General features: G+C 39.7%; 2 protein-coding genes and 1 non-coding gene across 8 annotated transcripts; 1 reads left to right on the forward strand and 2 right to left on the reverse strand.

Moving 5' to 3' along the window:
• The first annotated feature begins 6913 nt into the window (after window positions 1-6913).
• LOC135638037 (uncharacterized protein At1g76070-like) lies at window positions 6914-8000 on the forward strand. Its single transcript, XM_065150968.1, has one exon. The coding sequence runs from the start codon at window positions 6955-6957 to the stop codon at window positions 7867-7869; it is 915 nt and encodes a 304-aa protein (XP_065007040.1). The 5' UTR covers window positions 6914-6954; the 3' UTR covers window positions 7870-8000.
• Window positions 8001-9612: 1612 nt separating this feature from the next.
• On the reverse strand, window positions 9613-18430 carry LOC135638081 (small ribosomal subunit protein uS11y-like). Of its 6 annotated transcripts, none has more exons than XR_010496496.1 (6): window positions 18276-18430; window positions 17916-18038; window positions 17781-17826; window positions 16481-16551; window positions 10182-10379; window positions 9613-10089 (listed from the first exon to the last, which is right to left on the reverse strand). XR_010496496.1 is itself a non-coding variant. In XM_065151031.1 (5 exons), exons 1-5 carry the CDS (start codon window positions 18276-18278, stop codon window positions 9844-9846), a joined length of 489 nt encoding a protein of 162 aa, XP_065007103.1. In that variant the 5' UTR covers window positions 18279-18430; the 3' UTR covers window positions 9613-9843. The 6 variants fall into 6 exon arrangements, 1 of the variants encoding a protein (XP_065007103.1); XR_010496495.1 differs by having other exon boundaries at window positions 16481-16588; XR_010496494.1 differs by lacking the exon at window positions 16481-16551.
• Window positions 18431-39302: 20872 nt separating this feature from the next.
• Window positions 39303-39382, reverse strand: TRNAL-UAG (transfer RNA leucine (anticodon UAG)). The gene has a single exon. It is a non-coding gene; the product is annotated as a tRNA-Leu (tRNA).
• Window positions 39383-72089: the final 32707 nt, after the last annotated feature.

Here is a 72089-nt window from a genome sequence, read left to right on the forward strand (position 1 = left end):
AGTCTGATATCGATGATAGCAAGTCGAATTCAGGGTATGTGTACACCTTGAATGGAGGAGCAGTGTGCTGGAAGAGTTCCAAGCAAGATACCACTGCTGACTCGACCACAGAGGCGGAGTACATTGCTGCATTAGATGTAGCAAAGGAGGGAGTCTGGGTGAAGAAGTTCATCACAGATTTGGGAGTCGTGCCGAGTAGTGAGGAGCCGATCTCCTTATATTGCGACAACTATAGGGCGATTACTCGAATAAGGGAACCCGGGTCTCATCAGAAATGTTCTAAGGAGGTTCCAACTTATCAGAGAGATCGTAACCCGAGGATATGTAGCAGTGGAAAGAGTTCCATTCGAAGATAACATTGTAGATCCACTGATAAAGCCGTTGTCTCATTTTGTCTTTGAGCGTCACAAGGGTCTGATGGGGATCAGACACATAGGTGATTGGCTTTAGGTCAAGTGGGAGATTGCTAGTCATAGGTGCCCAGCAAGCCAATCACGTGAGTGATGGCACGTGTGACTTGATACAGAATCTTTTTGCTTATTATATTTTGGCGTATATCACTTTATAACTATTGCATAAATGCATACATATATTGTGATGTCCTTGGATTTGTGCAATGGGAATCGGATCGTGATGAGATCACGATAATGAGATCGATTCACCTTTAAACACATATCCTAAATAATCCCGGTCATAGGTTACTCGAGAGGGACATCGTGATAACCGGATAGACCGGTGTGCTGTATACCAGTCCATATGATGGATGCAGCTGGTCTCATAGCTGCTCGTGTAGGGACACTACGGATACAGTACAGGTGCTCATTGGAGAATGAGTTCACTAATTGATCTGCTTACGGAATGCTAGATGGTTGATGATGCCTTATTGTCAGACAACGATTCCGTAGTCCTAGTGGTGTATCTGGTCCTTAGACTTGAGACACCAAGGATGTCTTATATGAGTGCTCCACTCTTTGATACCAGACTTATAGGTTTGGCTGTCCCAGATCTAGTACAGCTGGTCATTGGGAGTGGTAGTCGACCTTACGAGGGTTATTGAGTGTCGATAGAGGATCATCCACTCTCGGCGTCATGAGAGGAATATCCCATGTGTTCTTGCTTAGACAAATCCCTAGCTAGGGTCATTCGGGTTGAGAGAGAAAGAGTTCTCCGGGAGAATCCGATTAGAGCGAGACTCGAGTAGAAACCGTATGGGTCTGACAAAATCATGCTCGATATACGGTCTCTGGGATATTAGATGGATGAGGGATTATAGGTACACGGTAACTGAGGACAGACAGGTCCAATGGATTGGATTCCCTTGTATCGTTTGGGGACTACGGCGTAGTGGCCTAGTACTTCCGTAGTCGATGAGTCAAGTGAATTATTACAGAGATAATAATTCATTGAGTTAGAAGGAGTTCTGACGGGTATGACTCACGGCCAGCTCGATATTGGGCCTAGAGGGTCACACACATATGGTAGGTATTGCGATGAGTAGAGGTTCGGATATGAGATATCCGACGGAGCCCTTGTCTTATTGGATGCAGATCCAATACCCACTAGGGGAGGACCCATTAGGGTTTGACAAGGGACCTCTATAAATAGGAGGGATTCAGAGCCTCATAGGCTAGAGCCTTTGCTTGCCTTTCCTATTCTCCTCTTCCTCTCCACCTCAGATCAGGCCTGGAGTTTTGAGGAGCGTCGTCGCAACCCTGCTGTGTGGATCACCGCTAGAGAGGAGGACGTTTGACCTCCTTCACCCTCTCCTAAGGATCTACAAGGAAACAAGGATACACGATCTCCCTAGGTAACACAATCTATACGCAGTTTCATGTTTCGCGGATTTTTACGTATCAATCTTCGCACGACGACGAACATCTCTTTGGGAATCGGGGATTTTGTTTTCTTGTTCTTTCGCTGCGCATGTGATGTCGCCCCCATGATTTCCCAACACTGGCTTGGGCAGTTGCACCTCCCACAGCAATCAGGGTCCGAATGGGTAGATACATTCGACCCAATTTGAGTTTTTCAGGGGCCCAATTGTCCCAAGATTAAGCTAATGGGATCACCTCCCATTACCAACTTAATCATTGTGCTAACTACGATAAATCCTTAGACAATTTCTGCAGCTTGCACCGGTGCATCAATCGCTTCTTCCGGCGAACATCCGTTGATCATCCGATGAACCCTCGGTGATTCTCCTACGGACTTCCGGCAAACTCCTGGACTTGCGACGATACACTTGGCGATTTCCGACGAGCTTCTTTGGCAAGCTTATGGACTTCTCGGATTTGTTCCCACAGAACCTCCGACGATTGTCCGAACTTCCGTCGAGCTCTCGAACTCCCAACGTGATCATTGTCATGACTCCGGCGCAACTCCTGCTGCATGTCTTTCTTCCATCGTAGTTAATCCTGCACACTCAAAACAAAAACTTCGATCGAGACAATTAATCCTAAGCAATTAACCAAGTTGTCCGGCATGTCATTGGTCCCTCGACGCTTCGTTTGATTCTTCGGCGCATCGTCCTTTCCTGCAGCCTATTGCCCAATCGGCTAGTTGACTCCGCAACTCCGATATCCTTGGCACAATACCCGCTCTTCTTGGCCCGATGCCCGAGTCCACGGCCCGAAGCCTTATGTCGATACGTCGACCGATCCACCGGCCCGACGTCCAATCTTCTGACATGTTCCTCCGGCATAACATGATTTTCCTGCTTTAATTATCTCATCCTGATCGAAGCATCCTGCGTTACTCAAAACGCAGATTAAATCATAAACATATATCAAATGGTTTCATCATCAAAATACGAGATTCAACACAAATTTCTTTGTGTCAACGTCTTCTTTCTTATGGAGAGACTCCCACAATTCTTTATTAGACTATATACTTTGTGTAACCTATTGTCTAAGCCATTAAGGATATAATTTTGACACTGAAAATTGATACTAAAATTTTCTCGTCAGCCTCATCATCATTAATTTATAGAAGGATCCTCGATCAAGAATCTCTCATCGGACATAATATCATTAGATAGAATAATATCTTTTGCAGCCATTGCTCCAAGTCCACCTACTGAACTTCTCTAGCTTTTCCCCATGAGTAGTAACAGATGATATGACAGTCGGGGTAGAGATCAAATTACTTGTCACTGAGACTCAACAAATGAGTTGCGAAAGGAGAAAATTAAAATAGATCACCACATGCATAGAAATCTGAAAAGAAACTATACGTGAAACGTTTCATCATTAAAGAATATAGTCTACCTAATTCATATGATTAACTCATCATTATCGGCCTAACCAATAACACAACCAATCTAATTTTTTTATTTTATTATAGTCATAGTTTTGGAAGAGAAAAATAAACACAAAAACAAGAAAGATAGATCGGTAATATTACAATAGGTTGAGGTGTTATTCATAACAAGAAGAAGGTCGACGAAGTAGGGCCCCAGTCGGAGTAACAATAAAGTAGATAAAAGCCGAAAAGAAAAAAAGAATATCAAGTACAATGGTAAGATGAAAGATTACCGGTAGGGCCCCAGAAGATTAGTACCTCAAGTGAAGGCGAAGTATTCAACGGTAAAGCAACAACAATTTCAATACGAGAAAAAAGAACTTGTTGATGCTTAGTAGATTGATCTTCGAGAGAGAATGTAGTATCAACATGTCTTAAAACACTTTATTTCTCTTGATAATGATCATAACTTAAAAGATTATCAGTCTTGGTACCATCAGGATGTATTATTAACATATTAAAGGCCCGAAGAAAAAACTACTCTCAGTAAAAACAGTTGGATGAGATTGACTATAGTACCCATATTGAGAATGATATTATGAAGATTATTAGGGAAGCGCTCATCGTTACGAAGCAGAGAAAATATTAACTAATCTACATGCTCTTGGGAGAGACACCATAGGAGGCCATTGCATCGAGAGAAGAGTCTACTATGTTGTAATATCAAAGACTGGGAGATACGTTAGAATGAGATTTGAAGATTCTCTCTGAAAGTCCTGGGACTCAAATCGGTAACTCCATCTTTTTGTGAGTATTATGTCACAAGTAAGCAGCATAGATTAAAATTTAGTGAATCTATTATGAGAAGTATATGCATACTTGTTTGGGAGATACTAGTTATAATATTAGGATGAGCAAATTATTTTGTCTTCATTCATTGGGCAGAATGAGTATGAACCAGTCCTTTTTAATTATGATCGAGTTGAAGACGTCTATGGAAATGTTGATTGGCAAGCCAACTGATTATTCTTCTTTACATATATTTGATTATTCTACACACGTCACATATTATGTCCAGGAAAGAATGAAGTTTGATTGGAAGTATATTCTTAGGTTATGTTACGTTGATGAAGTTAAAAGAGATATCGGTTGTGGGACCATAAAGGTAATCATCTATCAACATAGATGTTATCTTTATAGAAGGATGTAAGTGATAGCACAATAATTGTTTTAAATAATTATTTTTTTTTTTATCTTCAAGTTTATTGTTTCAAGATACTAATTATTATTATTATTATTATTTCAAAATATTAGTTGTTTGTATCTAATTTTGATTTTGATCTTTTTCTCTAACACCCGGTGTCGATCGGATAGGGTGCACTCTCTAAAAAGTGGGTATAATAATAGGTCGAGAAGACTCCAAAAGGTTTAGAGTACGTAGCTCGTCTCTCGGCCTAATCTCCAACGCAAGCAACGACCCAACTCACTGGGATTGATGAGATCAGACGTTCATTTGTTTTGTTGTTGGCTCCCGGACACAATAACATGAAGGCCATACCCACTATCTGCGTGTAGAACTAAAGTTTGTGGGCAAATAAATCTAGTTGGATCCATCCAATCTCTTTCGTTGCTTCGATGAATGACAAAATCTAACTCACAAGACTCCGTTCCTTATAAGAATTAATACGAAGAATTGATACTGGGGTGTCTAATTTATTATAATTTGCTCATATAGACCTTGCTGATGATATAATATTTTTTTCAGTCAATAATATTATCTTATAATCTTCAACTCAACCCACTCAAATAAGATAGCTCATTAGCATATTCCCAACACAAAGGTAAAGGTGTTTCAACGTACTTTTTGTCATGGTTAAAAAATGCATTAAAGGAATTGATTAGTAGTTATAAAAAAATTAATTTCGAAATTTCCTATACATAAAGGGTTGTTTCATGCACTAGTATTTATTTTGGTGTTTAAGGTTTAGAAATGATTTTAGAAACGGATGATATTTTACAAAAGCTCTCTTGAAGTTCTTGCTTAAACTCTATATGTCTTTGATGCTTTCTTGAGTGGTGAATATTTTATTTTTAATTATATATTTTTATTTAATTTCTTTAGGGGGGTGAACTTTCTTATCCCTTTGTGATTTTGAATTTGGCGGTGAGTCGTTTTTCGATTTTATTAAGTTCATATATTTTCTATTCAAAAAACTATACTATCGATTTTCCTTTCGAACTCTATTCTACTTTACTTTCATTATCTAAATTTATTTGATCATTCAAAAAACTATTCATCCGATGAATAATAATAATAATAATAATATTAATAATAATAATAATAATAATAAAAGTTTGATGGAAAGTTCAAAATGGGTGGCTGCTATTTGTCGGCAGGTGTTGACCAGATTGACTCTTGTAAGAACCGTGTCACTCTTCCTACTTTAATTACTTTTTCTTTTTCCTGTCTTTTTATTTTGTGTGAAGTTGGACGTTGAAATTTCTAGGGCAAATTTTCAATAAAAATCTCTTCTTTTTTTTTATTTGGTGGGGACTATTTGTATCCTTTATTTTAATATTTTTTCTTATATCTTGACTATTCTGTTTCTTTTTTCCTTCTTTTTCGATACAGAATAATAAGATGAATGAGTCCAATTATAATATTCTTAATAATATCATAAAAATATATAATATTAATATAAAAATATTATAATTTTTAGTAGTATTGAAAATATTGTGTAAAAACATTGTAAGCATAGTATTTTTACAAAAGTTACACCAAATATTATATTTTATTTTTTTAAAAAAAAATATTACTAAAAATATTATAATATGATATATAAATATTATAACTGGATCGATTCACACTATGGATCGATCCATGGAAAAAAAAAAAAAAAAAAATAGATGTATGGTTGATTGTCAAATTCGGAATTTTTTAATCTCTTCCTTCCTACAGTAGATGAGATTATGTTCTCATATTTGAGTATTGTCAAAATCAGGAGTTTTCTTCCTTTTTTTTCCCAATTAAAAACATCATATTTGAGTATTCCTCTTTTTCCTTTTGTTTATTTTTCTTGTATATCTTCTTGGAAATAAAATTTAAAAGAAAAAAAATTTGGAGTGTTCTTTATCCAATAAGAATATCTAATGATGCATCACGAGATCCTTAAAAACAAAAAAGGGTTTTCATAATAAAGAAAAGTCCACATATAATAAACCATCGTAATAATATCACCGAAAAGTTCTTTTCTTCCCTCGGAACTCTAGTCATTGATACTTGCCATCTCAGCATTAATGTGCATATATTTATTTCTTATTTTTGTTTTTATCATGCTTTTATTCTTATTTTTCTCCAATGAAATGAAATATACATATGGTAGTGGGAAGATGGCGTGTCTAATTATTTGTATATAAAATAGCAAATGCAATAAGTTGAATTCATATATTGGAAATTTGAATTAATAAGAAGATGACATCGATGGACGGTGGTAGATCAATTCGTCTTGCATCGGACGGCAAGTCAAGGCCACCATTTTATGGGTTTTTTTTAGAATAATTGCAATTTCTTACATTTTTATGGAATAAAATTTATTATAAATTTGTTCCTAAATTTCCTAAAACACCCTTCACCTCTTTAAAGCTCCCACTCCCACCCTCTCCTTCCGTGTTACCAACTTCTCTCTCTTCCTCGTTTTTTCTTGTGCCGCGTTGATGCCACAACAAGTTGACGTTGAAGCCATTGTCCGTGGCGGAGGCGACGCGAGGGACGCCTGCGAGACCCAGTTCGCGGTGGCGCAGCCCCCGGCGCCCGACGATCCCGACTTCCCACCGGAGTCTGTGGTGGTGCCGGTCGGCGATGATGGCCTCGACTGGGCCGACGTGGGCGCCGCCGCCTATGACCGCGACGACTCCACCAAGGGCAGCACGAACCCCAAGGCGCAGGCGCAGCAGTGGCAGCATGCCAAGCCCCGGTCCAGGTCGCACCGCTTCTCCGGCGGCATCCAGGCCAAGCACCCCATCATCGGCCTCCCCGGGAAGGTTCAGCAGCACTCCAGCTACCTCGGCCGCAGCGGCCACCGACCCGCCAGAGTACCGATCTTCCCCAAGAAGCCTCCCGTCCCAGGCGCCGCCCGCGGGCGGAAGTCCACGGTGCCCGAGCAAGAGCCTGGGTCGCCCACGGTGTCGTGTATCGGGAAGGTACTGTCCGAGACTGAGCGGAACCGGTACCCGAAGCGGCGCCGCCAATCACCGGAGAAGGAGAAGATGGAGAGGGTGGAGCCCACTGGGTTCTGGGCGAGTGTAACAGCAACCTTCTGCTGCGGCGGCGAGGAGAGCACGGCGACGGAGACGATGCCGGGGGATACGCCAGGGGAGGCGGCGGGGGAGAGGAGGATAGCTGCGAAGCCGGCGACGGAGCCGCCGGCTCTGGGAGCGATGAGGCGGTTCGCGTCGGGGCGGCGGCCGCTGCCGTTGGACAGGGATGCGCCGGCGCGGGATTGGCGGTGGTCGGTAGGGTCCGTGGAGGACGCGTGGCGTGAGCGGGATCGGGATCGAGATTGGGATGCCTCCGCCTCGTTTGACGGTGCGGACGGAAACATGTTAAAGAGTCGAAATGGAATGTGGTAGTATTTATTATGTTTTTGTTTCCGGTTTGATGTCCTGGTCCGGTGTTTAGGCAGAATTAGTGTTTGGGGATTGTATAAATGAGGGATTTAGTATAATGGTATATATGAGAAGTGGATTAGAGTGTTCCCTAATTCTCTTGATTGCTTCTCGTACGAGCCACTTGTCTATGCATCAAAAGATCTTATCGAAAATTATGCATAAATTGACAAGCTAGCAAAGTAGTAGTTACTTATCTATATGCCTAACGTCTTAAATAGAACATTTAGTACCATTAGTAATTTATGCTAGAAGAAGGATGCTAATCGTAAATGGGCTATACCTAATAGCGTCGTTACCTACAATAAGAATGACGGCATCCGCCCGTGGAATATCACATTTGCATTGTATAAGTATGAACTTGAGGGAGGTTTTATTAAAAATAATTAGAATGGTATGGGGAGGGACAACACATAAGGATGGAGCCACAGTAGGGAAAGAAGATTTTTTTTTGTTTTTTTTTAAGGGAAAAATCTACAGGATATAACCACAGAATAGGACAGACACTTTTTGAAGTGGTGGGAGAACTCATCCAATTTGTCCCATTGTAGATAAACTGGCTAGATTAAACATTCAGGTGTTCTCTTAGCAATAAAGCATGAGTGATATGAACAAGTCTTTCTTGCCAAACCGCATAAGATACAGGACAGAAGATTAATTAGGCATCTCAATGTTAATAGTACCCAACTTTCAGCATAAATCAAGTCACCACGAGTAAATGAGAGCAACCACCAAGTTATTCAATCAAAACAAAACTGGAGTTAAGGTCTAAAAAATATCATGATATAAGCCGTATTAAATAAGAAACACGACAGATCCAACAGTTCATTGTTGACAACCTACAAAAATTAAGTTCGTCAAGCACTAAGAAAATAAACAGATGAAGGGAATTAAATGAACTACAGTCTCCTCCCTCTTCTTCCAGCATAAACATTCATTTATTATACAAATTAAACTGTAGTAACAGCAAAAGCAACCCAAACAAGTTAAAGAAACACAATCCTTGCATTTTTGTGCTTCGGTGGCTTGACTAAATGAGGTCCCTTGCGAAGCAATCAAATAACCACATATGCATATACAGTGCCTATATGCACAAACTAAATCTTGGCACACCAATAAGTAGTCATTCTATTTTTTCCCATAACAGCTCTAAAGATTTAAATGATTAAATTTTAACTATGAGAATTCCCAGATCCCACTACATAAAGTACACAACTCAAAATAGATTGTGGAAGCACAAGTGCTCCTAAAATTGATTGCAGATGAATGAATGATTCCATATTAACCTGCAGGAAGCTAATTGTTAAAAGCTTATCAGATCTCCACGAGCCAATGATAGGACTAGAATCAGTCATTTCAAATGATACATGTTCTCAACACTGATGAGGATCCCCATTACTCACAAGTTTCTAGAGGACCCCAAGAGTCATATACTGTAGTAGAACAAATTGCTGAGGCTAGATTGAAAATCAAAACTCGCCAGCTTCGTCTCAGAGCAGACATGAATCAACTATTACTCAATAAGACTATGTTCATGACCATGCATATCAGACAGAAACAACACAACTCACCATCACAGGTAGCTACAACACAAAACAACAAACTCAGAAAGAAAAATAGGAATTATATGAAGAATATATTGTGGTTGCAAAACTTGGCAATGCAAAACAAAAGCATGATACTTACTGGTGCCTGAACAATGTACGCTTTAATTAAATGGATTTATTTCCTGACAGGTGAAGAGAAAGAAAATGCATAACAAGACATGATGACTATTAAGCACCAAAACCATCTTATGCCTGCTCAGTCACACAGTTGTACATAATTATGCTGTACAATTTGCAAAAGTCGCATGAACTTTATATAACAAATTGCCAAATTCAAATTAGCATAACCCACGTTTATGTAATGAATGTGGTTTGTGAGACAACAGATGTGTTACGTAGCCAAGAAGTTTACTAACCCAGATAGCATGCCAATTGTGTCACACAACAGAGAAAGAAGAAACTTTGAGACAAAGAGAAAATTCCAATTCTGATTATATTTAAACTTACCAATACGGCCAATTTTCATGCCAGAGCGGGCAAGTGCCCTGAGAGCAGACTGAGCACCAGGACCGGGTGTTTTTGTCTTATTTCCACCAGTAGCACGCAACTTAATGTGCAAAGCAGCAATCCCAAGTTCCTACAAATATAAAGGAGACAAAATAAAGACATCATCACAACTAACTAAAATAAAAAACAATATAAATAATGAAACACCGCAAAGTAAGAGACCTTGCATCTCTGTGCAACATCTTGTGCTGCAAGCATTGCTGCATACTGTCACGGCCTTAGCTGGAATTGCCTACGGCGTGAGGTACCCTTGCGGCCAAGACGCGAACTTAGCTTGCGTTGCCTAAGTCGCGCTTCGCCCTTGCAATATTGCTCCGCAAAGATCAGCCCACTTGTAACCTCTCGCAGATCCCGAAGGACCTGTAAAAGAGAAAGTTGATTAGTTCGAAAGAACGAGCGGCGGACAAGTCCCAACGTCTCGCGAAAAGAGGGGAAGCTTTACAAGCAATTCAGCGAGCACCTTACGTACACAAGAGAAAAGAGGGAGAGGGGGAAAACAAGGGCTTTAGAAGGTTGAACGAACAGCTGCAAGCCCACAAACAGCTGCTCACCGAGTCCCGGGCACGACAACAAGTTCCCGTCAAGGCAACGTACGAACTTGCGAATGAGTGTTCAACGCCCAGTACTATACCGAAGCCCCATCCAGCTTTGTGCCACCCGGGGGGTTCAAAGGGGCTGAGATGGCTGACGTTTTGGTGAGCGAAGGCAGATTCCAGAAATCAGCCCACGGCATACGAAAACGGAGCTGTTTTGGGGCTGTTTTGCTCGGTTCGGTGAGCGGTCGCTTTGTAACGCTGCAGCTTGTTTGAACTTACATTTTTACAAGCAAAATGACTCAAAACCAAGGCAAAACAGGCTGCCAAGTAACTGTACATGTAGATGAGAGCGACGAACGGTTCGTTGAACGGAGTTGTTGCGGGTGCACGACGACCGTTCGTGACATTCTCCCCCACTTAAACTGTCGACGCCCTTGTCGACGCTTGTTGGTAGTTGTTGATGATCTCTTCTTCATGTCGTAGGGCGTCTTCAGGCTCCCAACTGACTTCAGTTCGGGGAACCTTTCGCCACTTCACCAAGTACTTTGTCTGCTCAACTCCGTTGGGTAGCTTTATCTTGCGGTCCGTCAGAATGGTTTCAACTCGCTTCTCGTAGGAGGCTGTGATGGGAGGTAGCCGAGTTGGAACACTTCGGGAAGCATCTTGCGGATCCGAGTGGTAGGCTTTTAGGTTGCTGGCGTGAAGAACGTTGTAAATTTTGAACCACGCCGGCAACTACAACTTGTAAGAGACGTTGCCTACCCTGCTAATAATTGGGAAGGGCCCTTCGTACTTGCGCACCAATCCTTTGTGGACTTTGTTCCTAAAAAATTGGAGTGATGCTGGTTGGAGCTTTACCAACACCAAATCGCCAACTTTGAACTCTTGCGGTCGCCTTCCCAAGTCTGCCCACTTCTTCATCCTTTTTGCCGCCTTCTCCAAGTAAGCCCGCACAATATCTGCATTTCGATGCCACTCCTTTGCGAAATGGTAGGCTGACGGACTACTCCCAGTATACCCAATGACCATGGTGTGCGGAGTCGACGGTTGTTGTCTGGTAATGATCTCGAAGGGGCTCTTGTTGGATGCAGAGCTCCGCTGCAAGTTGTAGGAGAATTGGGCAATGTCCAACGGCTTCACCCAATCTCGTTGGTTGGCACTCACGTAGTGCCGAAGATATTGCTCCAGGAGCGAGTTTATCCTTTTAGTCTGGCCATCCGTCTAGGGGTGGAGGCTTGTAGAGAAGTATAACTTTGACCCCAACAATTTGAATAGCTCGATCCAGAATCGTCCCAGGAACCGAGCGTCTCGATCACTAATGATATTGTGCGGGACTCCCTAATACTTCACCACATCCTTCATCATCAGCTTGGCTGCCTCCTCTACTGAACAGTGTAGGGGAGTAGCAATGAAAGTTGCAAAATTTGAAAACCGATCGACCACCACGAGTATCGATCCGAGTCTCCCTACAAGTGGCAAGCTTGATATGAAGTCCAAGGAAATGCTCTCCCACGGCCTTTCTAGTACGGGCAATGACTCCAAAAGTCCCACCGGCTTCCGCTGCTCCACCTTGTCTTGTTGGCAAGTAAGGCATATTCGAACATATTCCTCCACATCAGTCTCCATCTTCGGCCAGTAGAAAGCCCTCTCCACGAGAGCCAACGTTCTGTGAATGCTTGGGTGTCCCAGCCCAAAGGGAATCGTGACACTCTTTTAAGAGTTCACGCCTCAAATTGTCTACTCGGGGAACATAAACTCTATTCCCTTTTGTGTAAACGAGTCCCTCCTGAACCCAAAATCGTCGTGCCTTGCCTTCTTTGATGAGCTGCATCAGGATAACTGCCTGGGGGTCACTATACAGTCCATCCTTGATCCTGGAAAGGAAGTTGGAGTGCAACTGACTTGCTTGGCCTCCGCCCTCCAATTGTGTGACATTCACACGCTCCACTTTCCGACTCAATGCATCGGCCACGACATTTGCCTTCCCAGGCTTGTACTCCATTGCCATATCAAAATCAGCCAGGAAGTTCTGCCAACGCGCCTGCTTTGGGGAGAGCTTCTTCTGAGTTTGGAAATAGCTCGGAGCAATGTTATCCGTCCTCACCACAAATCGCGATCCGAGGAGATAGTGTCGCCAAACTCATAGACAGTGGATCACCGCTGTCATCTCCTTCTCATGCACTGGATACCGCCGCTCGGTCTCGTTGAGTTTGCGGCTCTCATAGGCCACCGGATGACCCTCCTGCATGAGTACTCCCCCAATAGCGAAGTCCGAAGCATCTGTATGGACTTCAAAAGGCTCCCCATAGTCTGGCAATTTGAGTACTGGTTCTTCCATAACAGCAACCTTCAGATCTTGGAATGCTATTTCATATTTGTCAGACCCACTTCCAAGGCTGCTCCTTCTTCAGCAACTCCGTTAGTGGGGTTGCACGCTTCGAATATCCCGCTATGAAGCGTTGATAATAGTTGACGAAACCAAGGAAGGATCTCAACTCTGGCACCTTCTTTGGAGTTCGCCATTCCACAACTGCTTGCACCTTCGACTTATCCATCCGAATGGAGCCATCACCGATTCGATGTCCCAAGAATAAGATCTCAGTTTGAGCAAAGTAGCATTTCTCCCTTTTCACGAACAAAGTGTTCTCCCTGAGAACCTTGAAAATTGTCCGAAGGTGTTTGACGTGCTCCTCGAGCGTTTGACTATAGACGACGATATCGTCCAAGTAGACGACCACGAACTTATCCAAATACTCCTTGAATAGCTGGTTCATGAGAGTGCAGAACGTGGCCGGAGCATTGGTTAAGCCGAAAGGCATCACCAAGAACTCAAACGCTCCATACCTGGTCACACAAGTAGTCTTCGCTTTATCGCCTTCAACAATGCGCACCTGCCAATACCCCGACCGAAGGTCGAGTTTTGAGAAATACTTGGCTTTGCCCAATTGGTCGAACAAGTCCGCAATGAGCAGGATGGGATACTTGTTCTTCACTGTCACTTTGTTGAGGACTCGGTAGTCGACGCATAATCGGAGGCTCCCATCTTGTTTCTTCAAGAAGAGAACTGGAGCTCCGAAAGGTGCTTTGGAGCTACGGATGAGACCACCGCTTAGCAGTTCGCCTAACTGCTTTCGGAGTTCTGCCAACTCTGGCGGGGACATGCAGTAGGGTGGTCTCGCTGGAGGCTTCACTCCTGGCTCCAGCTCGATGTTGTGATCCACGCCCCTACGTGGTGGAAGAGTCTTCGGCAATTCGGGTGGCATAACATCCTGGAACTCTTTCAGGATGTTCGCCACCACAACAGGTTCTTGAATGGTCTTCTCGTCAAGTGGCTCTAGCTTCATCGCAGCCACAAAGGTTAATTCACCTTTTCGCACCCCTTTCTTTAGTTGTAACGCCGATATGTGTTGCGGTTCTTTGGTTCCTCTCCGAGAGACAGGAACCACGCAGGGGTCATTGCCTTCCATCATACACAAGGAGTTTAGGAACGGCATAGGCACCAACTTCGCCGCGTGCATAAACTCCATTCCAAGAATTACTTGGAAGTCATCCAGTGGCACCGCCATCATGTTGGTATTCCCGCTCCATGTTCCGATCTTGATAGGAACTCCCTTTGCCAATCCGGAGATTCGCCTGGCCTCTGAGTTCACCGCCTTCACTCGACTTGGGCTCTTCTCTAAGATCAACCCAAGTCGCTTTGCTTCTCGATCGGCTATAAAGTTGTGGGTAGCGCCCGTGTCCACCATTGCACAAGTTATTTGGTCATTGAGCTTAATGTCAACATACATTAGCTCGCCACTTCCTGCTTTTTATTGCCTTGTCTTCGGGTTCTCCCCCACTTGACCCCGTATGGCGTTCAACAAACGCATGGCTCCCATCCGGGGTCCTTGCGACTCCTCATCGTCGCTGCTGGCTTCAGAACTACTCGAACTAAGGGCGACAACCTTGCCCTTGTTCGATTTGGGAGGGTGGATGGAAGCTGTTAGCGCATTGAGTGCCTGTTTTTGTGGGCACTCCCTCACCATGTGTGGTCCTCCACAAAAGAAGCATCCATCAGGTTTCGGGGCCTTGCCTTTCGGGCTTGGCCCTTTGTGGGAACTCTTCTTCTTTTGTTCGTCCCCGAGTTCCTTCCCTCGAGAATGTTTTGGATGGCGATTGCCTGAAGATTGTTTCCTTCTCCCTGGGTCTTCGGAGGAAACAAAGTCGGTGAGCCTTTCTGCAACAACAATTGCCCCGACCACATCGGTGACATTCCTTCGATTTAGTTCCTGTTGAGCCCATGGCTTCAAACCATCGAGGAAGCTGAACAACTTGTCCTTCTCGGGCATGTCCTGTATGTCCAGCATTAGTGCAGAAAATTGTTTCACATAGTCTCGAATGGTGGAACTCTGGCGGAGTTGTCTCAACTTCCTTCTTGCGACGAACTCTGTGTTCTTAGGTAGGAACTGAGTTCTCAACTCCCGCTTCAAGTCTTCCCATGTGTCAACCTGACACCGACCTTATTGGATCTCCTCCCAATGGGTTCGCTACCAAAGTTTCGCATCTCCGTTTAGACACATTGTTTCTATAGAAACTTTGGTATCTTCATAATCGGGCCTCGTAGCTCGAAAGTATTGTTCCATGTCGAACAAAAAATTCTCGAGCTCTTTGGCATCTCTGGCCCCTCCATAACCATGCGGCTCGGGTGCCCTCAAGTTTTGTGGTGGTGCAACGCGGGTGTTGCTTCCTCCCGCATTTAGTGCTCTTGTGAGCATGGCCACCTTTGAAGTGAGTTCCGCCACAACATCCTGTAAGTATTGCACGGAGTCTTTGGTGTCATCAGACAGTCGATCGACTAGGGCCTCGACCTTGTCGATCCTGGACTCCGCTTCCTCTTGCGAGCTCTCTACCCCAACAAGCCTTTGTTGGTCATAGTAGAGTTCCTCGACGCTCGCTTCAAGAACATCCAGGCGAGTTTCCGCCGTTGTGAGTCTCTCCTTGTGACGCTTTTTCCTAGTTGGTGCCCCAGATTGCACCTCCTCCGCTCGCAGAGAGTAGCCAACTTCTCGCTCATCATGTTCGCTGCCGCGCTCCTCTTGAGCGGCTCCAACAGCCTGAGAGCGAGTGTGCACATGCAGCCCACCTGCGACTGCTTGGGGCAAGGGTCCGGCTTGCCCCGTCTTGTTGGATTCGCCACGATGCTTTGTCATGGCGAAGTTGTGAAGTTCCTTCGCTGCTCGCTCGAAGTGCTTGCCCGCTCTGATACCACACTATCACGGCCTTAGCTGGAATTGCCTAAGGCGTGAGGCACCCTTGCGGCCAAGACGCGAACTTAGCTTGCGTTACCTAAGTCGCGCTTTGCCCTTGCGATATTGCTCCGCAAAGATTAGCCCACTCGTAACCTCTCGCAGGTCCCGAAGGACCTGTAAAAGAGAAAATTGATTAGTTCGAAAGAACGAGCGACGGACAAGTCCCGACGTCTCGCAAAAAGAGGGGAAGCTTTACAAGCAATTCAGCGAGCACCTTGCGTGCACAAGAGAAAAGAGGGAGAGGGGGAAAACAAGGGCTTTAGAAGGTTGAACGAACAGCTGCAAGCCCACAAACAACTGCTCACCGAGTCCCGGGCGTGACAACAAGTTCCCGTCAAGGCAACGTGCGAACTTACGAATGAGTGTTCAACGCTCGGTACTATACCGAAGCCCCATCCAGCCCTATGCCACCCGGGGGGTTCAAAGGGGCTGAGATAGCTGACGTTTTGGTGAGCGGAGGCAGATTCCATAAATCAACCCGTGGCACACGAAAACGGAGCTGTTTTGGGCTGTTTTGGGGCTGTTTTGCTCGGTTCGATGAGCGGTCGCTTTGTAACGCTGCAGCTTGTTCGAACTTACATTTTTACAAGGAAAATGACTCAAAACCAAGGCAAAACAAGCTGCCAAGTAACTATACATGTAGATGAGAGCGATGAACGGTTCGTTGAACGGAATTATTGCGGGTGCGCGACGACTGTTCGTGACATGCTGCATATGGGGATGATTCATCCGTGTCAGCTTTGACCTTCATACCACCAGAATATAGCAAAATATGCATGTCACTACTCATCCATCAATCAAAAATAAAATATTAGAAGAAAGAGAGAAGCAAGAGAAAGGAGAACAGAAACCAAAAAGGAACAAGTTTTCAGGTCTTATCTAGGCAAAAAGGCTTTATGCTTCACAGAGATTTCCAAGATTAACCAAGATTCTAACCGCTAACTCATATACCTTCTTATACATTGTCTTCGTCATGAATTATCCAGTTTTCTATACACAGGATTTCACTTAAAAATCATTCCTTCCTACAAGATTAATTCAAGAGGTAAGAGAAAAAGATAGTCCCTAAATTTTAATAAATTAGAACTGTGAAAACTTATGATCCTTCCAAGAGAGGCAATTACACATTTTCTCATCTGTGTTAGTTGTCCATCCCTCACATCATAACTTACTTTAAATAACATACACATTTCTTAGTTATGTAATCTCATAGAGATTCAACCTAAATTTGAGTGTATTCCTCTTCCATGAACTAGGGACCTCATGATAGCATTGGCAAGAATATTCTCAATGAATAATAGATGAGCAGCAAAAGACAAGTATAGCTCAATTCCAGTGTTCCTTTTTTAAATTAAAATCGAACACAAAGGCCTAAAAATCAAATGAACAAGGAAACAATTCAAAGATTATCTGGAATCATAAATTCATGTTGCAAGGCTGTGCCTCAAAACAGTTTCATTATGTATGAAAAGGTAATCCTGAGGGCCACACATCAAAGATCGAGCACAAACATCAATTTATATGAACAAACACAGAGAAAAATATCAATTATAATCACCTGACTGAACTTTTGAAAAGCCAGCCAAGTGTGCACGTATCGATGTGTGTTTCCCAACAACCAAACAAATGCAACCAACATATTTACTGTTAGAACATGAATAGACATTTATGGCTACTTAACCATCCCCCTTTTTTTTTCACACTATTGCCAAGTACTTTCAAAACTATTTAATCTACCATTTCCATTCTAATACTGCATCCAAGTTAACATTCTTGTTTCTATCTCAATGACAGATAACAGCAATAAGTATCCCTGCTGAATCCAATACAACAAGCCATTAACATGATCAATGATGAACTTGCTAACCTAATGAAGTAGGTAAAATTTTCATCTGATCACATCCCAGATAAAAGAATTATAGAAAGTTAGAAATAACCTGTGATACGAACTAATGTTTCCCTCCCCGATAAATCTGTTACATGCTATTAGAAAAGAGAAACCGTTAGTATACAGGGATGAATAGCATGCCTTGTCAAAACAGCTCGTTCTTAAAGAGGGAAATCTGACTCACAATGAATGTGTCATTGAATGATGCAAAGATGTGAGCAACACCAAATACTTGCTCCCCTTCCCGCACAGCCGGCCCAAGCGTCACGTTGTCCTCCTTGGGCTCCCTAGTCTTCCTTCTTCCAGACTGCAGATCCGTACCCAACAGACGACAAACTAAATTGTAGATCAAATAACACACCAAATAAAGCATCGAACGGATCCATAGAAGCTAGGGCACGCAAAAAAGGCATGCTTCGGAAGAATCGAATCAAGAGCACTGCGGATCTACGAAGCGAACTACAAATATCACGGAGAGGTGTGGGAAAGAATGGAACAAGAGGAGGAAGTAAACGAAGGTGACAAGAGAATCCTGATCACTCACCATGGTCGAGGCGGAAGACGAGAGGACGGCGGCGAGATATCTTACGGTTTCGTGGGGGGAGAAGGGAAGTTACACCCTGATCGCCGCACCCTTTCACCGTGCACCGCCCGCTGCTCTTGCGGTGGCTTAAATGACTATAATACTCCTCATAATACTAACTCTTGATTTGTGTCATGGGCTCCACAGTGGATGGGAAGTAATAGATCGGCCGTTTTGGTGTATTGTGTGTGATAAATAGATTCAATGTGTTCATCCAAACCAAATGTGATATCTATTTATTTGTGGGAAGTGAACAGAATAAGATTAGAGATGCGAAAAAAAGATAATAGGAATAGTTAGGCTTCTGAGAAATTCTAATTTTCTAAACCTCAAAATATTAAAAAAAAATTACATACAGCAATGTATTATTTCACAAATAGTGTTTAATTGGATGAGTAAGTTCATAATATAAAACATTTGAACCGCCAACTGTCCGATTTTGGTAAACCGAGAAAATTATTAAAGAATAATCTCAATATATTGTACTTTTTTATTTCGAGAAGACCGTATCAGTTATTCGAGGAATAAAAACATGAGAAATATAAAAGCTGATAGCTGTGGGATTTGAACCCATCTAACGCTTTAGACCACTCGACCAAACTGTCTTATTATAAATAAATATTTATATAGCATAAATATAAATTAGATTACGCTAATTGTTTTACATCACTAAACTTTTATAAACGAATAATTAAATAAATTATTAATATAATTTGTAATATACACTTATACAAATTCAACTCAAAAATATTATAATTATTTTATTAATTATAAAATAATAATATCAATGATGTCTTGACTCTTGATCAACCCGACTCAATTCAACATGGCATGCATACGATTTTCAATATGACTACAACAAATATTCAAATGCTCAAGGGTTTATGTAGACTCAAATATTTATTTTATTTTAGTAAAGAGTAATTGATCTCGATTATGTGCCATAGATAGCCTTTTATAGTGAGTTAATTATAAAAATATTTCATGATAGGAGTAAAATATTCCATGTTCTCTCGTTTTAAGAATATTTCTCGAATTATGAATTTGGTATGATATCCACATAGCTTAGATATTGATCGGGTTATGTCTTCGCACTACCAATTATGTTATCACATGTTGAGTTGCTACTGTCCTAACTACTTTAGTTGATCAAATCATATCGACCACCTGCCCAATATGAACACGTAGAGCTCTAGCTAACCTGTGCACTTCAAACTTTAGTTGACATGCTAAAGTTGGATCTTGGTTGATTTGCCATATTAGGCATTGGCTATCGAGTCAATCTATCTAGACCCGATAGATTACTCTCGATTGACACATCTACCCACATCAAACATATTCCTCTAAGTCAACCGATCTATGCTTATTGGGAAAATTGCTATGGATCGGTTAATATGCTCACATCGAGCAAGCTGTGTTGGTCTAATAGGTGAGTTGTGGTCCCTTAATCTCCCAAGTCGTGACTCGGCATACCAATATTAGTGTATCGAGGATTATTGTGGCTCAACTTGAGGAGGGCATATCGGGTGGCTCTTTTGATACTTAGCTCAAAAAGGATGGATCGAGCATTCTTTAGATGCTTAGCTTGATAATGATGCATCGAGCACTCTTTCGATGCTTAGTTCGAGAAGAACACATCAAATACTCTTTTGGAGGCTTAGCCCAAGAAGTGTGTATCATGTGCTCTTTGGATATGCTTAGCCCAAGAAAGTATGTATTTGATAGGGTGGGTAAGAATCCACATCATCAAGCATGGAAGTATGTTTACCCTATATTATCATCGTAGGGCCTAAGGACCAAAAAACGACAATGGAGGATACTATAAGGCTTTGTTCTACAGTGTTGCCATGATGCCAACAATGGGCAATGTAGAAGGCACTACATCAAGCAAAATTTTCATCTAGCCACATCAAGCATAGCAAGGTTGTTGATGTGATAAGATTTCGATCTATTCATATCAAACAAATCCTAATCTGTCCACATCGGGTAATAAAATCTACTTCGTCCTAATCTATCCATATAAGGTAGATACGTTGTTGGTGCATATTGTTATAGTTTCTCTCAACCTGCCCACATTAAGTAATAGATTTACTTTAGCAATTGACCTATAAATCCCTCGATCTGCTTGTAGGGAAATCTATGGGGCGACATCACATGCGCAGCGGAAGAATATAAAACAAAATCATTAAATTTCTCAAAGATGTGTTCGTTGTCGTGCGAAGATTGGTGCGCAAAATCCACGAAACTTAAAAGACGTGTGAGATAGATTGTGTTACTTAAGGAGATCGTATATCCCTGAATCCCTACATATTTATAGGAGAGGATGAAGGAAGTCAAGCGCGCCCTCCTTTCTAACGTTGATCCACACAACAGGGATGCGACGATGCTCCTCAAATCTCCTAGTTTGCTATGTGAGGACAAGATGGGAAGAGGATAATAGGAGATGACAACTCAAAAAGACTCTAGTCTATGAACTTTTCGTTCCCTCCTATTTATAGAGGTCCCCTATCAACTTAATCCTAATGGATACTACCCTATTGGGTATTAGATCTCCATTCAACTACCCAAGCCTCTTAGATTAGTGGATCTCTATCCAATAATCTCTCATTAGCTCTTATTGGATCTCATCCATAGGATCCAATAATTCATGGGCTTATTAGATATCCAATAAGATAGGGGCTCCGACGGATATCTCATATCCAAACCTCTACTCGTCGTATTGCCTACCATATGTGTGTGGCCCTCTGATCCCAATATCAAGCTAGTCATAAGTCATACCTATCAAAACTCATTTTGGCTAAGTAAATTATTATCTTCACTTAACTCATAATAATTCACTTAACTCATCAACTATGGACGTACTATGCCACTACGTCGTAGTCCCCAGATAATATAGGGGAATCTAATCTATTGGACATGTCTATCCTCAGTTATCATGTACCTATAGTCCCTCATCCATTTAATATCACAGAGATCATATACCAAGCATGGTGTTGTCAGACCCATATGGTTTCTACTCGAGTCTCACTCTAATCGGATTCTCCCGGAGAACTCTTTCTCTCTCAATCTGAATGACCCTAACCAGGGATTTGTCTGAGCAAGAACACATGGGATATTCTTCTTATGACACCGAGAGTAGATGATCCTCTATCGATACTTAATATTCATTGTAAGGTTGACTATCACTCTCGATGATCAACTGTGCTAGATTTGGTATATTCAAACCTATAAGTCTAGTATCAAAGAGTAGAGTATTTATACAGGATATTCTTGGTATCTCAAGTCTAAGGACTAGGTACACCACTAGGACAATGAAATCACTGTTTGACAATGAGTTATCATTAACCATCCAATATTCTGTTAGCGGAACAATTAATAAACTCATTCTCCAATGAGCACCTACACTATATCCCTAGTGTCTCCACACGAGTAACTATGAGACCAACTACCTCCATCATATAGATAAGTATATAGCATACTAGTTTATTCGGTTATCTCGATGTTCCTCTCAAGTAACTTATGACTAGGATTATTTATAGTCCATATTTAAATGTGAATTATGTTAGGATCAAGAGCACTAAGAGGGGGGGTGAATTAGTGCAGCGGAAAACCTTCTTCTAAAAATAAAAACTGCGTTCGTTCGTTAAAAATAATTTTGGTAAGAAAGCTGATTCGTAAGTCACTTTAACTTTTGTTTAAGAAAGATGCAGCAAAGATATAAATGTAGTTTGCAGTTATGATTCTAATCAGATAGTAGGCGCAAACTGAAATATGATATTCGTAAGAAAAAATTGATTTATGTCTAAATCCTGATTCGTAAATCACTTGATTAAGTGAGATGCAGTTTAAGCAAGGATATAAAGGCAGTTTGCAGTTATGATAGAAATCAAAACGTAAACGCAAACAGAAATATGATGATCATACGACAAAACTGATTTACGTCTAAACGCCGATTCGGAAAGTGCAAAGCTTGAAACCCGATCGTATATGCACAGAAAGCAGTAAGCTTTAGAGGAGGTTTGCAGTAAGAATAATATGCTCAAAGTAAATGCAAACCGAGATTTAGAGTGGTTTAGTCAATCTTGACCTACTCCACTTTTGGCTTCCTCCACCGACGAGGTCACCGACGTCAACTAGAGGCCTTCCTTCAATAGGCGAAGGCCAACCACCCTTTTATAGTTTCACTCCTTTTGACGGCCTTAGGAGACAACCCTTATAAAATTTTCTCTCCTCTCTTTAAAGCTCAGAACTTGGAAGAAAACAGGGAGAAGAACTTTTGGCCTTTACAATAATTTTGAGCTCTAAAAACACAGAACAAGATCAAGATTTCGGTGTATGTTTTGTGCCCTTTCAGTGCTGAATGGGTGGGGTATTTATAGGCCCCAACCCAGTTTGAATTTGGAGCTCAAAACTATCAATTCCCGGAATTCCGGGATCTGGCGGTTGCACCTCTTGACTGGAGCGGTTGCACCGCCTGGCAGAGCTCGAAGATTGAGCCTCTGGGCGGTGCCACCTCTGTTAGGGGTGGTTGCACCTCTTGCTAGAGCTCGAAGACCGAGCTCAGGCGGTGCCACCTCTTGTCAAGGGAGGTTGCACCGCCCAGTCTCGCTCGGAGACTGAGCCCAAGCGGTGCCACCTCTTGGCTGGGGCGGTTGCACCGCCCAGTCTCGCTCGGAGACTTAGCCCAGGCGGTGCCACCTCCTGGCTTGGGTGGTTCAACCGCCTAGCAGAAATCAGGGTCCAAATGGGTTGATCCATTCGGCCCAATTTAGGTTTTTCAGGGGCCCAATTGCCCCAAGATTAAGTTAATGGGATCACCTCCCATTTCCAACTTAATCATTGTGCTAACTACGATATTTCCTAAGACATTTACTGCAATCTTGCTCCGGTGCATCAATCGCTTCTTCCAGCGAGCTTCCAGCGAACTTCCGTCGATCATCCGATGAACCCTCGGTGATGCTCCTACAGACTTCCGGCAAACTCCTGGACTTGCGACGATCTACTTGGCGAGTTCCGACGAGCTTCTTTAGCAAGCTCATGGGCTTCTCGGATTTGTTCCCGCAGAACCTCTGACGACTGTCCGAACTTCCGTCGAACTCTCGAACTCCCAACGTGATCATTGTCTTGACTCCGGCGTAACTCCTGCTGCATATCTTACTTTCATCGTAGTTAATCCTGCACACTTATCTCAACATATAGATTAGATAACAAATGACAATTGACTTCATCATCAAAATCCGAGATTCAACAATCTCCCCCTTTTTGATGATGACAATCAATTGTTAATGGAGTTAACCTTAACTCCCCCTGTCTATATGTCATACTTGAGATAAGTCATTCTTGAATTCAAACCTTTTGAATTCAAGAGACAAATTGATAAGTTAAAATCATTTAAACTTATCAATACTCCCATCATGATTCCCATCATGATGTATCTCTCTGAAGATGATGTCAAGGCTTGACATTCATTTTCAAATTTCACATTTCAAGTTTGAATGATGGTAATAGTAGCAATTCATCATATATCAACATGTAAAACTGCGAAGTAAGTTTTTTTGATATCTTGACATGATACAAAAAAGGCATAATGCAAATTATAGCAATCATAGCATCTATTCATATATCTCTTGGTGATGCAAGCATGGCATTAATACTCATATATTTCTCCCCCTTTGTCATCAACAAAAAGCATGGTAATTGTGATAGCAAGAGAACAATAAGCGAATTTTGAGCATAAGTGTGATAGTTGTTCATGCATTTACATGTTATTTTCCAAGCATATAAAGGAAAGCATGATACATAGATTGCTTTGAATACTTCTTCCTTTTTATTTGTTATAATCTTTTTGCATGAAGGAGGAAGGTCATTTGTGATACCAGCTATTTGTGAGTTTACTTTGAGTGAAATTAAAACCGATGAAAGATTAAATCATGAAGTTAAAGTCAATGAAAGATTGAATCATGCTTCATTTTTACAGGTATCAAGATATGTATGTGAAACAAATCTTTGCAAGTAAAAACACTATCATCCATATTTCAAGATGGAATTTATAAGCAGGAATCATTTCATCAATTCCATTTCAGAAAAATATTTTTCATATAATAAGTGTATGAGAAAATCTGATTTTTAAGATACCAATTGTTAAGCGAATCCAAAAATGAAATTAACACTTTTATGCATTCGGACAAGACTATGCTATATAATCATGAAGACAAAGCATGCTTATTGTTATGGAAAATTTTGTATTCAACACATAATTTCCAACATGTTATTTAGGCATGTAATGGTAGTTAAGTGATTTGATCATTCAATAAAGTCCGAAAAATAATTTTAACTAGTTTATGTGTTTGGACACATCAACATTCATAATTCTCTTATTAGTAAATCAAATTGTTCTTCACTTAGAGGTTTTGTAAAAATATCAGCTAGTTGATGTTTAATATTATGGCAATATAATAACATGACGCATCAACTGCATTGGTATATCATTTTCACAAATCATGGAAACCAAGACACAAGGTTTTAAAAAACATTTAGTTTCGATGTAAAATCCGACAGTGAGTAACGAGATTAAACAATGAGTGATGTTTGTAACTCTACTCACAAATAAATACATCAGGTAACCATATCAAAGATCAAGGTATAAGGCATTGTGATCATAGTGAGTAACATAAAGAGTTTACAATACACATATAAGCTCATTCAGGAGGTGAAAAATTAAAATGCCTAAATAAAGAGTCAAATTGTCGATGAATTTGCTGCAGCTCAGATAGGATTTGATCTTGTCGATGTTCAAGCAGTTCTTGTCTTTGTTCAAATCGGTCCATCCGAATCCCAATATCTTCGACAGATGATGCAGGAGCTTGCTCAAATGAATGTGTTTCCTCAAAGGGACAAATCGGAGGAGATTGAGTACCCCTAAAGACTAGTGTTTTTGGTTCTGGTTCAGGTTGAGGGGGATCGGTTCTTCTAGGCATTCTAACCCAGTTACCATTTCTATAAACACATCTTAATCGGTAAAGTAGATTTTTATTTATTATGCTAAACCTATCTACTTTTATTATTTCTTCTTCCGGTGGTATTGGAATATCGTAGGCTTTCAGTATTCTAATGATTATACCACCGTATGGAAGCATAATGTCTTTCTTAGATAGTTCTAACATGTTTTGCTGGATAAGATAACCAAGACAGATGTCATGTCCTTTCATGATCCAATACATAGTTCCTAATTCTAGTTGGCTTACTTCATCATGATGGTATTGTTTAGGGAGAATGATGCTAGTTAGGATATGATGAAGTACCTTAGTGTTTAGTGGCAGTAGATGTTCACAACTTTTAGGAACAAATGCTAAGTTGGGATTGGCGAAAATTGTTCCTAAGGCTTCAACATATGTTGTCCTAACAGTCTCATCATCCCATGATCCTCTAAAGTAGAGTCCTCTATTTTTTATGGGAATGCCTATCATATCGCAAATGAATTTATCCGTAATGGAGATGTGTTGTCCTAAGAGATAGGTAGACATTCTTTCTTTTTCATCTACTTGTATATTGTTGTAAAACAATCTAATAAGTCTTGGATAGATGGGTTCACTAATTTATAAAATAGGGAGTAGATCTAAGTTTGCAACCATTGGATTGTCTCTAAGTCTCTTAGTTCATTTAAATCTACATGTTTTCCCTTATTGACACTCCTAAGTTCGAAAGAGGAAAACTTTTCAGCATGATATTTTGAATCGAAAAGGGTAAGATCAAAATCTTCCACTAATCTCCTCTTCCCTTTGTCCCTTGAGGATCTTCTAGACCCTATAACTACTGCTATTTAAGAGGATAGTAATGAGCAAGAGTAAATGAATCAAAAACAAAATTTAAGGGGTTCTTAGAGAATAACTTAGTGAGATCTTTAATAGAAGGAGAGATTGTTGATCTTTTGCTTCAAAATGAGGAGTATTTGGGATGCTATGAGGGGTGAAATGGAGATGGCGAAGCTTTAGAAGAGTAAAGAGGGGAAGGGAGTGAGTTGGGGTCGGTTCTACCGCCGGCCCTAGCTCGGGTTAAAAAGAGGCAGAGTTGCGGGCGATTGCACTGCTGGCTAGGGCGGTGCAACCGCTTGCAACATGTGACAGCCGGAGGTGCTACCTCCAACTGGGGCAGCGCCACCGCCTGCAGGCGATGAGCCCTTGTTCTGACCGCAATGTGATCTGATTTGAATATTTTTGACTTGAGAAGAATTTTCATTCAGAGCAATCAACTTTACTTACGTAATTATGTAAGAATTTTCATTGTAAGATAAGAAATTTTGCATGATCAAGATAGATCTTGTGACGTGCATACTCTAAATGTCGTGTACATGTTTGTGACATATTGTTTAGGTTGGTAAGCCTTGCAAGTTCATGACAAACTTAGTAAGTTCATGATATAGTTGGATTTGAAAGTAACGAACGGATGAATTCAATGAGTTTGAAAATCTAGAGGATATGTGAAGTGAGGATCATGGGTTTCCAATTCTGAGAGATCAAATAGGATTATATCTATATCACATTTGTAATTTTAACTTTCTAATCCTCTTTTGTTATTTAGGCTAGAGAGCATCGCGAGTTCTTTTTGGATCTTGGGTCATGAATATCGAGAATCCAAAGAGCAGGATATTATTTCTTGCTCCCAACTTAAGATATTTTATATCTTTACAAGAAAGGATGATCTTTAGGTACCTATTTGCTTTTGGGTGCCTCAAAAATAGATCTACATTGTTTATCATATTGCATAGAATTTATCATGGTTCCTTTAGGAACCCAAATTAATTTGTTTGGACTAATTTTCTTGAATGGACAATAATACGTTTTGTGTCCAAGTTTGCAACAAAAGTTGCATTTGCTTTGGTGTCGAACATGTAAGATAGGGCCTTTTATGAAGGTGGTTGGATTTTGGTGAGGACTTCTCACAAATCCGATTCCACTTCTTTTGGGAACGTGACCCTTGTTTGCAAGGATCATGTTCAAGGACTTGCTACTAACCTCGAATTTCTTCAATGTGTCCTTAAGTAGCAAGTTTTCCTTTCGGAGAGTTTCTAGATCATGATATTTTATGCATGAACCTAAACTATCATGATATTCAGTCTTTAACTTATTGAAATTACAAGTAAGACTATCATGCTCCTTTTTTAGCAATTTATATTTTCTACTAATAATCTTGCATTCATCAAATAAGTCATGGAAGGCATTTAATAATTCATCAAATGATAAATCTGCATATATTAAATTTGTTACCTCCTCTCCGATGGCCATTGAGGCGTAATGAGCAACCTACTCGGTGTTGGACTCCTCTTCTTCGGACGCACTCGAGTCATCCCATGTTGCTTTGAGCGCCTTCTTCTTTGATGTTCTCTTTTTGACTTGGGGACAATCACTCTTGTAGTGTCCCAGCTTTTTGCACTCATAGCAAATAACTTGGTCCTTCTTTGGTTCAAGTTTATTTTTTGTGTCATTCTTAAACTTGTTTCTTTTAATGAATTTTTTAAATTTTCTTGTTAGAAGTGCCAAGTCATCGTCACAGTCCTCATCACTTGAGTTTTCTCTCAAGTGGTCTTCTGAAGTTCTAAGTGTCATATCCTTCCTGTTCTTTGGAAGGATATCTTCTTGCTCTTTATGAGCTTTGCAAGTCATCTCGTAGGTCATTAATGACCCGATTAGTTCTTCAAGAGGGAAGTTGTTTAGATCTTTTGCCTCTTGAGTAGCAGTGACTTTAGGATCCCAACTCTTAGGAAGGGATCTTAGAATCTTATTTACGAGCTCAAAATCTGAAAAACTTTTTTCGAGTCCTTTTAGACTGTTGACGACATCCGTGAAACGGGTAAACATGTCACCAATAGTCTCACTCGGTTTCATCCGGAAAAGTTCGAAAGAATGTAGCAAAAGATTGATTTTTGACTCTTTCACTCTACTTGTGTCTTCGTGAGTCACTTCGAGTGTGTGCCAAATATCAAATGCAGTTTCACAAACCGAAACACGGTTGAACTCGTTTTTATCAAGCGCACAAAATAAGGCATTCATAGCCTTTGCATTAAGAGCAAAAGCCTTCTTCTCCAATTCATTCCAATCGATCATTGGAAGAGAAGACTTCGAAAATCCATTTTCGACAAGATTTCAAAGTTCAAAATCCATAGAAATAAGAAAGATCCTCATTCGGGTCTTCCAATAGTTGTAGTCCGTCCCATTGAACATGGGTGGACGTGTAATAGAATGGCCCTCTTGGTTTCCGACGTATGCCATGTCTCTTTGGTTTTAATCCGTTTGAGAGTTAACCCCACTCTGATACCAATTGTTAGGATCAAGAGAACTAAGAGGGGGGGGGGGGGGGGGGTGAATTAGTGCAGCGGAAAACCTTCTTCTAAAAATAAAAACTGCGTTCGTTCGTTAAAGGTAATTTTAGTAAGAAAACTGATTCGTAAGTCACTTTAACTTTTGTTTAAGCAAGATGCAGCAAAGATATAAATGCAGTTTGCAGTTATGATTCTAATCAGATAGTAGGCACAAACTGAAATATGATATTCATACGAAAAAACTGATTTACATCTAAATCTTGATTCGTAAATCACTTGATTAAGTGAGATACAGTTTAAGCAAGGATATAAAGGCAGTTTGCAGTTATGATAGAAATCAAAACGTAAACGCAAATAGAAATATGATGATCGTACGACAAAACTGATTTACGTCTAAACGCCAATTCGGAAAGTGCAAAGCTTGAAACCCGATCGTATATGCGTAGAAAGTAGTAAGCTTTAGAGGAGGTTTGCAGTAATGATAATATGCTTAAAGTAAATGCAAACCGAGATTTAGAGTGGTTCGGTCAATCTTGACCTACTCCACTTTTGGCTTCCTCCACCGACGAGGTCACCGACGTCAACTAGAGGCCTTCCTTCAATAGGCAAAGGCCAACTACCCTTTTACAGGTTCACTCCTTTTGACGGGCTTAGGAGACAACCCTTACAGAATTTTCTCTCCTCTCTTTAAAGCTCAGAACTTGAAAGAAAAGGGGGAGAAGAACTTTTGGCCTTTACAACAATTTTGAGCTCTAAAAACACAGAACAAGATCAGGATTTCGGTGTATGTTTTGTGCCCTTTAAGTGCTTAATGTGTAACATCCCCCATTTTTAAAAATTTAGTAAAAGGTTTGTTTTTATAAGGATTATTTAATAATTATTTTATATTAAATGATATTATATTAAAGGTTTATGGCTAGGGACCTAAGAGTAAATATTAGAAGTTTGATATAATTTATGAAAGATTCAGATTTAAGTTTAAAAAAGAAAAAAAAAATATATAGTGGACATGTGTCACTAACTAACATAAGGTTGGTGCCACTTATCTTTAATCTAAAGATGACACCTAGCCCCTTTCATGCATGCATGACACCTTGCAACTTTTGCATTAGCCAAAACCCAAATAATTAGATGAAAGGTTAAAGAAAACAAACCTGAAGAGTTGCAGCCAACGTGAGTTTGAGAAGAGAAGAAGAAGAAGAAGAAGAGCTTGAGGTTTTTCATCAATTTTTCCACATTTGGGATTCAAATAATTTTAAGGCAAGTGTTCTAACCCCATCCCATAGTAACCTTAATCTCTATTTCCATTTTTATTCTGCAAAATTTGAAAGATTTCAATTGAGAACCAGACCTCCTTTCGTTTTGATATAAAGCTATGAATCTGTAATTTTTCGGTAATCTGACCTCTATGCAATGTTTCGGTCATAACATTTTGTAATAAACTCTGTTTAGACAAAACCTGTTCCATTTGAAAGTAGACAAAAAAACCTTCATTTTGATACTAAGATCGAACGATTTGAAGTTTAAATGCCTACTAAGACTTCTGTTTAAATTAACCCTACAGATTCTGTAAAACAAGGACCGAAATTTCTGACCTCTTGTTGCTTAACTACTTATAACTTTCTGCTGTGAACTCAGATTCATACAAAGTATGATTTATTCGAAGCTAGACTCAAAATACTTTCTGTATATACCTGATTTGAAATTTTTGGAGTACAATTGCTAACTGAAACATCTACTTTCATCGACCCTATATATTCAGTAAAATAGAGCTAATATTTTCAGACCTTACGCTACAAAATTATCTGTAACTCCCTGTCGTATATTCCAATTCTTGTTAAACTTAATTTTCCTAAAACTAGATTGATAAAGCTTTCTAATGACACCTATTTTGTATAAATTGGTTATCCAAATAGTTCATACAATGTTCCTATCAAATTCTGTCAGAATCGAGCTTTGGTCGATTTCGGCTTTCCTTGTTTCTTCTCTTTGGAAATCGATTTTGGAAAAAAACTCTTACTTTATTTAAGCTTTACATTATTACCTTAAATTCCTATATACTTTTATCCTTTATTTATTTGTACATCTGCAGCTATCATCTAAAGATCATGTTTGCATCGTAATGATTCGACACATGCATCCCATTGTTCCGCATTTGCTTTCGATATGTGCCTCTTCCAGTTTCATTTCTTTGGACATTGAACTTATCTAACTTTTTAATTTAAATTGAGCTATATATGGTTTCTTGGAATCCTTGTATGCTCTTGCTTTTGTTTCCTTTCAAATCTGAATATATTGTGAAAGATTATGTTTGTATCGTATTGACTCGAAAGGCATATGTACATTTCATTGTTCCGCATGTGCTTCCAATATATGCTAATTTCAGTATTCATACTGTCCCTTTGTAATCCGGTGTTTGTGGGATAAATGTGAACCTTTGCCAGAAATGGTAAAGGGAGTTATGCTTAGAGCCCGCGATGCTCTGCCGGCCCCCTATGACTTCACTCAGACGTGGGTGGATGGAGCTCCCAGACGTGGGAGACTTATGTTTGTTGGTCATTCAGAAATGGATGGACCATATTATGTTATGATCCCACTTTATCTTCTATGTATTTGATATGATATCCAAAGCTTTGGCTATGTTTCTATGCATGCTTTGGGTAAGAATGAAATGAATGCATCGTCATGTGACATTTGAGCTTCTATTCATGTTTTATTCTTTGATATATTTCTGAAATGTTATAAGTCTTTGTTATACCTTGAAAACTACCATATGTCATGGATATGCTCCTTATGCCAATGATATGTTCCAATTACCTTTCCTCGATTGTATAAATGAAACGTGCTTCGAACGATATGATATTGTAATTCTGCATTCAAACAAAACATGCTACTGTTTCACCCTGTATCTCTGCTTTGTATTTTGATACCTCATTTGTTTGAAAACTGTCATCTTTGCTATGGATATGTTAGTTATTTGCTGAGCTTTATATGCTCACCCCGTTGCTATATAAATTTTTCAGGATAGCTTATCGCTCACTAAAATGTGTAAATTGGTTTGAGGCAGTGAAAGACTAGAAGATTTTGGGGCAAATATTTTGTACTTGATAGTTTGATGTTGTATAAGTTCTTTTTAGGTGTAATGAAATATCAATGACAAATCTAGATTGATGTATCTTGTAAATATTTGATAAGTACCTCTTACGTTAGTATTTTGGAAATGTTAAGTCTAAACTATGTACTGATATAAACATGTAGTATATGTTGGTTTTGTGATTGCATTAATTGCCGCGCTTATGGATTTATGATATAGTTATGGTTTAGTTAAGTTGCTTTTGGATTTTAAGAATCATCTAGTGACATGATGTATGATTATAAACTGCGTAGGTTTTGTGAATTGTGGATTGTAGAGGTGAATAACTTGAATGTTTTTCTTAGTGACCTCAAATGTGTGATTGGATCCTGGATTGTTTGTTGAATTAAATTTATCAATATTGAATTAGGTTCACACCTCCTAAATGAGTATTAAATTCGGGGGGGGCGTGACAGAGTTGTATCAGAGCATGGTTTGAGGATCACTGAAATATTTGATATGTTGACGTGCAAAATATATTGAGGTCTGGTGAACTATAGTGATTGGTGAAAATTTTCTTTGATGCATTTTAGGAATCTAGGATGATGAAGACATTTAGTCTTCCTACTTCATCCACTTTTGATTAATTAAGTACGATAAAAGGGTTGATCGAGGATATTAAATCAGAGTAGCATAGTAGAAGTGTGGAGAACCTAATACATTGGTAGCAGAAAAATATATGATGTGATTGGAGAAGATATTTGATGCACGAAATTATTCTGATGATCAAAAGAATTTCTAGAGATCAAGGACAGGAATAGAAAGGACAAGTTTACAAAAAAAAAAAAAAATAAAGATTAGAAATGAATCTGAATGTGATAATAAGAGGGTTAAGACATCATCGATTTGAAAAGGGAAGTTACCACAAAAGATTCAATCCTGTGTATGATGCAAGTTAAATTATGAAATACGTTTGTATTTGTAGGTGACTGGAGCCTATTTTGCTTATGAAAATTTGGATCATAAAATGAAAGACTGCCCTTTGGACAAGAAAAAAGAATCACTGTCGCATAAATCATCAGCCCATGTCAGAGTGTATGTTATCACGGAATATGATTCTAAAGCTTTTGAATTAGTGGTTGAAGGTACTATTCATGTTTATGAAAAAATACAAATATTTTTTTGACCATGTGTCTCATCTATGATTTGATTGGTAATATTTTGCTTATCACATGGGCATTCAACCTAAACCATTGGATTATATGCTATATGTAAATACGACTATTAGGGATTATTTGATAACATACTCGATCTGGTCATCTTGTTTGATATCTATTGGAGAACACGAACTTCTTACTGATTTAGTTCTCTTAGATATTTGGAGTTTTGATATTATATTAAGTATGGATTGACTATCTTCCAATCATACCAGTATAGATTGTTATACAAAATGATCACTTTTTGTATACTAGATCATCCCATCTTTTATTTTGAGAGTATTGGGCATGATTCACCTCCTTGCCTGATGTACCTTAAGATGACTTCCCTAGATTATCTCTACACAGAGAGGATGAATTTTCTTTTGATTTCGTCCTTGGGACAATTCCAATATCTAAGCCTCTTTGTAGAATGACACCATTTGAGTAAGTGGAATTGAAAAAGCAACTACAAGGACTATTAGATCAAGGTGCTCTGGTGCTAGTGTTTTATCATGGGGTGCTCCGGTGTTAGTAAAGAAGATGGATAAAACTTCTAAAGGATTATGATTGTACCATTCGTTATCACCCGGGTAAAGCTAATGTTGTAGTAGATGCCCTTTGTAGAAAATCTACAAGTTTTATGGCGACTTTGGTTGTGAAGCAATGGAAGTTATTAGAAGAGAATTATGATTCGAATGTTACGAGAAAAGGGCAAGACTCAATGATATTAATGGCCTACATCCAAGTGCAATCTGATCTCATTCAACAAATTAAAGGAGGACAACTACGAGATCGATACTTGATTTGCTTAAGGAATGAAGTAGAAAAGGGATTGAAACTGAATTTTCGAGTTTCAAAGGATGGCCTATTGAGATTTGGGGATAGAATATGTGTTCCAAATGACTCAGATATCAAAAATCAAATCATGAGGGAAGGTCATAATTTAAAGTACACCATGCATCCTGGTAGCATTAAGATGTATAGAGATCTCCAAAGTAATTATTGGTGGGAAGGCATGAAGAAGGAGATTGCAATATATGTTTCAAAGTATTTGACTTGTCAACAAATCAAAGCAGAACACCAAAAGCCTGGAGGCTTGTTGCAACCTTTAGATATTCCTGAATGGAAATGGGAATGTATTACCATAGACTTTATTTCAGGACTACCCCGAACTTCTAGAAAGCATGATGCTATTTGGGTTATCATTGATAGGTTAACGAAATCTGCACATTTTCTACCGATCAATATGACTTATTCTCTTGATAAGCTTGCAGATTTATATATAAATGAAATAGTAAGACTTCATGGTGTTCCAAAGGAGATAATCTCTGACAGAGACTCCAGATTTCTATCTAGATTTTGGAGAAGGTTACAGGAATCTATTGGTACTAAAGTCAAGTTTAGCACTGCTTATCGCCCTCAAACTGATGGTCAATCAGAAAGAACCATTTAAACACTTGAGGATTTACTTCGAGCCTATGTTATGGATTGGAAAGGTGAATGGGATAAAGATATTTCTCTTATTGAGTTCATTTATAATAATATTTATCATTCAAGTATTCAGATGGCTCGTTACGAAGCTTTATATGGGCGAAAGTGCAGGACGCCTATATGTTGGGAAGAAATTGGCGACAGAAAGTTATTAGCACCAGAAAAAGTACAAGAGACTACTGAGAAAATTCAACTTATAAGAAAAAGGTTAAAGACTGCTCAGAGTCATCAAAAGAGTTATGCTGATAACATAAGACGAAATATTGAGTTCAAATCGGGGATTTTGTATTCCTGAAGGTCTCCCCTTCTAAAGGCATTGTAAGATTTGGGAAGAAATGAAAGTTAAGCCCAAGATTTATTGGACCTTTTGATATTCTTGAGAGGGTTGGTTCTGTCGCTTATAGGATTGCCTTGCCACCATCATTGTGCCATATCCATGATATGTTTCATGTTTTAATGATAAGAAAGTATATACCTGATCCCTCTCGTATCATTAAGTATGAGCCGATGGTGATTGATAAAGACTTTCTTATATGAAAGAGCCCACTCAGATTGTTGATAAAAAAAGAAAAGATCTTGAGGAATCGGGTTATCCCTCTAGTTAAAGTGATCTCGAGATATCATTCTGGAGACGAAACAACTTGGGAGCTTGAGGAAGAAATGATGAAAGCTTATCCTCATCTTTTCGTCGAATGAGGTATGATAAATTTAGAGGACTAAATTTTTTTTTAAGGAGGGGAGAGTGTAACATCCCCCATTTTTAAAAATTTAGTAAAAGGTTTATTTTTATAAGGATTATTTAATAATTATTTTATATTAAATGATATTATATTAAAGGTTTATGGCTAGGGACCTAAGAGTAAATATTAGAAGTTTGATATAATTTATGAAAGATTCAGATTTAAGTTTAAAAAAGAAAAAGAAAAAAAAATATAGTGGACATGTGTCACGAACTAACATAAGGTTGGTGCCGCTTATCTTTGCTCTAAAGATGACACCTAGCCCCTTTTATGCATGCATGACACCTTGCAACTTTTGCATTAGCCAAAACCCAAATAATTAGATGAAAGGTTAAAGAAAACAAACCTGAAGAGTTGCAGCCAACGTGACTTTGAGAAGAGAAGAAGAAGAAGAAGAAGAAGAAGAAGAAGAAGAAGAGCTTGAGGTTTTTCATCAATTTTTCCACATTTGGGATTCAAATAATTTTAAGGCAAGTGTTCTAACCCCATCCCACAGTAACCTTAATCTCTGTTTCCATTTTTATTCTGCAAAATTTGAAATATTTCAACTGAGAACCAGACCTCCTTTCGTTTTGATATAAAGCTATGAATCTGTAATTTTTCGGTAATCTGACCTCTATGCAATGTTTCGGTCATAACATTTTGTAATAAACTCTGTTTAGACAAAACCTGTTCCATTTGAAAGTAGACAAAAAAACCTTCATTTTGATACTAAGATCGAACGATTTGAAGTTTAAATGCCTACTAAGACTTCTGTTTAAATTAACCCTACAGATTCTGTTAAACAGGGACCAAAATTTCTGACCTCTTGTTGCTTAACTACTTATAACTTTCTGCCGTGAACTCAGATTCATACAAAGTATAATTTATTCGAAGATAGACTCAAAATTCTTTCTGTATTTACCTGATTTGAAATTTTTGGAGTACAATTGCTAACTGAAACATCTACTTTCATCGACCCTATGGATTCAGTAAAATAGAGCTAATATTTTCAGACCTTACGCTACAAAATTATCTGTAACTCCCTGTCGTAAATTCCAATTCTTGTTAAACTTGATTTTCCTAAAACTAGATTGACAAAGCTTTCTAATGACACCTATTTTGTATAAATTGGAGCATAATTGGTTATCCAAATAGTTCATACAATGTTCCTATCAAATTCTGCCAGAATCGAGCTTTGGTCGATTTCGGCTTTCCTTGTTTCTTCTCTTTGGAAATCGATTTTGGAAAAAAACTCTTACTTCATTTAAGATTTACATTTTTACCTTAAATTCCTGTATACTTTTGTCCTTTATTTATTTGTACATCTGCAGCTATCATCAAAAGATCATGTTTGCATCGTAATGATTCGACACATGCATCCTATTGTTCCGCATTTGCTTTCGATATGTGCCTCTTCCAGTTTCATTTCTTTGGACATTGAACTTATCTAACTTTCTTATTTCAATTGAGCTATATATGGTTTCTTGGAATCCTTGTATGCTCTTGCTTTTGTTTCCTTTCAAATCAGAATACATTGTGAAAGATTATGTTTGTATCGTATTGACTCGAAAGGCATATGTACATTTCATTGTTCCACATTTGCTTCCAATATATGCTAATTTCAGTATTCATATTGTCCCTTTGTACTCTGGTGTTTGTGGGATAAATGTGAACCTTTGCTAGAAATGGAAAAAGGAGTTATGCTTAGAACCCGCGATGCTCTGCCGGCACCCTATGATTTCACTCAGACGTGGGTGGATGGAGCTCCCAGAAGTGGGAGACTTATGTTTGTTGGTCATTCAGAAATGGATGGACCATATTATGTTATGATTCCACTTCACCTTCTATGTGTTTGATATGATATCCAAAGCTTTGGCTATGTTTCTATGCATGCTTTGGGTAAGAATGAAATGAATGCATCGTCATGTGACATTTGAGCTTCTATTCATGTTTTGTTCTTTGATATATTTCTGAAATATTATAAGTCTTTGTTATACCTTGAAAACTACCATATGTCATCGATATGCTCCTTATGCCAATGATATGCTCCAATTACCTTTCCTCGATTGTATAAATGAAACGTGCTTCGAACGATATGATATTGTAATTCTACATTCAAACAAAACATGCTACAGTTTCACCCTGTATCTCTGCTTTGTATTTTGATACCTCATTTGTTTGAAAACTGTCCTCTTTGCTATGGATATGTTAGTCATTTGCTGAGCTTTATATGCTCACCCCGTTGCTATATAAATTTTTCAGGATAGCTTATCGCTCACTAAAATGTGTAAATTGGTTTGAGGCAGTGGAAGACTAGAAGATTTTGGGGTAAATATTTTGTACTTGATAGGTTGATGTTGTATAAGTTCTTTTTGGGTGTAATGAATATTAATGACAAATCTAGATTGATGTATCTTGTAAATATTTGATAAGTACCTCTTACGTTAGGATTTTGGAAATGTTAAGTCTAAACTGTGTACTGATATAAACATGTAGGATATGTTGGTTTTGTGATTGCATTAATTACCGCGCTTATGGATTTATGATATAGTTATGGTTTAGTTAAGTTGCTTTTGGATTTTAAGAATCATCTAGTGACATGATGTATGATTATAAACTGCACAGATTTTGTGAATTGTGGATTGTAGAGGTGAATAACTTGAATGTTTTTCTTAGTGACCTCAAATGTGTGATTGGATCATGGATTGTTTGTTGAATTAAATTTATCAATCTTGAATTAGGTTCACACCTCCTAATGAGAATTAAATTCGGGGGGTGACAGAATGGGTGGGGTTTTTATAGGCCCCAACCCAGTTTGAATTTGGAGCTCAAAACTGTTAATTCCCAGAATTCTAGGATTTGGCGGTTGCACCTCCTTACTGGAGCGATTGCACCGCCTAGCAGAGCTCGAAGACTGAGCCTCTAGGCGGTGCCACCTCTATTAGGGGCGGTTGCACCTCCTACCAAAGCTCGAAGACCGAGCTCAGGCGGTGCCACCTCTTGTCAGGGGAGGTTGCACCGCCCAATCTCGCTCGGAGACTGAGCCCAAGCGGTGCCACCTCTTGGCTGGGGCGGTTGCACCACCCAGTCTCGCTCGGAGACTTAGCCCAAGCGATGCCACCTCCTGGCTTGGGCGGTTCAATCGCCTGGCAGAAATCAGGGTCCGAATGGGTTGATCCATTCGGGCCAATTCGGGTTTTTCAGGGGCCCAATTGCCCCATGATTAAGTTAATGGGATCACCTCCCATTTTCAACTTAATCATTGTGCTAACTACGATATTTCCTAAGACATTTACTGCAATCTTGCTCCGGTGCATCAATCGCTTCTTCCGGCGAGCTTCCGGCGAACTTTCGTCGATCATCCGATAAACCCTCGGTGATGCTCCTGCGGACTTCTGGCAAACTCCTAGACTTGCGACGATCCACTTGGCGAGTTCCGACGAGCTTCTTTAGCAAGCTCATGGACTTCTCGGATTTGTTCCCGCAAAACCTCCGACGACTGCCCGAACTTCCGTCGAACTCTCGAACTCCCAACGTGAACATTGTCTTAACTCCGGCACAACTCCTGCTGCATATCTTACTTTCATCGTAGTTAATCCTGCACACTTATCTCAACATATAGATTAGATAACAAATGACAATTGACTTCATCATCAAAATCTGAGATTTAACAAATTAATCTCATTATCGTGATCTCATCACGATTTGGTTCTCATTCCAAAGATCCATAAACATCACTTTATATATATATATATTTATATATATATGTATACATATATATATACATATATATATATATATGTATACATATATATATACATATATATATATATATGTATATATATATTTGTATATATATATATGTATATATATGTATATATATATACATATATATATACATACATATATACATATAATATATGTGTATATATACATATATAATTTAAATTCTAATTTTTTAAACTTTAAAATATTAAAAAAAAATACATACAGTAATGTATTATTTCACAAATAGTGTTTAATTGGATGAGTAAGTTCATAATATAAAATATTTGAACTGCCAACTGTCCGATTTTCGTAAACCGAAAAAAATATTTAAGAATAATTTCAATATTGTACTTTTTTATTTTGAGAAGATCGGATAAATTATTAGAGGAATAAAAACCGGATTTAAGAAGTATAATAAACTGACAGCTGTGGGATTTGAACCCACGCCCTTTCGGACCAGAGCCTAAATCTGGCGCCTTAGACCACTCGGCCAAACTGTCTTATTATAAATAAATTTTTATATAGCATAAATATGAATTAAATTATTCTTTGTGTTTTACATCACCACACATGGATAAAAGAATAATTAAATAAATTATTTATGTAATTTGTAATATATATTATACAAATTCGACTCAAAATATTATTTATATATAATAATAATTTTATTAATTATTGAATAATAATATCAATGATGTCTTAATCAACCCGACTTAATTCAAGATGGCATGCATAAGATTTTTAACATGACGGGATTTATGTAGACTCAAACATTTATCCTAATCGATTTATATTTATTAAATCAATAATCTATATGGATAAAATAATTTTAGTAAAGAGTAATTGATCTCAATTACGTGCCATAGATAGCCTTTTATAGTAAGTTAATTATGAAATTGTTTCATGATACGAGTGAAATATTTATGTTCCCCTATTTTCAGAATATTTTTTGGATTATAAATTTAGTATGATGTCCACATGGGTTAGACATTGATCGGGTTATGTCTTCGCACTACTAATTATGTTATCATATGTCGAGTTGTTATTGTCATAATTATTTTAGTTGATCAAATCATATCGAGCACCGGCCCAATATGAACACGTAGGGCTATGACCAATCTGTGCACTTTAACATGCTAAAGTTGGATCTTGGTTGATTCGTCATATTATGCATTGGCTATCAGGTCAATCTACCTAGACCCGATAGATTACTCTCGGTTGACAAATCTACCCACATTAAATATATTCCTCTAGGTCAATCGATCAATGCTTATCGATAAAATTGCTATGGATCGATTGATATGCTCACATCGAGCAGATTGTGTTGACCTAATAGGTGAGTTGTGGTCCCTTAATCTCCCAAGTCGTGACTCAGCATACCAATATTAGTGCATTGAGGATTATTGTGGCTCAACTTGAGAAGGGCATATCGGGTGGCTCGTTTGATACTTAGCCCAAAAAGGATGGATTGAGCATTCTTTGGATGCTTAGCTTGATAAGGATACATCTAGCATTCTTTCAATGCTTAGTTTGAGAAAGACACATCAAATACTCTTTGGAGGCTTAGCCCAAGAAGTGTGTATCATGTGCTCTTTGGATATGCTTAGCCCAAGAAAGCATGCATTTGATAGGGTAGGTAAGAATCCACATCATCAAGTGATGGAAGTCTGTTTAGCCTACATTATCATCGTAGGGCATAAGGACCAACAAATGACAATGAAGGATATTATGAGGTTTTGTTCTACACTATTGCCATGATGCCAATAACGGGCAATAAAGAAGGCACTACATCAAGCAAGATTTTCATCTAGCCACATCGAGTAGCAAGGTTGCTGATGTGGTAAGATTTCAATCTATTCATATCAAGCAAATCATAATCTGTCTACATTGGGTAATAAAATCTACTTCGTCCTAATCTACTCATATAATGTATATATGTTATTGGCGCATATTGTTATAGTTTCTCTTGCCCACATCAAGTAATAAATTTACCTTAGCAACTAACATATAAATCCCTTGATCTGCATATATTGATCGATCGATTAATCATTCGATCTACCTTGATACATCGAGATATTCATATCGGGTGTTAGAAATTTGTCTCCTTTCAATCTTCTTCTCCAATGGAGCTAAGGGGCCTGTATTATTAGGATCGAAGCGGCACTAAGAGGGGGGGGGGGGGGGGGTGAATTAGTGCAACGGATTAAAACTTCAGTTTTAGAAAATCTTTCGTACGATAAAAATAATGTTTCGTTTGAAACCATTTCAATTGTGTTGAAAGCGTACGTAATAAGATGAGGGCAATGAACTTAGCAAAGTAAAGGTTTGCAGAAAGATAAATGCATAAACATAAACGCAAACCGGAGATTACGCCGATTTTAAAGTGGTTCGGTCAAATGACCTACATCCACTTGTGAGGCCCCTCTTCGATGAGGCTCCCACCTTCCACTAGCAAATCTCTTGAAAGGGAAGGGTAAATACCCCTCTTACAACTCTTTACAAGCGGTTCACTCTCTTACAAATTTTCAGCAAGAAAGAAGGAGGTGAACACTAGCAAAATGAAAACAAGATTAGCTAGGACTTTTCTAAGACCTTTCTCTCAAACACTTGCCGCTTAAAAAGTTGTATTCTCAGTTGAGACTTGAGGGGTATTTATAGGCCTCAAGAGGATTCAAATTTGGGCTCCAAATTTGAATTCTCGTATGTTCCCGATGCTGGCGGTGCCACCGCCCAGCGCTCGGGTGCTAGGCGGTGCAACCGCCCAGCCCAGGAGGTGTCACCGCCCAGCTCTCGGGTGCTGGGTGGCGCCACCGCCCAGCCTAGGCGGTGCCATCGCCCAGCCTAGGCGGTGCCACCGCCTAGGCCAAATCAGCTCACTGGTTGGGCTCCAAACTTGGCCCAAACCAGTCCGAACTCGGGCCCAATTGGCCCCTACTTAGGTTATAGGATTAACACCTAATTATAATCCTAATTAACATGCTAACTATGAATTTAAAGACATTTTCTAAGCTATTACAAAGTGCGTAAGTTAAGACTTCTTCCGGCGAGCTTCCGGCAAACTTCCGGCGGTCTTCCGATAAACTCTCGGAAACCATTCTACGGACTCCCGGCAAGCTCCTAGACTTCACGATTTGATCTTGGCGAGTTCCGATGAGCTTCTTCGGCAAGCTCCGATCTTTCTCGGCGAGCTCCATGAACTTCCAAAGAACCTTCCGGCGAGCTTCCGAAAAACCATTCGGCAAGCTCCCTACTCATTCTTGGCTAGTTCCGACAGCATTCCCGACGAACCTTGTGACTTCCGTCGAACTCTCGAACTCGCAATGAATCCTTCGTGCTTGACTCCAACACTTTGTTTTGCTTTATGTCTTCGTCGTTATCGTAGTTAATCCTGCACACACAAGTAAAATCTCTACTCCGATCTAGATAATTATTATAAAGTGTATTGACATTCTGTTGCCCGGCACGTCATTGGTTGGCGCTTCGTCCGATTCTTCGGCGCATCGTCCTCTCTTGCGGCTTGTTGCCCAATCAGCAGTTGACCTCCGCAATGCCGATATCCTTGGCGTAATTCCGCTCTTGGCCCGATGCCCGACGTCCGAAGCCTTCTGCCATCCAATATCCTAACGTGATCTCCTCCGGCGCAACGTCAATTCCTCCTACCTTAATTGTCTAATCCTGATCGAGTAGACCTGCATCACTCAAAATACAGTGAAACATAAACATAATTATCATTGGTTTCATCATCAAAATACGAGATTCAACAATCTTCCCCTTTTTGATAATGACAACCAATTGATGACGGAGTTAAACTTGACTCCCGGAGTTTAAACAAACTCCCCCTATCAATATGCCATATTGATAGAACCTTGAATTCAAACTGAATTCAAGTCATTGCAATTATTCATCATGAATACTTGCAACACGTCATTATGAACTCATGCATAGACTTATGCATATCATGTCATCAACATACTTCTCCCCCTTTGTCATCAACAAAAAGGAGAAGTACAACTATTATTTGTGTTTGTAATATATGTTTATCATTATGCAGTTTTAAAGCTAGAAAATTTAGCAAGTAATGCATCATGCTTAGGACATTCAAGCTATCAAGTTTTAGATATGCAAGTTTTACAGCATACAAGATAGCACTTTTGGTAATGTTCAAGATAGCAAGTTCTACATCATGCAAGCTAGCAATATTGAGATGTTCAAGAAAGCAACTCTTGCTTCTTGAAATATGCAAATTTGTCAAGTTTTGCGAGATGTGCAAGTTAGCATTTTTGCCTCTTAAGATAGGAAAGATAGCACATTTGCTTCTTTTGATATAGCAACTTTTTGCTTCTCTTTAGACTACAAGCTAGCAATTTTTACGATATGTAAGTTTCACAATATACAAGCTAGCAAAAATTTCGAAAGCAAATGCAAGATAGCTTCCTTGTGTAAGCTTATAATTCTTGCTTCCTATTGCAATGTGCAAGTTGCAAGTTTTACTTCTTGAGATAGGTAAGATAGCACTTTTGTAATTTTTGTTTCTTAAGATAGGCAAGCTTGTGATGTTCAAAATAACAAGCTCTTTCTTCTAGAAGTGCCATTTTTGCTTTCTTTACAAAGTGTAAGCTAGCAAAATGTTTGAAAAAGTGATCAAGTTTTGCAACATACAAGTTAGCAAAAATGCCAAACTAGCAAGAGATAATGTTTTACATGAGGCAAGCAAACAATTTGGCAAATGTTACATTTGCATCTTCTCTTTTGAGAAGTGCAATTTTTGCTTTCATCTTGAATTGTGCAAGCTAGTTAGTTTGCCTATTTTCATGATGTCCACGCTAGAAATTCTTGCTCCCCCTTTGTCATTGTCAAAAAGAAGGGAAGTCCCTTATATCAATTTTCATATTATGACAAAGGTAAGTATCATTCTTATTTGTGCATCATTATATATTCAAATTAAAACATACACAATTTCAATAACCTTATTTTTCATACACGATACCAAAAAATAAATCAATCATCATTAATAAGCATATCATACATGATACTCAAACATTAAAATTTTCAAGCATTTATCAACATGTTGATCATGATACCAAACATTCATCATTTAAAGCATTCATGATACGCATCATATGCAATACATCACATAAAAAGCATAAGTGTTGCATGCATCATTTTAGCAACAATTCGTAGCATTTCATCATATGACAAGATATCAGCAAGTAAAATTACAATGCTAGTTCTTGATATCTTAATATGATGCAAACATGGCATATGGCAATCATAGCATTTCGATTATCAATTTACCATATATTTCGATGCAAGCTTCTTTTGATATCTCAACATAATTCAAATTTAAATATGGCACTTATTAATTCATATATTTATCATTCAAATATAGCACTCATAGTATCAATTCATATATTTCTCCCCCTTTGTCATTACCGAAAAGAAGGGAGAAATCGATGGCCAAAAGATTTTAATCATTATATAAGCCAACTTACAAAATCATGTCATGATATCAAGAAAATTCAAGAATGACATGATTCATTCAATAAATCCTTTTAATAGAGCAAAAGGATTATACAACCAAGGATCATGATTAAAATATATCAATATCATAGATCAAGTCATGATTCGTGATTCATCATAAAGAAAATTAATTTTCAATCATCTCATAAGGCTTTTAAGGAATTTTTGAAACATAGGAGAATGATTAATTTAAGCATGCAATGTTTCAATTAAATTCAAGTCATGAATACCAATACTTTCATATTGTGAGTATCAATTCATGAATACCAAAAGATATTATTTGTGATTCCAATTTTACAAGATCAAGATTATGATTTAAATAAAACTTATTCAAATCAAATCGATAACTTGAAACTCATAATCAAGTCATCAAAATCAATTTCGAGATTCACAAAATATCATGAAATCATTAATCTTGATCCGATGGGAAAAGCATTTTTGAAGTGATTCTTTTTCATCTAAGCATGCCTTAGTCATTATATGCCAAATCAAGATAAGCATGAAAGTTCAAGACATAAAGGCAAAATCTTATAAAATAGCTAATCAAGTAAGATTTTAAACATCTATTTTCAAGCTAGAGTAAGTCAAGGATTCAATTATCTTATGTCATGAATTCCAATAGACATCTCAAATTATCAACATCACATTAAAAAGATATTTCAAAAAGACATATCGATAAGTGATTCATTTGCATCATTTTATTTTTGGAAGATTCTCCTCTTTCGTAAATAAATCTAGGAGAACAAAATGAATTAAGGGAGATATAATATGATTGAAGCATTGAACATGATTCATATTTAAAATGTGTCTCATGTCATAAGTATGAATCAAGCATTTGCGAAATCCGAAATCATCCTCAAAATCACATTCAATAAATTCATACATGACAAGCATAGATTTATTGAAAAATCGATAAGATAGATGATCGTGTTTCATTTTTATAAATTTCTATTCATGTGATTTGCTTCTTATAAGCATTCCTTTACCTTTAATAAAACAAGTGTCAATATTTAAGACGGAAAGGTAAATTTCATAGAACAAATCATCAAGTATGATTCCATGATAACATCCTTTTAATATCTTGATATTCATCATCAAGTATGATTTTAAAAAAATATGTTTAAGAGAAATCATTAAGACCAAATACATGATACACTCATTTATTTTTAAAATATTCATCATGTTTATTTTCATGAGATTCACAAGATTGGTAAACTAAATTCATTAATCTCAATAGGATATAAAATTTATTTCCATTTCATATAATTGATTTCATGTGAGGGTGTTCAAATCTTTTTGTGAAAACATGTATCATCATTTAAAATCAAAACAAAAGTTTCGTCATAAAACCGTCAAGACCAAACACATCAAAAATAAAACATCATGATATCACATCTATCATCAAAAGACTATCAAGAAATTCATACATAGATGTACATTCACTTTGTCATCTTAATATGCCATGAGAATGTCATCTTAATTCATCATAAAAATGATTAAACCAAAAACATGTTAATCCAAAATGAGAGTATCAAATCAATATTCACTTCAAAAACTCATGCATGACATAAAATCATCAAAATACACATGCATGAATTAATCCTAAGCATTATATATAACTATCATCCATAATGTTGCATACATCATTCAACATTTCAAAACATAACATGTATGAAACCTTAGCAATATACTTTTCATGATCAAATTTTTAATTTTTTCAAAGATGCTAAAAAGAAAAACATGATATAATTTTTGAAAAACAATTTTTTTTAATTTCCTATTCCTACTATCTAAATTAAGAACTCATTAAAAACTTTAAGTAATTTCAAAATAATTCAAGAGAGTTGAGTTACTTACCTTGTAGTTGAAGCTCGTCAAAGCCCTCGTCGTTTCACCTTTGGAAGTTCTTGATTCATCCTTGGTTGCCTTCCTCTTCTTTGGCCTCTTCCTCCGTTCAAGTTCATTGTTTATTTTAGATTTTTGTTTAATGAACTTATTAAGAGTAAGTGTTCGAAGTTCATGTTCATCATTGTCCTCATCACTTGAGTCATCGCTCAAGTGGTATTTATTTGTCTGGAGTTCCAAATCCTTCCTGTTCTTTGGAAGGTGGTCCAAGTGTTCATTGTGTTCATCATGTGCATTACGCACCATTTCATATGTCATCAATGAGCCGATAAGTTCTTCAAGTGGAAAAATATTTAAATCTTTTGTTTCTTGTATTGCCGTTACTTTTGATTCCCAAGCTTTAGAAAGTGATCGTAAAACTTTACTAACAAGTTCAAAATTCGAGAAACATTTTCCAAGAGCTTGTAAACCATTGACGACATCCGTAAAACGGGAGTACATGTCAACAATGGTTTCGCTTGACTTCATTCGAAAAAGATCAAAATCATGTATTGAAATGTTAACTTTCGAGTCTTTGACTCTACTAGTTCCCTCGTGCGTGATTTCAAGTGTTCGCCAAATATCAAAAGCCGTTTCGCATGTTGAAATCCGATTGAACTCATTTTTGTCCAAAGCACAAAACAAGGCATTTATAGCCTTTGCGTTTAAGACAAAAACCTTCTTCTCCGATTCATTCCATTCGTTCATCAAAAGAGAAGATTTTTGAAATCCGTTTTCGACAATAGTCCAAAGCTCGAAATCCATAGAAATGAGGAAGATCCTCATACGGGTCTTTCAATACGTGTAATCCGACCCATTAAACATAGGTGGACGTGTGATAGAGTGTCCCTCTTGCATGTCGGAGTAAGCCATCTCTCTTGGGTATTAAACCAAATATGAGAGTGAGCCTTGCTCTGATACCAATTGTTAGGATCGGAGCGGCACTAAGAGGGGGGGGTGAATTAGTGCAGCGGATTAAAACTTCGGTTTTAGAAAATCTTTCGTACGATAAAAATAATGTTTCGTTTGAAACCGTTTCAATTATGTTGAAAGCGTACGTAATAAGATGAGGGTAATGAACTTAGCAAAGTAAAGGTTTGCAGAAAGATAAATGCATAAACATAAACGCAAACCGGAGATTACGCCGATTTTTAAGTGGTTCGGTCAAATGACCTACATCCACTTGTGAGGCCCCTCTTCGATGAGGCTCCCACCTTTCACTAGCAAATCTCTTGAAAGGGAAGGGTAAATACCCCTCTTACAACTCTTTACAAGCGGTTCACTCTCTTACAAATTTTCAGCAAGAAAGAAGGAGGTGAACACTAGCAAAATGAAAACAAGATTAGCTAGGACTTTTCTAAGACCTTTCTCTCAAACAGTTGCTGCTCAAAAAGTTGTATTCTCAGCTGAGACTTGAGGGGTATTTATAGGCCTCAAGAGGATTCAAATTTGGGCTCCAAATTTGAATTCTCGTATGTTCCCGATGCTGGCGGTGCCACCGCCCAGCGCTCGGGTGCTAGGCGGTGCAACCGCCCAGCCCAGGAGGTGTCACCGCCCAGCTCTCGGGTGCTGGGCGGCGCCACCGCCCAGCCTAGGCGGTGCCACCGCCTAGGCCAAATCAGCTCACTGGTTGGGCTCCAAACTTGGCCCAAACCAGTCCGAACTCAGGCCCAATTGGCCCCTACTTGGGTTATAGGATTAACACCTAATTCTAATCCTAATTAACATGCTAACTATGAATTTAAAGATATTTTCTAAGCTATTACAAAGTGCGTAAATTAAGACTTCTTCCGGCGAGCTTCCGGCAAACTTCCGGCGGTCTTCCGATAAACTCTCGGAAACCATTCTACGGACTCCCGGCAAGCTCCTAGACTTCACGATTTGATCTTGGCGAGTTCCGATGAGCTTCTTCGGCAAGCTCCGATCTTTCTCGGCGAGCTCCGCGAACTTCCAACGAACCTTCTGGCGAGCTTCCAAAAAACCCTTCGGCAAGCTCCCTACTCATTCTTGGCTAGTTCCGGCAGCATTCCCGACGAACCTTCGGACTTCCGTCGAACTCTCGAACTCGCAATGAATCCTTCGTGCTTGACTCCGACACTTTGTTTTGCTTTATGTTTTCATCGTTATCGTAGTTAATTCCGCACACACAAGCAAAATCTCTACTCCGATCTAGACAATTATTATAAAGTGAATTGACATTCTGTTGCCCGGCACGTCATTGGTTGGCGCTTCGTCCGATTCTTCGGCGCATCGTCCTCTCTTGCGGCTTGTTGCCCAATCAGCGGTTGACCTCCGCAACGCCGATATCCTTAGCGTAATTTCGCTCTTGGCCCGATGCCCGACGTCCGAAGCCTTCTGCCATCCAATATCCTAACGTGGTCTCCTCCGGCGCAACGTCAATTCCTCCTACCTTAATTGTCTAATCCTAATCGAGTAGACCTGCATCACTCAAAATACAGTTAAACATAAACATAATTATCAATTGGTTTCATCATCAAAATACGAGATTCAACATGTATTGGGTAGTGGAAACATGTCTCTGCCCGACCTGCTTCTTGTGTTTCTAATGTACCCATATCGAGAAACTTAATTTGCTTGGTTGATCAACTATATGGGCTCTAATCTACTCGCATCAAGCATATTAATTTATTAGAACGAACATCAATAATGGCCTTAATCTGCCCACATTTGACATCTTAGTTTATCATGCCATACAACCATAAGGGCTTCAATCTAGCCCTATCAAGTAGATTAGTTTGTTAGGTCAAACATTTATAGGGGTCTCGATCTATCCATATAAGGCATCAATTTTTTCTTGGTTGATCTACGCATATTGGGTAGAATTTGATCCAAATATCAACCGACCAATATCCAGCAAGTTAGCTCTATATTAAAGATGCATGTGCCCACAAAGGATGTGTTAATCATTTGGATTTTTTTTATCCATGAAAGACACATCAAATGCTCTCATCCATAAAGGGCGTATTATGTTTTAAAAGATGATTTTATTATTAAAGAACATATTAGGTGCTTTAGATACTTTTGTTTACAAAATACTCATCATGCATCAAAGACACTCACATCGATGAAGGACAAGAATTATCATAAAAAACACTTCAAGTTGTGTCGATAGCATTGACGAACGCGCTTCAAGCTATACTATGTCATTATAAAAAGTGCTTTTAGTTATATTGATTATTTTGTAAGTGGAGAGTGAAGCACCTTTGCTAAAGCACCTATTGAGCAGGCTAATGAGTTCATACGACAGGCTCTTCTTCGAGTACTAAAATAATAGTGTGAATGTTAGTGATATCTGGATCAATTCAACTCGGTTCTAAGCCACATGCACAAGAAGATAGATGTGGCCGAAGGGAAGACTTAATGCTTGGGATAGATGTGGGCTTGGATGCTTGTCTCATGATTGACTTGTACAAAGATTAAAGTTAGGTGAAGTTCTTGATGTGATTCCTTCGATACATAAGTAGTCGACAGAGGTAGAGAAACTTTAGTAAACAATAACTGACCTCGATTATTAGGCCTTTGATAGCCTTTATAGTAAGTTAGTTAGAGGAATATTCTATAAAACTAACAAGAATATTTCTTATCCCGTTATTTATAGGATATTCCTCAAATTAGGTGTTGCAGTCGATTTGATTTTGGGATGAATATATCTCCGATCAATATTAAATCAATAATTTATTTCAAAATCAAAATATTACCCAAAAGACTATATTTATATATTTTGTAGAGTAAACTTTTAATTCATTTAAAAAATTAACTGTATTTTTCTTTCAAAACTTATATTATTTCTTCAGTGGCTAATGATCCGACGGTGCATACTAACGATCTGGGCCGCCTCGAGGCACAGCTCATTGCTGTGTCCGTTATCCAACACCATACTTGTAACAAATGCACGTGGCTCCATAAAACAAAGTATGGCCTAGCGGGCGCGGAACATGAGGAATTGCAGAACCACGATTAGCTGACATGTCATTTATAAAGAAGAATGCTGTCCGAGAATAGATCGACCCCTTGTTCCAGATCTTGGCCGTTGGTTTCGTTAGATTAGATCAAGGACGGTAGTTGATGCGTTTTGCCTACCACTTGATGTGGCGCTAATTTTTGCCAATGCCAGAATAACCGAGGGGGCCCCGCATTCTTCGCCACTGTTATGGTGGAGAGGAAAGCCACCGACGGAAGCCTGACGCCGGAGAGTGAGGACGATGGGGACGTTCAGCCGTCAAGGATCCTCCTTCTGCGACCGCTTTGTCGCCCTCCGCGGACCTCTGCCGGCGCCAAACTGTCCGGGTTAGAGCTTCATGAAGACGACGTCTTCTGGATTGGCTTCGGGCGCTCCTCCTTCGACCCGGTCGGCCACGGTTCCCCCGGAACCGTTCCTCCCGATGCCATGGGAAGCCCGAATTATTCCCGTACCCTCTCCTCCCTCTCCGGCGCCGGCCCCGGATCAAGCTGTCTCACCCTCCTGAGCTCTGGCATCATCGCAGCCCTCTCTGAGGACCCTTTATCGGCGCAAACGTCCCCCTACGGCCTCCGCCAGGACGACCCCAGCGACGTCCAAGACACAATCGAAGTACTCGCTGTCGGTACCCGTTGGGGAGATTGACCAGCAGTCGGCTCCGGTCAATGTGCCCGCGGTACCGCCGGAGGTGAAGAAAGGTTGGGAGGAGGACGGGGACGACTACGAGATGCTTCCGCCGCACGAGATTGTGGCGAGGGCTTCCGGGAATGGGTCACCGATGATCCCCTTCTCGGTGTTGAAGGGAGCCGGGAGGACTCTCAAGGGGAGGGATCTGTTCCGGGTTCGCAATGTCGTGCTGCAGAAGACAGGTTTTCTTGATTGAGTTATGATACAGCTTTCTTGCTTCAGTAAAATTTTGGCTCATTTAGTAATATTGCGGCATAGTTTTTGAAGATAATTTTTTTTTGTAAAAGGAATGATTTCATTTGGTGTTCCTTAAAGAGTTGCTAGTTTGAAGTTAATTTTGTTGGGGAGAGGGCCCGAGACGGATTTCGAGGTAATGCATATTTATACGAAAAGATTTTTTAATTATATATTTAAATCATATATATATATATAAGTAATGTTAAATCTTCAAATGATAGATTGATGAAAAATTAGAGTATATTAGGAATAAAAAGTCATCTCTATCGATTATCTATTATGTTATGACAAGATTGAGTTTCTATCAAAAACCTAAATCTTAGATCGATGCAATTTAAATATCTTACAAACAAGAGATTTTGTAAGGGAGTCGATCATCTAGTTGACCAGAAGTATGAACATGAGAAAACAAAAGGCTTTGTAAGGGATTCATCTAGTTGACGAGAAGTATAAACATGAGAAAACATATTTGACATCTAATATCTTGATCTCTAGTAAAGAAGAAATTGATGATAATATGTATCATGCGAGAGTGGAATATCGATATTATCATTTTATATTGTAGGAGTGGAGTGGGGTGGGAAGTAATTTCAAATTTGTATAGTATATTGATGACCTAGGTGACTTCTATAGTGGTGGTGGCGATGATTTGGTATTCAACTTCAATGATGAATCTTGCGATTGTATTTTATTTCTTGAAAGTTCAACTGATTAGATTTACTTCAAGGAAGACAGTGTAGGCTGATATATATGTTTTATCGTCAATATTGTCTATCCAATCAGTATTGATAAATGCATAGATGAATGTTTACATAGAAGTAGTTCATGATTAAGAATCTATTTAAGGTATTACATGATATGTTTCAATGCATACAAATATGTAGTGAAGGGTCGATGCATGAATTGTGATAATTTATTTATTACAAATAAAATGTTTAGACATGTAAGAGATAAAAACTACAAGGAATCGAGTACTTACCAATACTATATGAGATATGTAATACGACTGTTATCATATAATTTAAGTAACTTAAGAGTACATAGTAGAGTAACGACTTCCTTAAGTATCATATTTATCACACATGACTTTATGCTAATCTAGATATTTTTGAGCTTGAATGATACTTGTTAGTTTAGTAAGGTTAGGTAGAGATCTTATAGTAGTGTAAAGATCAAAGATTTAGTATAGTTTGAATATATTATCATGTGATGTCTAGACTGAATAGTATTATTGGGTTATATCGAAAGTATAAGAATTGATGAACAATTAGTAACATGTACTTGATCGGATTGATGTACTTCGATATCACTTGATCAAAGAGATAACAAAGACATCATTTATTATGTCGAAGGCATTGTAGAGTAAGTTAATATAGATATAAATGGAAAAGTTGAAAGGGGTATGATGCTGCTAGATTGGAGAAATAAGGGAGTAAAGATTTAAAGGAAAACTACTCGTTAATATAGTGAGGGGTGCTCTAAGGGGTTTGATATATACTCATATGAACCCAATAATAGATAGTTATTATAGTAACTTATGCTACTAAAAGAGCAAGATTTTATAAGGAAAAGATGGACTTAACAAAAATAATGATGTGAAATAAAAACTTATTAAATTTGAGAATCATATTACCGAAAACTATTGTGTTCTTGAGAGTATTTGATGAGGATGCAAGTCTTGGATCTTAGTATTAACTTAAGAGAAATATAAAGATGTAAACAAGAATAATGAAATTTGTTGATTGTTTATATAATCTATAAAATTTATCCATACACATTATAGAATTTAACTTATGAAAAATATAAAATTATTATTTTATATTTATCTTTATCATAATCTTTAATGTGTTGTGTGGTATTAGGGGAGACATTAAGGTTTTTTCGGCGATTAAGGGAAACAAATGTGAATGCTCGACATCTACCTTTGTTCCTTTTTTTTATTTATGTGATAATTAATCTCTTATTTCTTCTTATTTTGTTTAAATTGCTATAAACAATTTAGAATTAAAATTTATGAAACTTGGTCTTTGAAGGATTATTTAATGGGTGAGCTTTTTTTTTTTTCTGTTAAATCATCTACCAACATAATATTGATAGAAAGAATAGAAGATAAGAGAATAGAAAATAAAAAGAATTATTGAAGAAGCTTTAGCTTGAATGCATTTAACATATCCCTAAATATATCCCTAAATAGATTAGCAGGGATACCGATCTTGGATCGATACAAAGCAAATAGTTTACGAGCTAGAAACTTCGTGAGTAGGGTAAGAGCAGATTGTTGCTGTTGTTGTTGCTATTACTGTGGTTACGACAATGACGACGACGACTACAACATAGGAGAACTCTATAGCAATAGAGAAAGCTAAAAGAGGAAGCAGAGGACAACAACTTGGGAGAAGAGCATATCACTACAGTTGCAGTTACTGTGGTAGAGAGGGCTGCTGCGACAAGGATGGCGGTAGCGACACTTCTCACTCGAGTGAGATGCGGGAATAAGGAGAAGAGATCGCTGGCCGGGGAGCAGTTACGAGGGTGCGTCGGCTCTACCTCTACAGAAAGAGGCAAAGGAAGGGTCGTAGTAAAGAATGCTCCCGACATAGGGAGGAGAAGCTGCCGGCATAGGGAGGAGAAGAGGGCACGACGTGGTGGCCCTTGTTCAGGGCCGAAGGAGGATTTTCTGTAACAGAATAAAGGATTTTCCGTATTTTCCATAACAGAATAAAGAGATTTCCTCAATAGGAGAGGCTTATAATATCTAATAGTGGTTAAGTTGCCTATAAAGAGCAAGATTAAAACATGCAAATCTTTGAGCTCGTTGCCTTTGATATTTAGACATTATTCATTCTATTATATTAAGGTGGTGTTTTAATATATATTTGTAGAAAATAGATTTAGGTAAATGTGTAATTATGGAATACTATGAGTGTTTGATAAATGATAGATGAACATTGTATTTTAAATATGTATTGACATAAGTATTGTTTGATAAAATTATATTTAAAAATTTATTAAAAATTATGTGATAGATTTATCTTTTTAATATTTTTATATTTATTCAAAAGTGAATACATATTTTTCATTTAAATGAATGCATGCTTCAAGAGGAAAGTATTTTTTAAGTAATTTATCAATAAAAACCCCTAGTAATAAGCTTTTACCATATAACCTCCATATTTGATTTGTTTTGACCAAAATACTCTCAATGAAACGAAAAAAGTTTGATAATTATTCTTTGACTAACTCTGACTTGGTTTTTTAAGAATTGAATCAAATATTTAACTAAATTTTAACTATCTAATTTGATTTAATTGAGCCCTTACTCATTAATTTTTTCAAAGTACCCCTACCTCTATTCCACCTCCCCATTGGTATCCTCTTCTCACCCTTCCTCTTTGCTACCTCCTAATACTCCACTTCTGGCTCTTCATCCTCTCACTCCAACTCTATCATCGCCTCCTCCCTCTCCTTTGTCTCTTTTTTTCTTCTACTCCTCCACTGCTCTCTCTCTCTCTCTCTCTCTATTCCACCTCCCCATTGGTATCCTCTTCCTCACCCTTCCTCTTTGCTTCTTCCTAATACTCCACTTCTGGCTCTTCATCGTCTCACTCCAACACTATCATCGCCTCCTCCCTCTCCTTTGTCTCTTTTTTTCTTCTACTCCTCCACCTCTCTCTCTCTCTCTCTCTCTCTCTCTCTCTCTCTCCCCTTCTCTTCATCTAGAAAAATTATTACACTCATTCATATAATATATTAAAAAAATATTAATTTTTATATAAAAATATTTTAAATTTATTATAAAACTAAAAATCTTTAGTTACCCTAAAATATATTCATTTATATATAATTATCCAAAAAATTATACTTAGATTATACCCGAGTTATACTCATTTACATAACATATTAAAAATATATTAATTTTTATATAAAATTATTCTTAATCTATCATAAATTAGAAATATATCTTAGTAGTTCTAGAAAAAATTAGATTGGTTTAGTGAAAATTAACTCAGGTTATACGAGATTATAAACTTAATAAAAATAGTTTATCAAATGAATGTCACAAATAAAGTTCTAAACAAGATGTTTATTGTAATACTTATGTATGTCCGTGTCTTTTGGTTTGTTTATATTTTGCACAACATGTAGAGAGACGGTCGAAGATTTAACAGCCCCATTTTAGTTGGGTTTGGTAGCTTTCTTATGCTTGTAAATAAAAGTTATATCATGTGAACACTTGTGAGAGATATTCGGTCTGTAGTGGACCATTTTGACAATTTGTTGTGCAACCGTTCAGAGCTTATAAAGTATGTTTATAATTTGCATTGGCTATGAAGTGTTTCCTGAAATATTTGCTTGTGGATCCTGAGTGAGGCGCTTTCTCTAACCTATTTTCTCTTTTGTAGGTCCTAAGGGACCATGGGAGGTTTTAGGGAGGCTGACCTTTGCGGACGGACATGCAAGGGTACCGCACGACTTAGGCAAAACCAGCTAAGTCTGTGATAGATGGTATCAGAGAAGATAAGCACTCATAGAAATACTTGACGTGTAAACGTGGGGTACCTAGCGGGGTTGCGTTGAGGGCAGTTAGAACACGTGACCATGTGGGGGAAAATGGGCATGGAGATGTAAGGAAAAGGAGTCGCTCGGAGGAGCGGGCATTTGAGATTGACATTCAGAGGAATGACCAATCCTTCGCGCAAGAGACACCATGAGAACAAGCAAGCTTGGAAGAATGCATAGCGCACAAAGGTTTGGATGGCTGAATTCGAGCTACGGCTCGACGTTGACAATATACTTGATGGTGCTCAAGGCAAGCGAGGCGCTTAGTAAAGGATAAGACCATGTAAGGTGGAATGAGTTGCTCAGCGACGAAAGAGTTGTGCAAAGCTTACAAAGGTGAGGGGAATTGCTAACTCGAAGAATTCAGCACTCATGTATGGGCTTGTATGCGGACGATAGAATATTCGGCCATCCCAAGGCGACTGAAACTCGGCGCCATGGAGCATTGAAACTTTCTCTTCGGTATGTGAAGGATACGTCCGTAGGAGGCTGAAGTGTGTAGCGAGTTCAGCATATTGCTAGGCCTTAAGTGATGTAGCGGGGGCTATATTAACATAGAGTCGCAATCTAGCAAGTGCGTTTACAGGAGGCAGAAAAATGCATAGTTTGTTTAGCAAATCAGAGTAGTCCAAGAGGATGGTGGTCTCCGAAACTTTCAGAGAGAAAGAAGAAAAGAGAGATACTGCTCCAATGGGATAGATATCCAGGAGAGATAGGTCCCAATTCTCCAAAGGGAGAATTATGTGCAATAGATCGCACATGTTGAGGAGGAGTACCTCAAAAATAATAACTCCACGAAGCTCAATGGACCGAGCGAGCGACGAGGAATCATCGTATGATCTTGCTTGAGAGAATGCATTGGTGGATGCATTACGAGATCAAGTGGGGGAGCGACCCAAAGTAACACAACTGAAGGCACACTTGGAGTTTACATAGAGATCAGACTCAATGGAGGGTTGACCCGTGGAATGGTGGGCACGAGGGCCGCCATCAACTTAATGCAAAATGAGAAGCAGAGCAACTTGGGTGTAACTTGGCAAAGTACCCAAGCCGCATGAAGGGAGCCAGCATAGAAGATGAAACATGGAGCGAAGGCATAGAGCTTTCCTTGGACAGAGGTCAAGGACATGAACTCTTGTAGAGGTAAGAGTAGGATCATATTGTTCCATGGGTCCTTGATTTTGATGAAGCAGACTCATCTTACATAGTGCTAAAGATAAAGGGAGCTTCTGGGCACATGCACCTTATCTCGGAGAAGTATTTGATAGAGGAACTAAGGCAACTCAACTTACGGAGGCGAAGTTGGGTTCAGAAGGCCTTGGCATGGGGCAAGAAGACGCGGAGTTGGGCACTCTTGAAGAATATACCACAGTGTTGCCATTTAGTTGCCATGAAGGAAGCGGTGCACAGCGAAAATTATGCTGGTAGGGGCAGAGGCCCAAGATCCAAACAATGGTACACTAATTGCAGTAAAGTCGGGGGACTTCGGGAGCTACTAGGCGACGGATTGTCCTAGAGCGGTGGAAGAGGCTACACATGGAGGGATCACAATTTGAGTTCATCCCATAAGGATCAGAATGCAATAAAGATGTCACCAGGAGGCGACATGGTGCAGCGGATCATGGTGGAACAGTTCATGGCAATGCAATGCACACAACATAGTCCTGTGAGGGACTAGATCATACGGAGGTATGATCGGGAGCTATTGGAAGCTCCACTTCGGTGAACAATACGACGGTAAGAAGGGCTATGGATTCTGTTGGGAAATCTTGGGGGCGACATCACATGCATAACGGAAGAACAAGAAAATAAAATCCCTGATTCCCAAAGAGATGTTCGTCGTCGTGCGAAGATTGGTGCACAAAATCCATGAAACTGAAAAACTACGTATAGAGTAGATTGTGTTACATAGGGAGATCGTATATCCCTATTTCCTTATATATCCTTAGGAGAGGGTGAAGGAGGTCAAGCGTCCTCCTCTCTAGCGGTGATCCACATAGTAGGGCTACGACGACGCTCCTCAAAACTCCAGGCCTGCTCTAAGGTGGAGAGTGGAAGGAGAATAGGAGAGGCAAGCAAAGGCTCTAGCCTATGAGGCTCTGAATCCCTCCTATTTATAGAGGTCCCTTATCAAACCCTAATGGATCCTCCCCTAGTGGGTATTGAATCTGCATCCAATAACCCAAGCCTTTTAGATTACTAGATCCCTATCCAATAATCTCTTATGGGCTCTTATTGGATCTCGTCCATGGGATCCAATAATTCAGGGGCTTATTGGATATCCAATAAGACAAGGGCTCCGTCAGATATCTCATATCCGAACCTCTACCCATCGCAATGCCTACCATATGTGTATGACCCTCTAGGCCTAATATCGAGCTGGCCGTGAGTCATACTTGTCAGAACTCCTTCTAACTCAGTAAATTATTATCTTTGTAATAATTCACTCGACTCATCGATTACGGACGTATTAGGCCACTATGCCGTAGTCCTCGGACAATACAGGGGAATCCAATCTATTGGACCTGTCTGTCCTCAATTACCATGTACCTATAGTCTTTCATCCATCTAATATCCCAGAGACCGTATATCGAGCATGGTGCTGTCAGACCCATACGGTTTCTACTCGAGTCTCACTCTAATCGGATTCTCCTGGAGAACTCTTTCTCTCTCAACCCGAATGACCCTAGCCAGGGATTTGTCTGAGCAAAAATACATGGGATATTCCTCTCATGACACCGAGAGTGGATGATCCTCTATCGACACTCAATAGCCCTCGTAAGGTCGACTACCACTCCCAATGACCAGCTGTACTAGATCTGGGACAGCCAAACCTATAAGTCTGGTATCAAAGAGTGGAGCACTCATACAGGACATCCTTGGTGTCTCAAGTCTAAGGACCAGATACACCACTAGGACTACGGAATCGCTGTCTGACAATAAGGCATCATCAACCATCCAGCATTCCGTAAGCGGATCAATCAGTGAACTCATTCTCCAATGAGCACCTGTACTGTATCCCTAGTGCCCCTACACGAACAGCTATGAGACCAGTTGCATCCATCACATGGACGGGTATACATCACACCAGTCTGTCCGGTTATCACGATGTCCCTCTCGAGTAACCTATGACCGGGATTATTTAGGATCTGTGTTTAAAGGTGAATCGATCTCATTATCGTGATCTCATCACGATCCGATTCCTATTGTACAAATCCAAGGACATCACAATATATATATATATATATATATATATATATATATATATATATATATATATATATATATATATATATATATATATATATATATATATATATATATATGCAATAGTTATAAAGTGATATATGCTAAAATATAATAAGCAAAAAGATTCTTTATCAAGTCACACATGCCATCACTCACGTGATTGGCTTGCTGGGCACCTATGACTAGCAATCTCTCACTTGATCTAAAGCCAATCACCTATGTGTTTGATCCCCATCAGACCCCTATGACGCTCAAAGACAATATGAGACAACGACTTTGTTAGTGGATCTACAATGTTATCTTCGGATGTAACTCTTTCCACTGTTACATCTCCTCGGGTTACGATCTCTTTGATAAGGTGGAACCTCCTCAGAACATGCTTAGATTTCTGATGAGACCTGAGTTCATTCGCTTAAGCAATCGCCCCGTTGTTGTCGTAATATAAGGAGATCGGCTCCTCGCTACCCGGCACGACTCCCAAATATGTCATGAACTTCTTCACCCAGACTCCCTCATTTGCTACATCTGATGCAGCAATGTACTCTGCCTCTGTGGTCGAGTCAGCAGTAGTATTTTGCTTGGAACTCTTCTAGCACATTGCTCCTCCATTCAAGGTGTACACATACTCTGAATTCGACTTGCTATCATCGACATCAGACTGAAAATTTGAGTCCATGTAGCCTTCAACCTTAAGGCTATTATCTCCATATACTAGTAAAAGATCCTTAGTTCTTCTCACGTACTTAAGGATACACTTTACTGCTTTCTAGTGCTCCAAGCCTGGTTCCGTCTGATACCTGCTCGTGACACTCAGAGCATGCGTTATATCAGGCCTAGTACATAGAATGACATACATAATAGACCTTATTGCTAAGACATAAGGTATAATATCCTTGTTCGCCCTTTCTTCTGGAGTCTTTGGGGATATACTCGTAGAAAGCGATATCCCATGTCTCATCGGTATGAGACCTCTCTTGGAATTTTCTATGTCAAACCTTTTGACAATGGTTTCTATGTACCTGGACTAGGACAAGCCAAGCATCATCTTAGATCTATCTCTATAAATTCTAATTCCCAAGATATAGGATACTTCGCCTAAGTCCTTCATGGAGAAGTGTCTAGATAACCAAGTCTTTACTGTGGATAGCATTCCTACATCATTCCCAATTATCAGGATGTCATCCACATATAACACCAAAAAGGTGATAGCGCTCCCACTTACCTTCCTGTACACACAAGGCTCATCTTCGTTCTTAACGAAGTCATAAGATCTGATTGCCTCATCAAATCTTATGTTCCAACTTCGGGAAGCTTTCTTGAGTCCATAAATGGATCTAAGCAACCTATACACTTTATCTGGGTAGTTCTTGGACATAAATCCCTCATGTTGCATCATATACACCTCCTCCTCGAGGTTCCCATTGAGGAATGCAATTTTCACATCCATCTGTCAAATCTCATAATCATAGTGTGTTGCAATAGCCAATAGAATTATGATGGATTTCAACATTGCTACGGGTGAGAAGGTTTAGTCGTAGTCAACACCTTGCCTTTGACGATACGCCTTAGCCACTAGCCTTGCTTTATAGGTCTCTACCTTTCCATCTACTCCAATCTTTTTCTTAAAGATCCACTTGCAACTGATGGGTACAATATCTTCGGGTGCATCAACTAGGTTCTAAACCTTGTTGAAGTACATAGAATTTATCTCAGAATTCATGGCTTCTTGTCACTTCCCGGAGTCTATACTCATAATAGCCTCCTCGTAGATTTGAGAATCAATATTCTTAACATCCTCTCCTCTAATATGTCCCACATATCTCTCAAGAGGATGAGATACTCTATCAGACCTACGTAAAGTGGAAACTTGTGTATTAGGTACCTAAACAGACTCGGGCTGTAGAGTGGTGCTTAAGCTTAGTTCTCCAACCTCGCTCAACTCTATAATGCTCCCACTATCTTCGCTAAGAATGTGTTCTTTCTCAAGGAACATTGCTCTCTTAGCTACAAAGACCTTTTGGTCCTCGAGATAATAGAAATAATACCCACAAGTTTCCTTGGGGTATCCCACAAATTTGCATCGCTCTGTCCTTGATTCTAACTTATCGGGATTGTGTCTTTTAACGTGGGTAGGGCAGCCCCAAATCTTAACAACCTTAAGATCAGGCTTCTTCCCTTTCTATATCTCATATGATGTAGATACTACCGACTTAGTTGGAACTCTGTTAAGAAGATAAGCTGCAGTCTCTAGGACATATCCCTAGAATGATATGGGTAGGTCAGCGAAACTCATCATGGATCGTACCATGTCTAATAGCGTACGATTTCTCCTTTCAGAGAAACCATTGAGCTGAGGTGTATAAGGAGGTGTCCATTGGGATAATATCCCATGGTCCTTGAGGAACTGAGTAAACTTTGTACTTAAGTACTCACCTCCTCGATCCGATCGAAGAGTTTTGATACTCTTTCTAGTCTGGTTCTCCACCTCATTCTTATACTCTCTGAATTTCTTAAAGGCCTCGGACTTGTACTTCATTAAGTATACATATCCATACCTTGAGAAATCATCAGTAAAGGTAATGAAGTAAGAGTAACCACCAATAGCATGAGTTGACATGGGTCCACATACATCACTATGTATGAGTTCCAACAGCTCAGTGGCTCTCTCTCCAGTTTCACTAAATAGAGAGTTAGTCAGTTTTCCACGAAGGTAAGGCTCGTAAGTTGCATATGACACATAGTCAAATGGATTTGGATATCCATCATTTAGCAAATTTTTAATCCTTCTTTCATGGATGTGACCTAGCCTACAATGCCACAGGTATGCACTATTCATCTCATCTTGTTTCCTCTTGGACACATTTACATTCATGATATGTGGAGTAGTGTCTAGCATAAACAAACCTTTATGCAATATTCCTCTCGCTAATCTCCCCTCGGCTTTGCTAAAATTTACAATAAATTATAAATGTGATAAATAATACTTGGTATCCAATACCAATGCACTATAACAAAAATATGACAATTGGAGTTTGATCATGAATGTACCTGAAGCTTCTCCAAGCTTCTATTTCGCCCTCTCTGCAAGGTACTCATTGCAGTTCCTCTTCCAATGCCCATCTTTGCCATAGTGGAAGCATTGGCCTTTGTCCTTTGTTGGGTCTTTCTTAGCAACCTTTGCTTTACCTAGTCTGCCCTTGCCCTTTCCCTTCTTAAGGGACCTTTCTGCTTTCCTTTTCTTTCTGGTCTTACCAGTGTAGAGAACTGGCTTCTCTTTCTTAATAGTACTCTCTACCTCCCTCAACATATTGAGGAGCTCTGGGAGAGTCACCTCAAGCTTGTTCATATTAAAATTCATTATGAACTGTGAAAAGGAATCTGGTAGGAACTGAAGCACAATGTCCACACACAAGTTATCCTCTAGGACCATTCCTAGACCTGTGAGTTTCTCTATCCACTCAATCATCTTTAGGACATGGTTCTGAACCGGTGTCCCCTCAGTCATCCTAGCGCGGAAGAGGCTCTTAGATATCTCATATCGCTGAGTCCTTCCCTATTCCTCAAACAATTTGCGGACATGTAGGAGAATGGATCTGGCATCCATCTTTTCATGTTGTCTCTGTAACTCAGGAGTCATAGAGCTCAACATATAGCACTGAGCAAGAGTGGAGTCATCAATGTACTTCATGTAGCGAGCGATCTCATCCTCGCTTGCCCCTTCTTCGGGCGTAGGCATCATTGTATCAAGGACGTATATGATTTTCTCTACCGTGAGAATAATTCTCAAGTTACGGAGCCAATCTGCATAATTTGGACCAGTGAGGCGGTTGACATCAAGTATGCCTCGTAAGGTATTTGAAAGCGACATTTTCTGAAAATAAAGATGCAGTATAAATGAATAACATGCAGATTTTGCAAGAAATAAACTATCAAGATATGGACTTCTATCTTAATATGCTCCCACTATTTTACTAACGAGTCAAGCGACACTAAGCAAATATCACTTTGTCTAAACTGCTAGATAATGATAAAAAATAATAATCAACTAAACCTTTTAATTAATTAATATTTTATGAAATCAAGGACATATAGGGAATTTTTAAATTCATAGGGGTATTTTCATAATTTAGACAATAGATAAAAACTGAAATTTCTCAAATTCATAAGGGCAAAACTATCTTTTTACCCAAGAACGCCCTAATGCCCTACTCCCCGCCGCCGCCGCCACCACCCTACTGGCGGCGCCCTGTGCGGCGGGGCGAGGGTGCTGCCCTCGCTTGCAGGCGGCACGCCCGCTGGCGGCGCTGCCGCTGCAAGTGGGTGCCCTCGCGGGCATCGCCACCTCCGCGGGCGGTTCTGCCGGCGGTGCTTCCCCTGTGGGCGTCACCACCTCCGTGGGCGGTTCTGCTCGTGGGGCAATGCCCGCAGGCAGCGCTGTCCCACCTGGCGACCACCCCTATGGGGGGGTTTCGCCCGCGGGAGCAGCAGCGGCAGGCGCCGCTGCCTTGCGGCGCCTCACCCTACGGGAGAAGCGACCGTAGGTGCCTCTGCCTGCGGGCTACTAGCCCCGACGGCCGTAAGCCTGCTACAAGCAGGCCGTCGGTCGGCTGCTGTAGACTCAGCCCCTGTGCTGCCTGCTTGTGGCTGCGCTACTCGCACGTAATTCGAGGGTAGTAACTATTGCTGCCCTTTCTCGCTATTGCGTCAACGATTTTGACATCAGAAGTTTCTTCAAAACATAACATATGCAGTTCAAAATCAATCTATCGCATGACCAACCTGGCTCTGATACCACTGTTGGAAACTCTTGGGGGTGACATCACATGCGCAGCGGAAGAACAAGAAAACAAAATCCCCGATTCCCAAAGAGATGTTTGTCGTCGTGTGAAGATTGGTGCGCAAAATCTACGAAACTGAAAAATTGCATATAGAGTAGATTGTGTTACCTAGGGAGATCGTATATCCATGTTTCCTTGCAGATCTTTAGGAAAGGGTGAAGGAGGTCAAGCGTCCTCCTCTCTAGTAGTGATCCACACAGTAGGGCTGCGACGACACTCCTCAAAACTCGAAGCCTACTCTGAGGTGGAGAGGGGAAGGAGAATAGGAGAGGCAAGCAAAGGCTCTAGCCTATGAGGCTCTGAATCCCTCCTATTTATAGAGGTCCCCTATCAAACCCTAATGGATCCTCCCCTAGTGGATATTGGATCTGCATTCAATAACCCAAGCCCTTTAGATTACTGGATCTCTATCCAATAATCTCTTATGGGCTTTTATTGGATCTCGTCCATGGGATCCAATAATTCAAGGCCTTATTGGATATCCAATAAGATAAGGGCTTCGTCGGATATCTCATATCCGAACCTCTACTCATCGTAATGCCTACCATATGTGTGTGACCCTTTGGTAAGACCCTAAAGTCTTATCGTCGCTCTGATACCAAATGATAAGACCCTAAGGTCTTATCGTAGAAGAAATGGAAGAAATGGGGATGCTCTGATACGAAATGATAAGACCCTAAAGTCTTATCGTAAAAAAAGAATAAGAGAAAGGGGATGATCACTTCGAGGGGATTGGCCCCCTTGATCGCTTCGAGGGGATCGACCCTCCTTGATCGCTTCGAGGCGATCAAGGAGGCCGATCCCCTCGAAGTGATCATCCCCTTTCTCTTCTTCTATTTTTACGATAAGGCTTTAGGGTCTTATCATTTGATTTTTTCAAACTTCTACAGTGTAAGAATATCTGAGTATGTTTAAAAGATTGTCAAATCAAGCTAGAGATTGGTCGGAACAACAGCTTCTGGATATATTTATTGAAGGGCTTAATCTGGAGATCCGGTGTGAAGTTAAGGCTCGTCAACCCCGCACTATGATAGCTACGATCTCATTTGCACATCTATATGAGAAAAAAATTAGCAAGGAAAGATCAGCAAGGGGTTTGTACTATGATGAAAAATGGAGTATGGAGCACCGATGTAAACAAGGGAAACTTCTGATGATTGAGCCAATTAGAGAGGAACCAAAAGTAAAAGAGTTGGACTCCGATCATAAAGGTATGAAAACTGATGAAGATATTGAAGCCATCACACGTACAGTGTATGCATTGGCTAGCTACATTAACCCACAAACTATGAAAATAGGAGGAACTTTGAAGCATCAACCAGTCACTATTTTGATTGATACAGATAGCACTAATAATTTTATGGACAGGAAAGCTGCAGCCCAATTAGCCCACCATATGGACGGATTTTAACTTATGATAGCAAAAGCCAGGAATTTCTTGCAACGATTACTACACTGAAAGATCAACCTATTGCTTACATTGTCAAAAAGTGGAGACCATACTTACTTGATCAACGGGTTGTGATACGTTGCAGATAGCCTATCATTGAAGTGCTAAAAGATAAGCTCCCTGAGATTAATGCTGCTCAGCCTTGAGAACAAGGTTAATTTGAAGAGGGAGGAACTGTTAGGAACCTTTTTCTGAGCTTTTGAATAATGTTTATTGAGTTTATTTAGTCCAGTTGTTTATTGAGTCGGTTTGATTCAGTTAGAGTCAAGTAGAGGTTTATTTAATATTTATTTATTATTAGAGTTCAAGTCCTAATGGACTCTGGGTGGAACTCTATAAATAGGGATATAACTACTTCTTTTTAGTTATCTATGAAAAATACTATTATGTCTTTTGATAAACCCTAGGAGGTCGATCCCCTCGAAGCGATTAAGGAGGGCCGATCCCCTCGAAGCGATCAAGGAGGGTCGATCCCCTCGAAGCGATCAAGGAGGCCAATCCCCTCGAAGTGATCATCACTTTCTCTCTTCTTTTTTACGATAAGACTTTAGGGTCTTATCATTTGGTATCAGAGCATCCTAATTTCTTCTATTTCTTCTACGATCTTCCATTTCTTCTATGATAAGACCTTAGGGTCTTATCACACTCTAGGCCCAATATCGAGCTGGTCGTGAGTCATACTTGTCAGAACTCCTTCTAACTCAGTGAATTATTATCTTTGTAATAATTCACTCGACTCATCGACTACGGACGTACTAGGCCACTACGCCGTAGTCCCCAGACGATACAGGGGAATCCAATCCATTGGACCTGTCTGTCCTCAGTTACCGTGTACCTATAGTCCCTCATCCATCTAATATCTCAGAGACCGTATATCGAGCATGGTGTTGTCAGACCCATACGGTTTCTACTCGAGTCTCGCTTTAATCGGATTCTCCCGAAGAACTCTTTCTCTCTCAACCCGAATGACCCTGGCTAGGGATTTGACTGAGCAAGAACACATGGGATATTCCTCTCATGACGCCGAGAGTGGATGATCCTCTATCGACACTCAATAGCCCTTGTAAGGTCGACTACCACTCCCAATGTCCAACTGTACTAGATCTAGGACAGCCAAACCTATAAGTTTGGTATCAAAGAGTAGAGCACTCATACAGGACATCCTTGGTGTCTCAAGTCTAAGGACCAGGTACACCACTAGAACTACAAAATCGCTGTCTGACAATAAGGCATCATCAACCATCCAGCATTCCGTTAGCGAATCAATCAATGAACTCATTCTTCAATGAGCACCTGTACTGTATCCCTAATATCCCTACACGAGCAGCTATGAGACCAACTGCATCCATCATATGGACGGGTATACAGCACACCAGTCTTTGTTCGGTTATCACAATGTCCCTCTCGAGTAACTTGTGACCGGGATTATTTAGGATCTATGTTTAAAGGTGAATCGATCTCATTATCGTGATCTCATCACTATCCGATTCCCAATGCACAAATCCAAGGACATCACAATATATATATATATATATATATATATATATATATATATATATATATATATATATATATATATATATATATATATATATATATATATATATATATATATATATATATATGCGCAATAGTTATAAAGTGATATATGCCAAAATATAATAAGCAAAAAGATTCTTTACTAAGTCACATGTGCCATCACTCATGTGATTGGCTTGCTGGGCACCTATGACTAGCAGATTCAAGGAGTGAAGGCTATGGTACCACAGAGGCGGGTCTTTCGTTCGTGTATCAAATTTTACATCGGATGAAAGCCTTGGTCATCAGCATATGGGGGTTATGTACCACCGAGGAAAAAGTTCGAATGCAAGTACCATTGAGTCACATAGGAGGGACTTCATCATGCAGAGGTATGATCAAAGAAATTAGAGAGTTTGACTGCTCCAGAGCCCATATTCGCTTAAGGGAGCCCGACAAGTCAGAGGACAAGGTCGAGTAAGCGAACGTTGCTATCAAGAAAGCTAAGGAGAACAGAATCGATACAAACCCTACAACATGATGGCAGAGGCCATGTATAGTATTTGTAGTCTGTGTTTCCATCGACCAAAGGGAGCTGCTTGGAGAATACAGAAGTATTGAAGCAAAGGGTCGAAAGGGGCGAGGAAGTAACGATAAGTCAATAGGGACTTAGTTAGTCAAAATCAAGCATCAGTTATAATGAAGGTGGACTCGGAGGAGTGCCATAGAGACATATCTACTGATCGTGAAGAAAAGAGATGCAGATGCGAGGCGACGGATAGTAGGGCCATGGGCATGATAGCGCTATGGTACCGCAAAGGCAGGACTTCCATAAAAGTCATTGATCCCTTGCTCTCATGGAGGGAGAGTGCTTGGTCGTGAAAGGGGCTAAGGAGGTGGAGCATGCAGAGGCAAAATCCAAGTACGAAGATAAGGCTGAAGGACAGAGGCCAACGAACTTCGTAAGACCAGTGTTAACGAACTTCGTAAGACCAGTGTTAACGAGCTTCTCATCAAGATAACCGAAAGTGAAGGACTTCATGTCATGCAAGAGTGCACTGTTGGGAAATCATGGGGGGCGACATCATATACGCAGCGGAAGAACAAGAAAACAAAAATCCCCGATTACCAAAAAGATGTTCGTCCTCGTGCGAAGATTGGTGCGCAAAAATCTGCAAAACACAAAACTACGTATAGAGATTGTGTTACCTAGGGAGATCGTATATCCCTGTTTCCTTGCATATCCTTAGGAGAGGGTGAAGGAGGTCAAGCGTCCTCCTCTCTAACGGTGATCCACACAACAGGGTTGCGACGACGCTCCTCAAAACTCCAGGCCTACTCTGAGGTGGGGAGAGAGAGGAGAACAGGAAAGGCAAGCAAAGACTCTAGCCTATGAGGCTGTGAATCCTTCCTATTTATAGAGATCCCGTGTCAAACCCTAATGGGTCCTTCCCTAGTGGGTATTGGATCTGCATCCAATAAGACAAGGGCTCCGTCGGATATCTCATATCCGAACCTCTACTCATCGCAATGCCTACCATATGTGTGTGACCCTCTAGGCCCAATATCGAGCTGGCCATGAGTCATACCTGTCAGAACTCCTTCTAACTTAGTGAATTATTATCTCTGTAATAATTCACTCGACTCATCGACTACGGACGTACTAGGCCACTACGCCATAGTCCCCAGACGATACAGGGGAATCCAATCCATTGGACATGTCTGTCCTCAGTTACCATGTACCTATAGTCCCTCATCCATCTAATATCCTAGAGACCGTATATCGAGCATGGTGCTGTCAGACCCATACGGTTTCTACTCAAGTCTCGCTCTAATCGGATTCTCCCGGAGAACTCTTTCTCTCTCAACCCGAATGACCCTGGCCAGGGATTTGTTTGAGCAAGAACACATGGGATATTCCTCTCATGACGCCGAGAGTGGATGATCCTCTGTCGACACTCAATAGCCCTCGTAAGGTCGACTACCACTCCCAATGACCAGCTGTACTAGATCTGGGACAGCCAAACCTATAAGTCTGGTATCAAAGAGTGGAGCACTCATACAGGACATCCTTGGTGTCTCAAGTCAAAGGACCAGATACACCACTAGGACTACGGAATCGCTGTCTGACAATAAGGCATCATCAACCATCCAGCATTCCGTAAGCGGATCAATCAGTGAACTCATTCTCCAATGAGCACCTGTACTGTATCCCTAGTGTCCCTACACGAGCAGCTATGAGACCAGCTGCATCCATCATATGGACGGGTATATAGCACACCAGTCTATCCGGTTATCACGATGTCCTTCTCGAGTAACCTATGACCGGGATTATTTAGGATATGTGTTTAAAGGTGAATCAATCTCATTATCGTGATCTCATCACGATCCGATTCCAATTGCACAAATCCAAGGACATCATAATATATATATGCATTTATGCAATAGTTATAAAGTGATATACGCCAAAATATAATAAGCAAAAAGATTCTGTATCAAGTCACACGTGCCATCACTCACGTGATTGGCTTGCTGGGCACCTATGACTAGCAATCTCCCACTTGACCTAAAGCCAATCACCTATGTGTCTGATCCCCATCAGACTCCTGTGACGCTCAAAGACAATCTGAGACAACGGCTTTGTCAGTGGATCTGCAATGTTATCTTCAGATGGAACTCTTTCCACTGCTACATCTCCTCGGGTTACGATCTCTCTGATAAGCTGGAACCTCCTCAGAACACTTCTGATGAGACTCGGGTTCCCTTATTTGAGTAATCGCCCCATAGTTGTCGCAATATAAGGAAGTCGACTTCTCGCTATTCGGAACGACTCCCAAATCTGTGATGAACATCTTCACCCAGACTCCCTCCTTTGCTGCATCTGATGCAGCAATGTACTCCGCCTCTGTGGTCGAGTCAGCAGTGGTATCTTGCTTGGAACTCTTCCAGCACACTGCTCCTCCATTCAAGGTGTACACATACCCTGAATTCGACTTGCTATCATCGACATCAGATTGAAAACTTGAGTCAGTGTAGCCTTCAACCTTAAGGCTATTACCTCCATATACTAGTAAAAGATCCTTAGTCCTTCTCAAGTACTTAAGGATACACTTTACTGCTTTCCAATGCTCCAAGCCTGGATCCGCCTGATACCTACTCGTGACACTCAGAGCATGCGCTATATCAGGCCTAGTACATAGCATGGCATACATGATAGACCCTATTTCTGAGGCATAAGGTATCATATCCATGTTCGCCCTTTCTTCTGGAGTCATTGGGGACATACTCGTAGAAAGCGATATCCCATGTCTCATCGGTATGAGACCTCTCTTGGAATTTTCCATGCCAAACCTTTTGACAATGGTTTCTATGTACCTGGACTGGGACAAGCCAAGCATCCTCTTGGATCTATCTCTATAGATTCTAATCCCCAAAATATAGGATGCTTCCCCTAAGTCCTTCATGGAGAAGTGTCTAGATAACCAAGCCTTTACTATGGATAGCATTCATATGTCATTCCCAATGATGAGGATGTCATCCACATATAACACCAAAAAGGTGATAGCGCTCCCACTTACCTTTCTGTATACACAAGGCTCATCTTCGTTCTTAACGAAGTCATAGGATTTGATTGCCTCATCAAATCTTATGTTCCAACTTCGGGAAGCTTTCTTTAGTCCATAAATGGATCTAAGCAACCTACAGACCTTATCTGGGCAGTTCTTGGACACGAATCCCTCAGGTTGCATCATATACACCTCCTCCTCGAGGTTCCCGTTGAGGAATGCGGTTTTCACATCCATCTGCCAGATCTCATTATCGTAGTGTGCTGCAATAGCCAATAGAATTTTGATGGATTTTAGCATTGCTACGGGTGAGAAAGTTTCGTCGTAGTCAACACCTTGCCTTTGATGATACCCCTTAGCCACTAGCCTTGCTTTATAGGTCTCTACCTTTCCATCTACTCCGATCTTTTTCTTAAAGATCCACTTGCAACCGATGGGTACAATACCTTCGGGCACATCAACTAGGTTCCAAACCTTATTGGAGTACATAAAATCCATCTCAGAATTCATGGCTTATTGCCACTTCCCGGAGTCTATACTCATAATAGCCTCCTCATAGGTCTGAGGATCAATATCCTCTACATCCTCTGCTCTAATATGTCCCACATATCTCTCAGGAGGATGGGATACTCTATCAGACATGCGTAAAGTTGATACTTATGTATTATGTACCTGAACAGACTCGGGCTGTAGAGTGGTGCTTGAGCTTGGTTCTCCAACCTCGCTCAATTCTATCATTCTCCCACTGTCTCCGTCAAGAATGTGTTCCTTCTCAAGGAACACTGCTCTCTTAGCTACAAAGACCTTTTGGTCCTCGAGATGATAGAAATAATACTCACAAGTTTCCTTGGGGTATCCCACAAATTTGCATCGCTCTGTCCTTGATTCTAACTTATCGGGGTTGTGTCTTCTAACATGGGCAGGGCAGCCCCAAATCTTAACAACCTTAAGATCAGGCTTCTTCCCTTTCCATATCTCATATGGTGTAGACACTACCGACATAGTTGGAACTCTGTTCAGAAGGTAAGCTGCGGTTTCTAGGGCATATCCCCAGAATGAGATGGGTAGGTCAGCGAAACTCATCATGGACCGTACCATATCTAATAATGTATGATTTCTCCTTTCAGAGACACCATTGAGCTGAGGTGTATAAGGAGGTGTCCATTGGGATAATATCCCATGGTCCTTGAGGAGCTGAGTAAACTCTATACTTAAGTATTCACCTCCTCGATCTGATCGAAGAGTTTTGATACTCTTTCCAGTCTGGTTCTCCACCTCATTCTTATACTCTCTGAATTTCTCAAAGGCCTCGGACTTGTACTTCATTAAGTACACATATCCATACCTTGAGAAATCATCAGTAAATGTAATGAAGTAGGAGTAACCTCCAATGGCATGAGTTGACATGGGTCCACATACATCACTATGTATGAGTTCCAACAACTCATTGGCTCTCTCTCCAGTTCTACTAAATGGAGATTTGGTCAGTTTTCCACGAATGCAAGGCTCACAAGTTGCATAAGACACATAGTCGAATGGATCTAGATATCCATCATTTAGCAACTTTTGAATCCTTCTTTCATGGATGTGACCTAGCCTACAATGCCACAGGTATGCACTGTTCAACTCATCTCGTTTCCTTTTGGACACATTTACATTCATGATATGTGGAGTGGTGTCTAACATAAATAAACCAATATGCAATGTTCCTTTCGTGAT

The sequence above is a fragment of the Musa acuminata genome, chromosome BXJ3-5, assembly GCF_036884655.1.
Source record: "Musa acuminata AAA Group cultivar baxijiao chromosome BXJ3-5, Cavendish_Baxijiao_AAA, whole genome shotgun sequence".
NCBI lineage: Eukaryota > Viridiplantae > Streptophyta > Magnoliopsida > Zingiberales > Musaceae > Musa > Musa acuminata.

Bases quoted from the DNA above. Each gene is read 5' to 3' on its own strand.
- LOC135638037 (XM_065150968.1), top strand. From the start codon at position 6,955: ATGCCACAACAAGTTGACGTTGAAGCCATTGTCCGTGGCGGAGGCGAC.
- LOC135638081 (XM_065151031.1), bottom strand. The intron at 17,827-17,915 runs GTGAGTCAGATT...CTTTTCTAATAG, and splicing joins CATTCAATGACACATTCATT to CATGTAACAGATTTATCGGG. The intron at 10,090-16,480 runs GTATAGTTACTT...TTATATTTGTAG, and splicing joins TTCATCGCTCTCATCTACAT to GAACTTGGGATTGCTGCTTT.